The sequence below is a fragment of the Ipomoea nil genome, unplaced genomic scaffold, assembly GCF_001879475.1.
Source record: "Ipomoea nil cultivar Tokyo-kokei standard unplaced genomic scaffold, Asagao_1.1 scaffold2403, whole genome shotgun sequence".
Taxonomy (NCBI): domain Eukaryota; kingdom Viridiplantae; phylum Streptophyta; class Magnoliopsida; order Solanales; family Convolvulaceae; genus Ipomoea; species Ipomoea nil.
The window spans coordinates 556,550-616,247 of NW_017618831.1; the positions used below are offsets into that span (position 1 = coordinate 556,550).

Sequence of the window (59,698 nt, forward strand, 5' to 3'; positions counted from 1 at the left end):
GTTAATACTCCGACTGCAGCTAACGGAAAACATAAAAATAATTTAATAATCGAGGGATAAAATATAAATTTCAAATTATAATTCCCTTCTTATGTTGAAACCTATTGCGCAACAGTCGTCCTATTCTTCTTATACCTACAATCAAAAGTTTTAGTTTTTTTCTATTTGCCAATTCCAAGCCGTGAAATTCACAGGTAAGTTGTTTATCTATTTTATATGTTTAAATAAATAATTAATATTCTCCGTATTGATGAACTAATTTAGCCTTGTGATTATTCATTACCCATCAAAATGTCATGAAGTTATACTAATAGAGGGAAAAGATACCAAATTTGTCGTTGTTATTGAGCAAATTTTATATTTGTCAAAAAAATGTAATTTAATTTTTTTTTTTTAATATAAATCGAATTGAAATATTGAAATTTAATTTTTTTTTTTAAACGGGAGTATCGTTTCTTCGAGCTTTTAGCGATTTGAAGGAAGGAAAGTATTTTAGTTAAATTTACAAGTTTTATTAAAGAATTTACTTTTTTATTCCTGAAATTAACTTTGTCAACACAGCACTAGCATTAGAGACTAAACTCACCACTTCGCTCATAACTGAAGGACTAAACTCGAATACAGCCATAACTTAGGGACTAAGTTAAAACTTGATTATAACTCAAGGACTAAATATGTAATTTTTTCTAATAATAATAATAATAATAATAATAATAATAATAATAATAATGGCCAAAGGATAATTTTGTCATTTATTTTCTTTTTTCTTTTCCCACAACCATGGGGGATACCTATGAATTGCAATTCAATTAAAAGAGGGAATCAATTCCGTACAACCAAACACTATAATTTGTGTTGCCATGAAATAATTAAATAATTAAATAAAGTAGGAAAAGAATTCCAACTACATCCAACCAAACACCCCAATATGGAGGTACATACAGTATTACTGTGTTCCATAACTGTAGGTGCATAACACATGTTTGCTAAAAATGTCCCCACAATAAGAGGAATCCATGACAAGAAAAGATAAACAAGCTGCCCTGACGGGGTTATAACATGGCTGGCCTTTGGACACATTTCTATCAGCTTTTCCCCGTGACCACAATCTGTTCTCTACATCATCCTTAATAGAAGGCAATGTACACTTTTACAAGACTTCAGCAAAAGGAAACCACAGGAGGAGATCAAGATTTGAGCTTTTAAGATTATTCCGAGATACAAAACTTACATACATTGTACCTTGTGGGGTGAGGAATAAGGATTCCCCACCCATACCCCATGAGGGACTCACTCAGCAGGGGTAAAATCGGAAATATGTAAAACCAAAACATAGAGAGAAGCATGTTGTCATGACGGGGAAGGGGTAAACTACACCTGTTGCAAACATTATACATACATAGAAATAACAATAGTTCTCAACAATCGCTAACCGTCGGAGAGGTCATGGAAACAAAACTCTTGAAGATGACCTGCTCAGCAAACATCACACACAACATAAGCATGCTCCCCCGTGAAGCTTCGAACAGAAAGATATTGTAGTAAATGCTTAAGCCTGCAAAAGAAATATGTCAATGAGAAATCAAAGTTGGCTCATCATGTTGTGAAGTATGTTGAATAGTCAATAGTCCATCAGTGAGTATTATATTAAGAAAATAGATATTTTAAAAATCATAATCAATAAACAGATTCCACCAAATGAAACCACATTTTGGCATGTAAGTCAAAAGGATTGGTTGACTCAGAAGATAACTCACGACAAAATATCAATGTCAATCATGTTTGGAAGGATATGGAAAGCAATCAGAAATTTCCAGTAACATAGTGTACTTTGAAGTGAGACAAGAGTCAACACAATATCACATTTGAGTGTATTTCACAAAAGAATTGGAACTCTGTATTTTGAGTATTTTCTGGAAGAGCATCATTTGATTATTTCATGCTGAGATGTTGCCATGATTGCAATCATTGTAAATAAAATGGTTGTAAATATTGATCAAGGCATAGGCATACCATGATCTTAAAGGTCCAGGTAAAGAAATGGCACTTTAAAACAAGTTGAAGCCCAAACGATCATGCTCCACTGGGACTGTTGTGCTAGCCATTCGATTAAGCATATATAAACATAATATTCATGCTGAGCCATCACCAGAAGTCACTGATTGCCCAAGAGCTGTTCTTGCTCTAAGCTGCAATAAAACAAAAAGTCAGACAGACTGAAAAAAAGACACTAATGATAATCTACATGTAGTTTAGTTTCAGTCAATTTGTAACTGACCTTCACATCCAAGCAGGGATCATTGACCATGTTCTTCAGTTGGGAAAGAACTCCTGAATTTCGTAGTTTCACAGCCCGATGAAATGCTCCAGGACCGCTTGGAAAAGTTAGATTTACTAAAGCCCAAACAGCAGCAGTGCGTAATTGGCTGTCATGACTCTGCAAGAACTTAAAGACCACTGAGTGGGTGTCATTAGACGAAGGTGGGAAAAGCTGGTGCATAACTGCTTCCTTGTGGAATTCATTTCCAGATGCTACATTGCCAAGGACATACATACCCTGCATTGAACATACATATTTTTAGTATTGCCATCTGCCCAACCTTGTCCCTATACTATGCATCAAGTCTCTGCTACCATATTATTGTCATATCACATCTCTCATATGCCCATGTTCAGCTACTTGCAAGAGAGACTATGAAAAATCCAAATCAGAGAGAAAAAGGAAAAGACTTGCCTGAATTAAAACTTCAGTTTTTAAAGCACTTTGCAGTTGTCTCCCTACAGCATGTAGCAGAAGAGCATCCTCAACAAAGACATAATCGATGCAATCTATAGGTCCATCAACAAGATTGCGAACAAGAGCCAAAGCTTGCTCTTGAACACTGGCTTCAGAATCTGCAGTGTCAGAATAGTTTATTTTGAAACCAAGAGAATTTTTCACTAATATATCACCAGGATGACAAACAATTTCAAACAGTTACCACAAATAAGACATCTTAACATTGGTTGTGTGAGTTCCAATAGGATCTCTTCCTTGCACCTGTTGTTTACAAGGAATATCAGATTCCTCAAAGCACACACTGCTTTTACCCTAATAGTTGAATCCATTGACCTTGAAAGTTGAACAAGCTGTTTCACACCTCCACATTGCATGAACATTGACTTATTTGCCGCAAAGTCAACCACTACATTGCTAATGGCACCAAGGGCGGCAACCTAGAAAATGAAGATTGAAAAGCAACCCAAACTTAACAACAACAATAATAAAAGACATGAAGAGCCAACTAATCATGAATGATCTCATAAAATATGCAATGTCTATGGTAACGAATAACGATTCAGGGTAACAAACTTATTCATAATTTAAAAAATCCAAATGTGTAGAGGGATGTGCACATGTGTGGATGTAGGACACTATGACATGAGGATAAATAGTAAATATACAAATAAAGAGATTGCCAATGCCATGAACACATCAGCAAGCTAACAGTAGTGCCAAAATGTAAAAATAGTGATTAGGTAACCAACATGGAGAGAAATGAAAATACCTGTACAATGTCAGAGTCGTCAAATAAAAGCTCAACCAAGGGGACTATTACAGTTTCTTTCATGAAACAACCTGCACTCAGGTTCTGAATAATACGTCGTTAGCATAAAGCAGTACATTGTAGACAAGATTCAACATAACATAACATAACATATTACAAACCTTGACTGAACGAGATACATTTTTCAGACAAATGCAAGCTGCAACACGAACTTCGGGACTCTTGGAGCTAAGGGCATCAGTCACAAGCTTCAAAGCCTGGAAGATAAAAAAGGAGTAACAGATGTTTCTTAGGGCATATTTAATTCTGTGAAAGCAGTCAAAATGGATGACTTTAATGCTTCTGAAATCTAGTGACAAGCTTCATACAGAAATACCTTGTTTTTCACTTTTTCTTGCACCATACCCTCCCTTCATTATATTCAGCATATTCCCACCAAAAACTTCTTACTATATCATCAAGTCAAATAGTATATAAGGATTTCGAATCAAGAGAAAAACTGATTAGCATAGAAGAGATGGGAAATTCTTAAATAGTCTATGTGATTTTAAAACTTCCTTTCTTAGTGCCCCTAAAGGTTATTGTTTCTACCATATCTTAGCACATAAAAAACTCCATCAGACCAGATGAGGTGGTTAAGGCTTTAAAATGCAAGAAAAATATCTAATCTTCAAAGTAGCTATAATGATAAGAACTACAACAATATTTTGTACAATCACATCTTGCAATCTAAAACACGTATGATTAAGGTGGTGTAGACTTACAGTTGAATTTGAAATAGATACAACGGCCACAAGGGAAACCATAAAAACAACCTTCCATATATGTTCGTAAAACTCTCCATTTAACTCTTCATGTTAACTTAATTCAATTTTTCAAGACACAGCAGGATAATATTGATCTTTTCCAAAGTCACGATTTATAATGCTTCCAAATTACTGGTTGAGCAAAATGATCATCTTTGATATAGCATTTCACAAAAACAGGAAACTGCTTAGATCAAGATTTCACCAATTTAATTCTCTCCCTTAAAGCACATAATATAGAATGAAGTAACCTTAATGTCAATAAAAATAATAGTATTATACTAAAGAATCAGACCTCTAATGATAGGAGCCGATCCTTACAGCATTCCAGCCTTGAACAGAGATCAGCTAATGCATGCAATATTCCCTGTGATCTCCTTGGTTGTAGTGAGCCCTTTTCCAGGTGTTTGCAAAGTCTATTAATAGCATTTGCTTCAAATGCTAATCTTTGTAGTTCCTCATTTTCTGAAAGTAAACTAGATAAAACAAAAGGAGCTTCATCCCCAACTTGACCAGAATCCTCAAGAAGTTCCAGTAATATTAATATCAATTTTCTTTTGATTTGTACATCCTGAAGATAAGAATGAGAAGTGTTTCTTATTGAAATCAAACATGTGCAGGCAAGCAGTTTTGTTCGAGAATTTTTATCCTTGGTTAACTCAATAACTGTACTCAAAGCTCTTCCACTTTCAGGTTCCATAAATTTCAAAATGACTTCGGGGTTTCCTTTCACAATTGTGGCCAGGGCTTCTAGACTAGCATCCCTCTGAACAAGAGAGCCTCTAAGAAGACTAATAAGTTTCTTTGTAACTCCAGCATCACTCAATGCCTTCTGTTCTCCACATGTCTTGCAAGAATGGGAGATTATACTTGCACCAAGTCCAGAAACATTTTCATTCTCACTGCTCAATAGAAAAAGGATAAATTCTACATTTTCCACTTGAATAAAATCATATTTTGGAGCCAGTCTTGACTGATAAATCAACTTGAGTGACCGTGCACCAGCATCCACAACCTACAGAATAATGGAGTAAAGAAGCAAAGATTTTAGAGCTAATAGAAGTCAACAATCATGTGCTCTTAATTAAACAGAAATTTGTGCATGAGACATCATTAGTGGAATTGTGTAGCATTCAATTGCATATCACCAAAAGAAAAAGGTAGGCAGCAATGGAACACATCCAAATAAGTGAGCTCAATTTACTAAGGCAGAGAAATTACTAAGTTTACAGAATTAAGATTTAATTTAATGTTAAGAGGGGACGTAACTACAAAATCACATGGAAGCAGTTAGAAGTGTTAAGCAAAATGGAGGTGCAGAAATATCAAAATCACCTTGTCGTTGGAATGATAAATTAGGCGGAGAAGGAGGGGAAAAGCTCCGGCCTCGAGAACCGCCTTAACTCCCGCATCAAAACCGCAGGAAAAGCTCCCAATCGCAGCAGCGGACTGAATTACGAGCGAATCGTGGATTTCTCCGCCGACCTGAGCGGACGCGACCGAGGAAAGAACCGAAACTACGGCGGGGACGGCACCGAGCTTGAGGAACGAGAGCTTCTTAGTTCGATTCCCGATTATCTGGTTCTTAACCTCCCGGAGCGCCTTGAGCTGAATCTCGGGGCTGGTGGAGCTCAGCCGTCCGATCAGGTCCTCGGTGCGGCTGTAATGATGCGGCGTCGGTGAGGCTGACGTCGGCATGGCGGTCGGGAGCGAATCGAGATGGAGTTCATGCGCCAATGAGAGGAAAAGGGAATCGGAGGTTTCGATTTGTTGAATTTTTGGAAATTGCGGTTTTGCTTCGAATGGGAGTCACAGGAGGTGGGCTGAACAGGACGACCCGATTCCAGTTTCGTCACCGCTCGCTGCGTCACCTGCAAAATATACCACGCACCCAACCTTTACGGACCCAATATAAGGCGGGTCATATTCTCATGCGGACAATATTTCTTGGATAGTTATGTTGTGCAGCTGCATAGAGATACAAAAATGACGTCGTTTTATTAAAAATGTGCATCTTATTTTTTTTTTTTTTTTTTAAAAATCAAGTTTGATTCTCCTCAATAGCATTATATTGTTCATTTATTCTGAAATTTTAGTTCAAAGATTCTGGAATTTTAATTCATTTATTCTAGAATTGTAGTTCATCGATTCTGGAATTTTAGTTTATCGATTCTGAAATTTTAGTTCATTCATTCTGGAATTTTTAGTTCATAGATTAGATTTTGGAATTTTAGTTCATTGATTATGGAATTGTAGTTCATCGATTCTGGAATTTTAGTTCATATGTTGTTGCTAGGAATCGAAACTGATTTTTTTTTTTTAAAGTGAGACGCGCGTTTTTAATAAAACGACGTCGTTTTTGCATGGTGCATACGGATGCACAGCATAATTTGCCATATTTCTTGTGTGATTAGTCACTATGAATGCACTCTAAAGTGTTTAAAAATGCACTATTAAATGTATTTCCGAACACTGTGTGATGCATAAAGTGTTTAAAAATGCACTATTAAATGTATTTCCGAACACTGTGTGATGCATTTTTACATACCTAATTGTGAATTCACATCGGTCCTCGCACGGAAAGTACTGTTTGCATTTGAACCAATATCTATTAAAGGCGGTTGAAAGTTTCGGCACTATGTTTTATATAAATTAGGAAAGGCGTTTTAGAGTTTTGGCACTATGTTTCATATAAATTAGGAAAGAAAATGTGAAATAAGCCTCTTAAATCGAAAATAAAATAATTTCATTTCATCTCCCTATTGACTCTATTATAAGGTAATATCAAATTTATACTTTCTCTAACTATAGCAACCTAAAGAGTCGATCATGTGGCCTTCCCTCACAAGATGCTTGGCTTTCATTTCATCTCTTAGATTACGAAAAAAGAATAATTGAGCTCTTACTTTTGAAGAAATATGTGTGCAAACTGCTAAAATGAATCGCACATTTTTTTTTTTTTGAATGGCAATCACACATTGTTTTAAATTGTCATTCCTATTAGTACACTACTAACCATACTATGTTCCCACCAGGGGCTATGATGAAATGTATATAGTGTTAAACTACATTATGCAAGTTTGACTTGAATTGAACCTGAATTAATCTCACAGTGTGAGGATATGAGAAAACTAAAAAATGTACAACTTGAAGTTTCTTTTTGTATAAATAATTCTGCATACAAATCTGAACTTCCAAGTATAAACAACCCCAACTATGTGCAAAAAGCATCATCCACTACATCTCTCCCCACTAAAAACTCAACCTTTCAAGGCAAAGAATACAAAACTACTTGCCCATCTAAAGAAGCAATCACCACAACCCAATGGCTTTCCACCAAATCCCTCCAACTCCAAGCCAAATGATAATATTAACCACAGAGACTAAAAACCCATACCCCCACCATTTGGCAAGTGGGACATAGTTCGCGCCATAAAACACGGGCGCGGATCCGATCCCATAGTGGGTGAGGCCGCCCATGATGTTCGAGAGGAACGACAACACCAGGGCTCCCAAGTACGGGGGCGTGCCAAGAGCACTAGCGACAGATAAGAATGCGGTAAACATGGCCCCAATGTGAGCAGCCCCGCTCGCAAAGAAGTAGTGGGAGTAGAAGTAGAGGAGAACTAGGATCCCGAACGATAGCTGCCATGATAGGCCTAATCCACCAACAACCTGAATCATTTTCCAGGTGAATATATGCATATATAAGTGATAAGTCAGTCATCAACTACTAATAATAACAATGAAGAAAGAATGCAGAGAAAACAAGTTAAACCTTGACAACAGTCTCGCTAAACCACGAGATTAGGCCATATTTGTTTAGATAACCCGCCATGGCAATGAGCGCCGCGAACCAAGTGAGGGTATCCCAAGCAACTGCTTCGGATAAACATTCCTTCCATGAGACTACTCCGGTCACCAGGAGGATAGTTAACCCAAGAATCGCGGCAGTAACAGCGTCTATATTTAACACGCTGCCAAAAACCCAAAGACCCACCTGGTAAAATGCAAACACAAGAAAACATGAAACAAAAGCTAGGCTTTGGTCTGTTAGAGGGACATTTATAAAAGAAATGCAATACAAGATTACTACATTTTGGTTGAGATCAAGGGACAATTCCTCAGAATTCTTGAGCTTTCTTGCAATGTCCCATCATTTGACAAATCCCTATTTATGCATCTATCTTGAGTTAAAGTGATGATTACTGCATATTGGTTGAGAATGAAGTTTGAAACTTTTATGATTTGCTGACATTTCACAAAGCTTTCATGCAAAACTAGGGGTGTTAGTCAAGTCCTACCAAATCTGTATAGTCAAACTCAAGCTTGACCAATTCAAACTCTAATTCTTTGAGCTGAGTATTAAGATATTCAAATTTAAATTGACTGGGCAACTCCAACCAAGTTGGTCAAACTGTTAACTTGATAATCACAAGATCGACTTACTGACCTTCTTAGTTTGAACTAGTCAACCTAGACTGGTTTACCTTCTTGTGGTCATTTGCCAACTAGGGTGAAAAGCCTGTGCACACCATCCAATAATGGTTGCAGACATGATTGCAGTAGCACCTAGGCAGACGACTAACTAAAAAAAATAATTCACGTGTGCAGCTAACTTAACTTGGTCGAATTCGGCCGAGTTAGGCGCCAGGCGGCTGCCTAGTCGGCCGAGTTAGGCGCCAGGCGGCTGCCTAGTCGGCCGAGTTAGGCGCCAGGCGGCTGCCTAGTCGGCCGAGTTAGGCGCCAGGCGGCTGCCTAGTTGGAACTACTCAAGCTCGAGCTCAACATTAACCGAATCGAATTCTAACATTTGTTGAATGGAATCCTACACCCTATGTGAAACACTGAGCCTAAAAAATGATTTACCGTAATAAGCAGAGTTGCAGACATTATGATCTCATTCAAAGACATTGGCCCCATCTTCTCCAATTTCTCTCTGGCAAGCTTAGGGGCATCAGGGCTACTCTTCACCGTCGGGGGATACACAATGTAGAGCAGCAATGGCACCACAAACAGCGACACCAAACCGGGAACGAAGGCGGCTTTGGCCCAATCCATCCACCCAATAGTCTGCCCTATCGTAGTGGCCGTCAAATTGGCGCTCAAAGGATTGGCCGCCATGCCCGTCAAGAACATGGAGGACGAGATTACAGACGTCTGGAAGCAAGTTAACATCAGCCACGCGCCCAATTTGTGCTCCGTCCCGTCGCCGGCGTTGCTCCCGCAGGCCGCGCAGAGGGACTTCACCAGCGGCAAGAAAATCCCGCCGGCGCGTGCGGATACGGAGGGAATCGCCGGCGCTAACAGAGCCTCGCTGAATACCAAACTGTAGCCGAGCCCCAGGGAGGAGCTGCCGAAGAGCGAGACGAACTGGTAGGCGATTCTGTTGCCCAGCCCGGTCTTGATAAACCCCCGGGCGAAGAAGAACGCGAGCGCGATTAGCCAGGGGATGGGGTCGCCGAACGCGGAAAACGCGGCGGCGAACGTGAGAGTTTTTGTCAGCACGCACGCGCCGAGGCCCATCAACGCGACGGCGCCGAGCGGCAGCGGCTGGGTGATGATTCCCACGATGGTGGCCAGGAAAATCGACAGCAACTGCCACGCGTTCCGGGAAACCCCGCCGGGCTGCGGGACGAACCAGAGAATCACCCCCGTCGCGATGGACGCCAGAAGCGGCTTAATCGCAGCGCCTTGCCACGGCTGAGCCGGCGCGGCGCCACCGGCGGCGGGGGCCGTGGAAGCTCCGGAAGCTGAGGCCTTTACTATATGATGCAACCGCTTCACATTGTTTCTTTCATGGTTCTTGAGCCCGGGAGTAATAAGGAGCTCGGTTTTCGCAGATTTAAGGTTGAATTGGAGGGGGCGATGGAAGGAGAGACGGTGTGGCCGGAAACGGGGGTTCACGGCGGAGGTGACGGCCAAAGACGCCATCACGGCGATGGCAGTCCGGGGGAGTGGAGGTGAGTGGCTAAGGACAGAGCAATCCTAGTGAGTGATAGAGACTGATTCAAATGATTGGAGAAACTGAGAAAGTAGAAGCTATTGTTTGTTTGAGTGTTTGGTTTGGTTTCAAACAAGTTAGTATACAAATATTTACTTGTTTACAAAACTAAATAAAAAAATAACAACACTTCCATCAAAGTTGATAATTTGGTTATTCTCTAAAGATTTTTGACAAGTTCAGTGTGGGAACTTCTTTTATTTGTTTGCTGAACTTATACTTGGAGAGGCTTTGACCACTAGAGGCACCCAATAAAAACATTGTTAGACCCATATTTAGAGAGAATTCAACCACGATTTGACTTCAAACGCTATCAGATTGTTAGATCTTGATTGTTTTGCCCACACGGACTTAGTTCAATGGCTCAATATGTCGTATTTGGGAGAAAAGACTCATGTTTGAAAATCGACAACGACAACGTGGCGATTTAGGATTATGCTCAAAGAGGCATATCCCTTGTGCACACTAACATTTGACCATGTTTGTTAAGTCATTGAATCACCGTGATTTGCATCCTCCCAAATATTCTATCGTGTCCGAGTGCAATGACCTTTGGGATTATAGATTCAACATTTTGGGAGAAGAAAATCTTTGTTTAATTTAGCTATATTTTTCCTTTAGGTTATTATATTGTCATTGCGTTTCTCCTTTTTTATCCTTTTTCTTATTACATTTTTGTAATTTAACCAAAAAAATTGATTTGATTTGAATTGATTTATATATTTGTATTATTTCTTAAGTCAATAACAACATTCAATAAACATGAAAAAAATATAAACATTACTATATATTAGTGTTGCAAAAATTGCGCCTAGACACTAGACGGTCGGCCTCCTAGGCGGTCCCCAAGCGCTTAGCGATTTTTTCAACATTGATATATATCCTAACTTGTGTAGTGATAATGTATAAGTGATATAGAATTAAATATTATGTATATCCATTAATAAATGATAAATATTTAAAAATAAAAAATAAAATAAAATAAAGTATTTAAAGTTTACCTGTGGCTGAAGTTTTTTTGAGGGTGGATTGGATTCGGGACCAACGGTGTACGATCCGACGACTGAGAAGGGAATCAGAAAACGGTATGTGAGTGGGCCAGCTGGGCTCTTGCGTACATGGTAACGGAGGTGGTCGACGGATCAACATAAACGTGGAGAAGTATGATTGGTGCGCGAGAGGTGAAATGACCGTAACGGGGCTGGAAGGGGTGAATGAGTATTGACCACAGAAGTGCACGTGCAGTGTTGACGGCGGCAACAAACGAGTGGCGACAGAAGGCAGCGTGAGGCGGAGGTGAACCGGCGTACGAAGTAGAAAAACCGACTCTTTTCCCGATCCAAAGGCCACAATGTTATAAGCGACTCAAAAGTTTTTTTTTTTTTTTTTTTTTTAAATTATAATGACTCTATTATAATGTTGTATACAACTTGCAAGATGATGTCTATCGGATGAATTTCAATTTGTAGTTAACACGAATCGCAATGAGGTAAAATAATTTAAATGACTTATAGTTAATCGGCTCATGTCAATAAGGCTTATAAGTTGCTCTTAGTAAGAGTCGAATTTGTAACATTGTGTTTAAAACATCTTGACAATTAAGTACTATAGAGTGACTTGATTAAATGCACAACACAAGACACAAAAATTCAGAATATAAGACACAATTACTAATTTGTTTCAGGTACAGAATTCATATCCTTAAAGTACAAAATTTCATAACACAATACACAACAACCCACAACATTAAACACATACACATGTACTAGGGTCCAAAATGTGAACCTTGGTACATGAAAATAACAATTGCTAATTTCCCCTAGGTCATAGGTTTATCACTTGAGGCAAATTATTCTATGAACCCAAATCAAAAAATACACAATTTACATACTAAATGTTTACAATTTACATACTAAATGTAATAATTCAAACTGTGAACATCAGTATTCTTGCAAGGTGGACCAGGTCCGTAGTATAACTACTGTGCACGTGAATATTGGGCTTGTGCTTAACATAGGATAATTGGGCCCAGTTTTATCTTATGGGCTAAAGTATTTTCTTAGGCCCAGATATCCAAACAACAAAGTCTATCTAGATTAGAGAATTCATCATCTCCCAACCCAAAATCCATCGAGAACGATGCTGAGACTGAGGGCGGGATCCGCCATAGCCACTCTTTCTCTCAACCAATTCCCATCTCTCTCTTCTCTGCGAGCTCCTCTTTCTCTCACACTCTCTCGTTCGCACGCTAAGGGGAGACTGCTCCGTCTACGACCACTATCCGTCTCTTCGTCCTACGCAGTTTCCACCAACGCGCCGCCGCAGCCGAGAACAGATGATGTTATCGATCCTAAATACCTCTCCTGCTCGCTGCCGGAGAAGAAGCCTCTCAAGGTGGCCGTTTTGGTCAGCGGTGGCGTCGATAGCAGCGTGTCTCTCCGCCTCCTCCACGCCGCTGGACATTCCTGCACCGCTTTCTATCTCAAAATATGGTTCCAGGTATGCGCACGTGTATATTGTAGTGTGTTGGGATTACTTTATAAGTCTAATTGTTGTCTGGATGCTCTGCTGCTATAATTCTTATCGTTGTTAAGCTCTGCTCCTTCAAAGTTACTGAAAATGGAAATGGAAAACAAAACCAGTAAACCATTTTTTATTTTTAAAAAGTTATTAACAAAAAGAGAATAGGTGCTCAGGGATTTGCATAATGTTGCTCTGTACTTTAGTGCAAAAAAAAAGACAAAACATTCTCTGATATTTAAGTGGAATTTATGTTGCCTGATTTGCATCCCGGAGGAATCACTTTCCTTTGGTAATTCACATTGTTTAACTTATTATGATACTCTCATTCATTTTATGAATAAACATCATTCTCATTTTTCTATGTTTTTCTCCTCTGTTTTTATGAAAAGGAGGCTTGGTTCTTATTTGTTTTCATCACAGTTACTAGCATATAATATTTTAGTCTTACATTTGATTATAAATTTTCATGTCTCTCCCCCGCTCTCTATTTAGGAAGACTTTGAGAACTTTTGGTCAGAGTGCCCATGGGAGGAGGATCTGAAATATGCAAAAGCTGTTTGTGATCAGGTCCAGCTTCACCATGTTTTCTATGCCTTCCTTTATCTGTCTGCCTTTGCAAGCTAAAAGCTTGTCCTTTCTAACTGTAAATGACACTTGACTTCAGGTAAACGTACCTTTGGAGGTAGTTCATTTGACCGATGAATATTGGAATAATGTGGTAAGTTATGCCTTTAAAACTTTAAATACCTGCATTATTTATGTTCTGTGAGTAATCTTCATATTTATTTGATTGTTCTATGAGGTTTTCTTGATGGCGTATTAGATAAGTATATATGCTCACAGAACTTGAGATTTTTAATTAAAGTGTGGGTGATGGAGTTCTTTGTCTTGCTGATTGATACTTTTCAGGTATCATATATTATTGATGAATATCGATGTGGAAGGACTCCAAATCCAGATGTCCTTTGCAATACAAGAATAAAATTTGGTTTGTAATACCCACCGTGACATAGCTATTGAGTACTTCCATTTCCCCACAACTTCATTTAAAGGAGATGTGTTTAATTTTCAGGTGCATTTATGGATGCTATAAGTGAAATGGAATTTGACTTTGTTGCTTCTGGACATTATGCAAAGATTGTTCATGCATCTTCGGATCAACCACATGAGCCTTCTGTTCTGGAATTGTCAAAAGATATGGTATGCATTTGAATATTTGATGCATACATACCTTTCTATGAACTTTTAGATGCTTTTAGATGATACTTGGAGGTCATGCTTATAACTGCACCTGAAGTTTATTGCAAGCCTATAAGTTGGCAAAGTTTCCAAAATACTGTCAGTATAGATCATTGAAAGAGTAAATATAAAACCTCACTAGCATTTTGAGATCTGACAATGAGTATTAAACTGACTCTAAAGCTACCATCCACTTATAATTTTTAGCTTAAAACTAACTTTAAATTAACACTTAGTTCCATCCAAAATTTGACTCTAAACGCTACCATAGCATCTTTATGTGTTCTATGTGTGAACATGCTGTTTATCTTGCTTTTGATACTATGGGTTATGTAACTATTTTGAAAGCTTAATTTCTTGTTTACTCCCATTCATTATTGTCTGTTTGGTGTTCTACTGAGCTCAGGTCTTTGTCTGCAATTTTCTGTTGCAGGTAAAGGACCAAACATACTTCCTTTCACATCTCTCACAGGCTCAGCTTAAGCGGCTTCTTTTCCCTCTTGGATGTATACCAAAGGTTAGGTGAGATTAGTATTTCTCATAAACAAGACAGTCATTGAATATTCCTTGACATGATAATTTTTCTTAATATATACACTATCTGCAGGAAGAGGTACGTAAACTTGCCAAATCATTTGATCTCCCAAACCAAGATCGTAAAGATTCACAGGGAATATGCTTCCTTGGCAAGGTCTGTATATCAGCACTTCCTTACCTGAAGCATTGATCTTTAATCTGATTCCTTTTCCATCATCTGTTAGGGACTTCCTCAACTTAAAGAGTTCACTCTACATTTTCCTGATAAACCCATCATAATCAAAGAACAAGTGAACATATTAGCTAGGATTCGCATTGCTTTCAAGATTCTTAAATCTTAAGGAATTACTTCTCAAGTGAAATTTCTTATTACATAATTCTTTTATTAATTCTCCTTCATCTCAGTTTTTATCTCCATTGTGCTGCAGATAAAGTTCAGTGAATTTGTTGCAAGACACATTGGGGAGGAAGAAGGGATTATATTGGAAGCTGAGACAGGAGATTATCTTGGAAAACACAGAGGTTTTTGGTTCTACACTATTGGCCAACGACAAGGTTTACGACTTCCCGGAGGACCCTGGTATAATCTCTCTCCAGAGCTTTCTCTCAAACTGTTTTAGTTGTCTCAACCTTGGAGTAGCTTTTCAATTTGATCATCTTGGTGCATTATTCTCATCTACAGTAACGCTAGAACATTATAAGTAGTGTCTACTTGGAAACAATGATTTCTAGTAATAGTTTGACTTAATGTTATGATCATGATGCAGTCTGTAATGTTTCATCATCTTTGTATCGTACACAGGTATGTTGTGGAGAAAGACACTACGAATAATGTAGTGTTTGTGTCAAGAAACTATTTCTCTGTCGATAAGAAAAGACGTCTATTCCGTGTTGGATCCTTGAAATGGCTTAGTGGGAGCTCTCCTGGAAATATTACTCAACTTCAATGCAAGGTATGTGAGTCTTTCTCTTAACTAGACATTCAGTGGGAATGAATGAGCAAACAAATTTAATTTCAAGAAATTGTCACAAAATTTTTATCACTACATAGATTTGAAACAAGTTGCGATGCCTGGAATTCTTTTATCATCCCCATCCTCTCTATTTCTTGTTGGTCAGAATTGTTGAATACTTCATCTCAAAGAGGATCAAACGGCTTGCTTATAGTTTAGTTTAGTTAGTGTTGTTGTAGACGGTCAACACTAGATTTAGAACAACATATGTTGATATTACATGTTCAATTTATATCTTTTCATCATTTTAGGTTCGTCATGGCCCCAATTTCTACAATTGTAGTTTGGCGATGGAAGTTGATGACAATGGTCAAGAAATTGCTGTTGTCCAGTTAACCGAAGACGATCAGGGTCTGGCAGCTGGACAATTTGCTGCATTCTACGATGGGAGGGCCTGTATTGGCTCTGGCGTGATCTTGGAGTCTTGGGACGATCAAGGATATCCTGTTTGCGAGAGGGCTCTTGAAATAGCAAGAATGGAGGATAAGTCCATGCTTGGTAAACCTGTGAAAATAATGGTTAAACCGGAAAATAGTCTAAAAGAATCCCATCACAAAGATCAAAGTAAGAATCCTGAACCCATTGATTCTGAAATTACATCCCAGAATATGACAACAATTCCCCATCAAGAAGAGAACCCCAGAGAATTAAATTTGCTGGAGTGGCTAAAACAGAAGTTGTTACAAGTTTTCTAGGATGTGTATATATATACCTACGATATATCAAGGTTGATCATGGCACTGACTCAAATTTGCACCTGCCATCTCAAGAAATGGACTCCTGCACTGGGTAGGAGCCGAAGCATGCTGGTTCAGGAACAACAGGCCGGGCTTTGACTCGCTGTACGCCTGTACTGTATTTACCAACACTTCTTGCATTCTTTGATGATTCACCGGCTCACCGCCATATTTCACTGCGATTACAGAGATCTTTGGGTAGGTGTTTTCGGCAGCAGTGTTTCTACCATAGAAGAGAAGAAAACATGGTATATAACAATGGTAATATAATAAATGCTTTTCTCTTGCCCTTTGAACAGAGTGCTGGTTTCTCCAGGGAAAATGCTGAAGGGTATTGCCCAGCTTGTTGATATGCTTCTTACAAAAATAGAGATAATAAAACAACTCACTTTTACATTTAGTTCTTAACTATTTATGTTCTCGATTATAATGCCACTTTTACACTTAGTCCTTAACTATTTATGTTCTCGATTATAATGTCGCTTTTACATTTAGTCCTTAATTATTTTTCTTCTCGATTATAATGTCGTTTTTACATTTAGTCCTTAACTATCTTTGTTCTCGATTATAATATTACTTTTACGTTTAGTTCTTAATTATTTATGTTCTTGATTATAATATTACTTTTACGTTTAGTTCTTAATTATTTCTGTTCTCAATTATAATGTCACTTTTACCTTTAATTCTTAACTATTACTCAATTAACACTTGAACGACAACTAGGATGTGCGTGGTTTTTTCTTTTTTCTCTTTGGAATTTATATTTATTATATTTTTCATTCTATTTCTGAAAAGATTTATACTTTAATGTGCTCTCTTTCTCTCTCACCAAATTACATTTATTTCTTTGTAAGGTAATTTATGATACATTAAATTGCAAAAATGTTAATGGCAAAAAAAAAAATGTTACTTTCACTTTTGATACATAAAATTGCAAAAATAATGATACATAATTTATTAAGGTGTAAATTGATTGCAATGCTTAATACATATTTTATTGGGAATAATGATACTTTGGAATTTTTTAAGGTGTTAATCGATACTAATTTCTAATACATATCTTATTGTGAGACACCGATACCAATATCTAATACATATCTTATTGTGAGTAGTGATACCTTCGAATTTGTTAAGGTGTTAATTCAATTTTTTTAAGGTGTTAATTAGTACTAATCCTAATACATATCTTATTGTGAATAATGACATTTTTAAAATTTTTAAGGTGTTAATCGATATCAATACCTAATACATATCGTATTGTGAATAATGATACGTTTTATTAATATGACTAATAAAATTGATGAAATTGATACATTAATTTTTTATAAAAAAAATTGGAAATAGCAAAAATAAGATCTTTAAAAAAAAATCAGCGGAATTGACGAATCTGTCGGACATTCGGACACTTTACGAACCAACGCATCTCCAACGGTCAACTCTTTTCAAAAAAACGCGCGAACAGTCTGTCAAGTTCGCGCCAATTCTCTCTACAGAACACCCCCATTTCTCCCTCCCCAGTCTCTCTGACCCCACCTACCCACCCACCCACCCTAGCTGATAGACGCCGCCGCCGCAGCAGCGACGCATTCCTGCCGGAGCCAGCAAGAGCCACCTCTCTGCAAATGGCTGAAACACCGAGCAGAAGATCTCAGAGAACCCCCAAAAAGCAGAAGGTGCCGCCGCCGTCCTTCTCAGATTCATCGCCCTCGTGCCATGTCCTCCCACCTACCCCTCAAACCCTAGACCCCTCACCTCGCCGCCGCTCTCTCCGCCTGACCTCCACCCCTCAAGCCTCAACGCCGCCTCCAGCGGCGACCTCTACCCGCAACTCCTCCCGCCGAAAGTCTCTCAAGTTCGCTTCTCAAAATGCAGGCAATTCGTCTAATCAGAAACAAACATGTGCTAATTCAACCCCTACCTTACCCTCCCCGGCCTCGCCTGAGCCTGTTCAGTCTAGGAGAAAGCGGAAATTGACTGAATTGGAGAAATCCGGTTCGGAGAAAACTAGGGCTTTGAAGACTGGGAGAAAGAAGGTTTATTACAAAAAAGTGGTTTACGATGGGGGTGAGTTTGCGGTGGGGGATGATGTCTACGTCAAGAGGAGAGAGGATGCGAGCTCCGATGATGAGGATCCGGAGGTGGAAGAATGCAAGGTTTGCTTCATGGCTGGGAGAGCAGTGATGATTGAGTGTGATGACTGCTTAGGTGGGTTTCATTTGAAGTGCTTAAACCCTCCTCTGAAAGAGGTTCCAGAAGGTGATTGGATTTGTGGATTTTGTGAGGCAACAAAATTGGGGAAAACTGTGCAATTGCCTGTCCCTCCTAAGGGAAAGAAAAGGGCTAGGACAGCAAGGGAGAAGATGCTTGCCAGTGATCTGTATGCAGCTCGCATTGAGAGGTAAAATTAAAAAAAATTAAATTAAATTTTAAATTCTTGAAAGGTTGATTTTAGTCATAAGGTTTGTGTGAGATGAAAGTAATGAACAAAGCAAATAACAATCAAATAGGTGATCATGTAGTGCCCTAGGATAGTAGGGATCATGTAATGATTTAATAATCAATTCTCAAGTGTGCTTTGATTACCACATTCTTCTTAGTGTATTAATGGTGAGCATTTTTTATGAATTTCAGTATATGGAAAGATGTAGACGGTACTTACCGGTTCAAGGCTCATTGGTATATTATTCCAGAAGAAACTGCTGCAGGAAGACAACCACATAACTTAAGAAGAGAGCTCTATCGAACGAATGACTTCGCAGATGCTGAGGTAATTTTCTTAAACACTTGCTCTGGTGGGTGTTTGTAATTGTTTTCCTAATTTTCTTTTGCCCGCTCTTGTTTTCAGATTACCATTTGTATCTTGTTTCCCATTGCGTACTTGTTATCATGAATGAAGAGCATTGATGAATTTATTTATTATTTTAAGATTAAGATTTTGCTATGATGATTTAGATCTGACAATTGATAATTCACCAAAACAGAAACCAAATCCAAGAGCATTGAGCATTTTAAGTAGAACATCTTTTATGGAAGAAAAAGATACATCCTGTATCAACTTTTAGTCTTCTAATGATTCTCTTCTGTAGATGGAATCTATCATCAGACATTGCTACATTTTGACTCCAAAAGAATTTTCCAAGGCAAACAATGGAGGAGATGACGTTTTTCTATGTGAATATGAATATGATATACACTGGCATAGTTTCAAGCGTATTGCAGACATTGATGATGGCGAAGAGGTAAGATCTCATCGAAAAACAAATGTTTATTAAGATCATATTATATCAATATTGGCTTGAATTTTGCTCTAATTGAGGTTCTTATGTATGCAATAGGATTGTGAGGAAGTTGAGAGTGATAGGGAGTGGAATTCTGCTGAAGGTTCTGGCTCAGATAGTGAAGATGATGTAGAATATGAAGAGGAGAATAATCATAATTTATTGAATAGAAGACAATTACCAGCTCATCCATTGGCCGCGGTATGCTTGCATTTATAAAGCTCAATACTTGATATATCCCAAAGAAGAAGACTAATTGCTTCTCTATCATTACTGTAGAATTCACGAAAGGGGCGAATTTTCGGACTTCAAAAAATAGGAGCAAAGAAAATACCAGAACACGTAAGATCCCACAAGTTCACAGAACTTGAAAAAGCAAAAGCAACACTTCTACTGGCAACTCTCCCCAAGTCTTTACCTTGTAGGAATAAGTATGTTCATATTTGATCACAACTTGAATGAATTCCGTGCTGTACATCTCTGACATAATTATTACTTATATAACATTATTTTACGCAGAGAAATGGAAGAGATAACTGCATTTATCAAGGGTTCCATATGTGAATATCAATGCCTAGGGAAGTGCCTTTACATACATGGTGTTCCCGGGACAGGAAAGGTATTCTTTAGATCTAGGAGTGTACTTACAATAGAACTGCTCTACTAGCTATTAGAGTTATTTTGATCAGATTTAACTCTTTCTTTTATCCATCTGTGGCATAGTGCAGACAATGAGTGTATTATCAGTAATGAGGAACCTCAAATCTGAGGTAGATGCTGGAAGTATTAAGCCTTACTGTTTTGTAGAAATTAATGGTCTAAAATTGGCTTCACCTGAACATATTTACAGTGTAAGTACTTTAGCTTATCCTAACTTACAATGCCAGGAATCAGTGATATAACATTTTCTCTAAAGTAAAATTATATGGTTTTCAGGTTATTTATGAAGCATTAAATGGACATAGAGTTGGTTGGAAGAAAGCTCTTAAGCTCTTAAATGAGAGATTCTCAAATGGAACTGAGCGTGGCAAAGAGGATAACCGCCCCTGTATTCTTCTTATTGATGAACTTGATCTTCTAGTAACCAGGAACCAATCGGTAATTATGATCATCTGAATTAGCCTACATTAGGTTTCTGTAAGCCTGGAAATTGTATATCCATCATTCTTTCTCCTCTAATGACAGGTCCTATACAACATTCTTGATTGGCCTACTAAGCCACATTCAAGACTAATTATTATAGGTGCGGGCATATATTACTTTCTGTGTTTCTCCCCATATGGAAAATCCTCATTGTGATAAAATATGTAACTGCTCTTTTATTTATTTATTTATTTTGGCTAATTCAGGAATAGCAAATACTATGGATCTTCCAGAGAAGTTACTTCCTCGTATTTCAAGCCGTATGGGCATACAAAGACTATGCTTTGGTCCCTACAACTACCAGCAACTTCAAGAGATTATTTCAACTCGCCTAAATGGAATAAATGCCTTTGAAAAGCCTGCAATTGAATTTGCTTCGAGAAAGGTCTCATTAATGTGTTTGACTCTGCTGCTTTAAAACATGTTTGATAGCTGACATCTTATTTATTCTTCAGAGTTGATTGTAGAAACTTATCATTTTATTGTGCATTTTGTATATAAAATCAGGTGGCAGCTGTTTCAGGTGATGCTCGTCGTGCATTGGAAATATGTAGACGTGCTGCAGAACTTGCAGATTACCGTGTTAAGAAAGTTCATTCTTCTGCAGCAGGTTTGATTTTGACCACTTAATTTGTCATGTTTTATGTTGTGTTAGTTTCATATATATATATATATATATATATATAGGTGTGGAATTCTATTGACTTTATCTTTTTATATTTTCAGGAAAGGAACTAGTTGGAATGGCTGATGTTGAAGCAGCTATTCACGAAATGTTCCAGGCTCCTCATATTCAAGTGAGTCAAGAATATATGGATTCTTCCTTCTATAAGCTTGCTGAAGTGCTGATTTATTTGGTACTTCAAAGTCTAATGTATACTAAACTTTTTTATGTTCTCCAGGTGATGAGAAGCAGCTCTAGATTTAGTAAAATCTTCTTGGCTGCTATGGTTTATGAACTTCATAAGACTGGAATGAGTGAAACCACATTTGAGAAGGTCAGTACCTTTGGTTTCCATATACGCGTATGTCATTATCTCTTGAAGCTTTATGCGCATTTTCTGAATATTTCCTCCAATTGCAGTTGGCAATGACTGTTTCATGTCTTTGTACAAGTAATGGTGAAAAGTTTCCAGGTTGGGATTCACTCCTAAAAGTTGGGTAAGCCACAATACACTTTAATTTGATTAAGCACTAAGCATTTTAATATATTCAACTTTTCTGAATTCTAATCATCTGTGTTGCTGGGATGGTGTGACAGATGCATGCTTGGAGAATGCAGAGTACTATTATGTGAACCAGGAGTAAAGCACAAACTGCAAAAGTTACAGCTCAACTTCCCCAGGTTAGATTCCAAGATAACTCTAAAACAGCAGTTATATTATTGAATTTGAATTATAATAATTATAATAATATTGAAGCTAGATTTGGTCGGTTTACCTTCTCATGGGTCTAGGGGCAGGGCAGGTTAATGGGGTTAAGATATATTCTGACAAAACCGGAAAACCTGGGTTATAAAAAAAAGAATTATAATAATCTGAACCTGAAAGCAACTTGAAACCATGGCATAACTCTTGTTTTTCATCTGTGTACTGCAGTGATGATGTGGCTTTTGCACTTAAAGAAAGCAAGGATCTCCCATGGCTGGCCAAGTATTTGTGATTCAATCCAGGAAAAGCAATGCATGTTGTATTGTTGTTGTGTTTTACCCCTTTTTGTACCACCATTGTGCAATAAACATTGGGTCTCAGAACATTTTATTTATTTTTTCATTTGAATTATTTAATCACAACTTTTGACCCTGCCATTGGCATTGTTTTTGGTAACAATTGATCTTTGAACAGTTGATCTTTGAACATTCTTTGTATTTAATTTGATTCACAATATCATCTCGTTCACCCTTTTCTCATTATATAATAAACTTGATATACTGCATATCAAAGTTAATACGGAGTATAATTTTCCTTTGTTTGGTTCATAGAAAACATTTTCCTTTTGTTATTTACCATCATTATTATTATCAAAGTGTCTTTATACTTTCATTATTCTTTATAATTTTAAACTCAACAAAACAATGAAATTTATATTTCGAGTAATTTCTTTTTCACCAACCAAACAATAAAATTTATTTTTTATAAAATCTCAATTCCATTTTCCTTCAAATATTTTCCAGTGAATCAAACGGGGATGTTATAGTTACAGGTCTTTAGTAAAAAAATGTCACCATTTAAGCTGCATGGGTAACTCAACCGGTTATAAGTACAATATATTTGAAATTTAAGAAAAATTACAGATATATTTCGGTCAAAGTACCTATGAAGTCCCTGTACGATAATGTTTTGTTCAATTTAGTCCTTCTAACTTTATTCTGTTCAATTTAGTCCCTCTACTTTAAAAAGTGATAAAACTAAGGACAATTGTCCAAATCTCATTACGAACATGGTCGTAATTATTTATTTTGGACATACTAATTTAATATATTGGTGGTAAAAATAAAATCTTTTAAATATTTATAAAGTAATATATGAGTAGGAATATAAATATCATCAGCGTCACGTAACCTAAGTTAACGATAATATTAACATTGTTAACAATTGTCCTTAATTGCACCACTTTTAAAAGTACAGGGACTAAATTGAACAAAATAAAAATATAAAGACTAAATTGAACAAAACATTATAGTACAGGGACCTCGTAGGTACTTTAACCATATATTTCACATATGGAATTTTAGTATAATTTCCAAAAAAAAAAGAAAGTATAATTTCCTTAATAGACTATTTTTAGTTTTTTTTTTTTTTTTTTTTTTTTTTTTTTTTTTTTTACACTTAGAGGGTAGTTTGGTATTTTTGTGCACCTCTGACTGTTGAACTGTAAAAATGTTGGAAAGATCGAAAAAGACAAAACCCTAGAACTGTATTTCTCTCCCTCACTACTGTCTTCCACAAATCGATTTCTCAGGAACAACGTTAATGTCTCCGAGTTGTTGTGGATGACGACGACGACCAAACTTGCTTCAAGATCCTAGAGAAACCATCTCCGAAACTCTTCCTACATCGAGGTATCAAATCCATACTTGAATCTTCCTAATTTTCAATGCACCCATCTCAATCGCACAATGGAATTCAGATTAGGAAATGGGAATGCGGTCTTAAAATTTTCATTTTTTTCATAGATTTGTGAAGTTGTGAACCTAATTGGTATTTGATAGGTTATGGCACAATTGGGGGCTGGTGTGGATGCAGAGATGGAACAAGCTCCGTCAAACACGGCTGCCAGGAGACCTCGGATACTGCTAGCTGCGAGTGGGAGTGTTGCTGCGATCAAATTTGCGAATTTGTGCCATTGCTTTTCTGAATGGGCAGAAGTGAAGGCCGTCGCGTCGAAGGCTTCTCTGCACTTCATAGATAAAACTTCACTTCCAAAGGATGTGGTTCTGTACACAGATGAGGATGAATGGTCAACTTGGAAGAGGATAGGTGATAGTGTGCTGCACATTGAGCTTCGCAGGTGGGCTGATATTATGGTCATTGCTCCTTTGTCGGCAAATACACTTGGCAAGGTAATATCAAGTTTTGATTTCCTTGTTGATATACATTTTTTAGGTTGCCCTGGGTGGCAAAGGATCACAAGGAGGTAAACCAGTTTAGGTTGCCCTTGGTGACAAAGGATCACAAGGAGGTAAGCCAGTTTAGGTTGCCTTTTGTGGCAAAGGATCACGAGGTAAACCAGTTTAGGTTACCCTTGGTGGCAAAAGATCACAAGGTAAACCAGTTAGGTTCCCCTTGGTGGCAAAGGATCACAAGGAGGTAAACCAGATAACCAGTTTAGGTTGTCCTAGGTTGCCCTTGGTGGCAAAGGATTACAAGGAGGCAAACGAGCTTAGGTTGCCCTGGGTGGCAAAGGATCACAAGGAGGTAAACCTTCTTAGGTTGCCAAGAAGTCCAATAGGCTGTTGGGAGTCCAACTTGTAATCTTGTGGTTACCAAGTCAACTGGCCAACTTGGCTGGGGTTGCCCCCATTATATCCTGGTTTCATTTTCATATGATAGAGATGATGTATGGCATAACTTGTTAGTCAATTTGCTTGTATTGGTTAATGGCTAAAGTTTTACCAAATTTATATTGTTGTTTATAATGATGGAATGGATAGTAGAGTACTAGAGTGATCGATGGATCCTGCATCACCGAAGGTGTGATGAAGGTAGATCTGAGAAACCATCTATCTGCTTTGAAAGAGGTTTCAAGGGTTTGAGTTCATGGCCTAATGGATCAAGGGATTAACACTTGGTCACTACTTCAAACCAAATATTTGTTCGAAGTAATTGAAACTAATAAGAATTTATTATCTTTAATCTGGTGTGGGTTGGTTTCTCCCCAACCGGGGCAGCCCGTGCTTGTGGTCATCCCTCAGGGAGAATCCCATTGTGCCCACTAAGGGTGGGCATCTGCCTGCCCCTCAAGGGTGTCCTGCTTTGTGTTGGTCCCTGGATTGAGATTTGAGATTGAGATATCTGAACTGTCTACGTGGTTCTAACATCATATATTACTGGCGTCATATTGCAGATTGCTGGTGGATTGTGCGATAACCTGTTGACATGCATTGTGCGGGCATGGGACTATAACAAGCCACTTTTTGTGGCACCTGCCATGAATACATTCATGTGGACTAATCCTTTCACTGAACGACATCTTATGGCTATTGATGAGCTCGGAATTTCTCTTATCCCACCAGTACCCAAGAGACTAGCTTGTGGAGATTACGGGAATGGAGCAATGGCTGAACCTTCTCTCATCTTTACAACCGTGAGACTCTTATTCGAGTCCCGCTCACAATCCGGTAGCGGCAACTCTGGATGAACATCTCATGTTCATACTACAAGTCACAAACGCTTTCTGAGAATGAAGCTTTTGGATCATGATATGCAAACCGGGCATTTTACCGTTGTCTTCTAGTTAGTCGGTGTGTTCCAAATTTATAGGTTTTAGAATTTAGACTACTGATGTTTACTTTAGACTTGGTATAACAGCAGGGCAAGTGAACTTATCGACTCTTATTGTCTACACTCCTAAGGGATATATGAAAGTCTAGCTGCCTCAAATGATGCTTATTTCTACATATGTAAGGAGTACTGTAATATTATTGAACAAAAGTTTAAAAATTTTCAACCAGCCTTGATTTGTCTGCTTAAGCCTTAAGTAAATTGTTTTAACCAACTATTGAGTATGTAACATATCAAATATAAATGTGTAATTTCATTATCAGAACTTTAGTTAAGCTTGGTCCCCACCTTCTTGGTTGATATATTATTATTTGTTAAGATTGCGTGTTTGGAACATTAGTGTACACATGGAAGAACATGACATGTGCTTTCCAACCAACACAGTTATTTAAAAAAAAGTACACATTTTAAATTATGTCATACATCAATTTCCAGTGAGAGTTAAGAAACTTAGAGAGGGAAGGCAAGTTAAAAAATCAATCCTTTGTGACTAAGGGTCAAATGCCGACTGTACAATCTTTATATATTTGTATATGCATATACACGTGTATACATATAGATAAACTGTTCCTGAAACCCAGAACTCCTTTCCTCTTTTACATGTGGATGATCTTTTTCTGGCGATGGCCATTGCCACTGTTGTTATTCTCCCTCTCGGCTTGCTTTTCATTATCTCTGGCCTCACTGTCAACTTCTTTCAGGTACTTCTACATACATTATATATATATATAAACACACACACAACACACATATTTACTTGCATGTACTTTTCATTCTTTGACACACAGAGACAAGTATTTAGATGTGTTCTTTTCTTCTTAGTTTCTATAAAGGCTTGTTCTTTCTGTTCTTTTAGCAGTTTGTTGTTCTGGGATTTCTTTGCATTTGTATGTTTTTGACTTTTCTTGCCTACTTTACTTGCTACTTTTTATATTTTCTTGGCATTTGGTATTCATCTTTTTAATCTATGCTATCCAGATTCATGTGGGACTTAGCATTTGTCTGTTATTTGAAAGAATTTCAAATGCCTGATACTGTATATACGTGTGCATGTGAGAGTTTTTGCCAGAATGATCTTATTCAATTTTTTGAAACGATTGCACTCCCAGGCTCTTCTCTTTGTTCTAGTGCGTCCAATTTCAAAGTCGATATACAGAAGGATCAACAAAGAAGTCACGGAGTTATTGTGGTTGCAGTTTGTTTGGCTATTTGACTGGTGGGCGAATATTAAGGTGTTGGGAGACTATATGTTTTTCTGTTTTTTTTTTTTTCAGTTTATTTTCAGTTGTAGCAACGGTAATCTCACTCGAGATGTGATGGTTTATGAATTACTGGATAAATGCCTATTTCCTGACAGGTTGAGCTGTACATAGATCCAGAAACTTATGAATTACTGGGTAAGGAATCTCGGCTCTTGCATAAATGTGGTATTCCTTTCAAACATAAAGATTTACCAACTTTAAGTACTTTCAGGTAAAGAGAACGCGGTTGTTATTTCTAATCACAGAAGTGACATTGATTGGCTTGTTGAATTTATCCTCGCTCAGGTGTTTATCTACTCGAAGCTGATTAGTTTTGCAATTCCGTTTCCATAGCATTAATCTCACGATCAAATACTTGCTAAAAATTTCCTTATATATATAATGCTGAAAGAATCTTTTAGGCCTTCATTACCCACATGTTTGCTCTTTCATATGTTAATATGTTATTTATATATATATATATATATATATATATCATCGCGGGTTCTGTTATTGACTATTACTGATAATTCAATGACAGCGAGCTGGTTGCCTTGGGAACACTCTAGCTCTAGCAAAGAAACCGTTATTTTATATCCCAGTAAGTTTCGAAGAATATTCATGCCCAATGAAACTATTCTTCTTTTGAAAAGTTAAAATTGACAGTTTAAGTTGTCGGACCGTTGATGAAACATATCGGAGGTAAATCATTTATTGTCTATGCAGATTTTGGGATGGTCGATGTGGTTTCTTGGTTTTATTGTCATTGAGGGAAACTGGGCAAAGGATGAAAGAAAACTGCAGGTATGTTCGAATTTCTTCTGCAATATTTTTCGGTGTTTGGACCTCTCTGCAATGCGTTTATTTCTTTCTTCTATTGTCTCTTACTGCAGTCGGGTTTCAAAGAGCTAAACGATTTCCAACAACCATTTTGGTTGGTCGTTTTCTTAGAAGGCACTCGCTTTACCAGGGAGAATCTTTTAGCAGCGCAAGAGTATGCTGCTTCGGCTGGATTGCCAATCCCAAAGAACGTTTTGATTCCTCGTACCAAGGTGTATATATATATATATGGCTTTTAGCTAATATGTATTTAGTTATTTACCTGTTCTTGTATTTCTGCAGGGCTTTGTAAAAACAGTAAGCCATTTACGCACATTCGTCCCTGCAATTTACGACCTGACAGTAGCCATTCCGAAAACTGAGGAGCAGCCAACAATGTTAAGAATCTTCCAAAGGCGTTCTTCTGTGGTAAGTAAGCAAAACATTTTCAGCGTTTCTGCGTAGTGAGAAATTAAAGCGGGGTAGTTAATAAGTGACGCTTTCTTTTGTTGCTCGGTTTGATGCCATGTTTGGTTTGCAGGTTCATGTCCACATTCAGCGCCATCTGATGCAGGATTTGCCCGAATCAGGGAGTGGCATATCACAGTGGTGCAAAGATGTTTTCGTGGAAAAAGTAATAAATCGTTAATCTTTTTCCAATGTTGAAAAAATCACTAGGTGCCTGGGACCCCCTAGAGCGCCTACGAGGCCGACAGCCTAGCGCCTAGGCGCGATTTTTGCAACACTGTATTTTTTCGTGTCTTGATAACTCCATTATCATAGTGGGGTTTCATGCCTCGAGCTCAATCTTGATTCTCTTGTGTTGTTTAAGGATGCGTTGTTGGAGCAACATCTCGCCACAGGCAAATTCACAGACAAACAATGCCGTGACATTGGCAGACCAAGAAAATCCTTGCTGGTAAGCCATACCGCCTTCTTTACTTCAACCGTTTATGTATAAACAATAAACATGCAGCCTCGTTCTTAAATCTTGTCCCAGGTTGTTGTCGTTTGGTCCTGTCTGGTTCTGCTTGGCGTCGTGGAGTTCTTCGTATGGTGCCCGTTGTCGTGGAGAGAGGCTGCACTCTGTGCAGTTTTCTTGATCGTCGCCATGATTTTTATGCGAGTTCTCATCTTAACATCGCAATCAGATTGTTCCTCCACTTTCAAAGCTGCATTCAAGCGCAAGAATGGACCCCAGGAAGGTCTTCTTCCAAGATGACAGCAGAAACATTGCAGGGTTTATGTTCTGAGATGTCCACCATTGATTTTGTTGTTTGTCTGATAAATCATACAAACATTAGTTTTATCACTAAAATAGAATGTCCTTAACGATGAATACTAATATAGTAATATTGGTTAAACCTCACCAAAAAAAAAAAATAAAAAAATAGTAATATTGGTTAATAGACTCCAAGTCCTTTCTCTTAAAAAGGGTCGAATTTTACAAGCGCAATTTTGATTTGTTTGACCACTATTAGCTGTTTGTCTTCGTTAAACAATCAATATGATTGTTTGATCTGTTTGTCTTGGTTAAACAATTGTGTTTGATTAATTAGCTTTTTGTAATAGTTTATTGATAAAAAATGTTAAAATTTAAAAAGTTGCTCAAATAAAACATGGAAAATCATTTTGTACGTAATCAGGTGTTAATTTAACAAAATAATTTTCAACAATTAACTAATGTTATCAACTACAACTAGTCAAACCTACGTATGAAACTGGGCTGCAGGTGGGCTGATATTATGGCAAGGTTATATAAAGTTTTGATTTCCTTGTTGATATACCCTCATTTTTTTTTTTTTGAATGATGAGGGAAATTCCCTACGTGCCCTTTACGCCCAATCATTTCGAAGAACACTTGCGCCCCGTCTTACCGCGGCTGCTGGCTTAGCCAGGGCTTCTTCATCGAGTCCTGTCATGATCGCGCACTTGACGAAAGAGCTTTATAAGCGGCATTTCCCTTCTTCACTCACGCGATATTGCTGGATCGGGCTTTCGCCTATTGTCCAAGATTCCCCATTGATGCCCCCCGTGGGAGTCCGGTTGTGTCTCAGTCCCAGTGTGGCTGATCATCTGAAAAGACCAGCTAAGCATCATTGGCTTGGTCAGCCTTTACCTGACCAACTACCTAATACTACGCAGGCTCATCAAACAGCGCTTTTTAGCTTTCTTCAGGATCTGACCCGAACTGTTCGGCAGATTCCCACGCGTTACACACCTGTTCGCCACTTTGTTCTCAACTCTTCTCACCTCCTGGGCGAGACAAGCTACCTTTAGCTAGGAGCCTCTTTTCCCCACTACTTGAAGATGTGTACTGGCTAAACCCGTGGCCCTTGGTGGCAAAGGATCACAAGGAGCCAAGAAGGCCAATAGGCTGTTTGCAAATTATTGTGTAGATCATGGTCCACACAGTGTTATGTGGACAATAACAAAAATGTACATTTTTAATATACTAAATGTACATTATTTTACAATATACAAAATATGGTTCACATGATTGAGGGAATCTTGTGGTAACCAAATCAACTGGCCAACTTGACTGGGATTGCCCACAATATATCCTGATTTCATATGATAGAGACGATGTATGGCATAACTTGTTAGTCAATTTGCTTGTATTGCTTGGTTAATGGCTAAAGTTTTACCAAATTTATATTGTTGTTTATAATGATGGAATAGATAGTAGACTAGAGTAATAGAGTGATTGGTGGATCCTGCATCACTGAAGGTGTGATGAAGGTAGTTCTGAGAAACCATCTATCTGCTTTGAAAGAGGTTTCAAGGGTTTGAGTTCATGGCCTAATGGATCGAAGGGATTAACACTTGGTCACTACTTCAAACCAAATATTTGTTCCAAATAATTGAAACTAATAAGAATTTGGTTGATATAGTATTATTTGTTTTGGTTGATATATATAGGCCTTGTTTAGTAAAATAGTATATGAGTTAATTTTGATTTATTTGACTATTATTAACTGTTTGATTTGGTTAACAAATCAATATAAGTGTTTGGTTAATTAATTTTTTGTAACTCCAAAATGTTAAAATTCAAAAAGTTGCTAAATTTTTCAATTAATTTTTTGAGAAAAGAAATTATATCAAACAGCTGATTTATTAAACATATTCAACTAGTTATATCCTCTAATTCAACTCACAGATAATATTATTTGTTAAGATTGCGTGTTTGGAACATTATGTACACATGGAAGAACATGACACGTGCTTTCCAACCAGCACAGTTATTTAAAAAAAAAAAAAACTATTATGGAGGGAACTGAATAAAAAAAATCAATCCTTTGTTCCCAAGGGTCAAACTCCAACTGTACAATCTGTATATATATATATATATATATATATATATATATATATCGACATGTATAAATACAGATAAACGTACTGTTCCTGAAACCAAGAACTCCTTCCCTCTTTTACATGTGGATATATATATATATATATATATATATGATCTTTTTTCTGGCAATATAATGGGCATGGCCATTGCCACTGTTGTTATTCTCCCTTTCGGCTTGATTTTCATTATCTCTGGCCTCACTGTCAACTTCTTTCAGGTACTTGTTTATATATACATTATATATTACCGTAATTGAATGTGCTATATAATGAATATTTGTATCCTATCAATTCAGGTTTATATTAGGCATAGAGTCAGATTGAATAACAACTTCTAGTTATTTAGTTCAACCAAACTACTTAAATTAGTAAGCCTGGTCAACTTAGACCACTTAATTAATTAAGGGAAAATCTTACATTTGAGTATTCTTGTCTACTTTGAAATGATTGCACTCCCAGGCTCTTCTCTTTGTTCTAGTGCGTCCAATTTCAAAGTGGATATACAGAAGGATCAACAAAGAAGTAACGGAGTTATTATGGTTGCAGTTTGTTTGGCTATTTCACTGGTGGGCAAATATTAAGGTGTACTGTTGTTAGACTATATGTTTTTCTGTTTTTGTTTTTTCAGTTTATTTTCAGTTGCAGCAACGGTAATCTCACTCGATCCAGATGTTCCTGACAGGTTAAGCTGTACATAGACCCAGAAACTTATGAATTACTGGGTAAGGAATCTTGGCTAACTTTGAGCATATAATTATTAATGTGCAATCCAATTATCAGCTTAAGCTTTTAGTTGAGATGGAACACATGCTTCAATTTAGTATCAGAGCCATAATGCTAAAGGTCGTGCAATCCAACTATCAGTTTAAGCTTTTAGTTGAGATGGAGCACATGCTAAGATTTTACAAAAGTTTAAGTTACTTTCAGGTAAAGAGAACGCGGTTGTTATTTCTAACCACAGAAGTGACATTGATTGGCTTGTTAAACTTATCCTCGCTCAGGTGTTTATCTTCTCGAAGCTGAATTTCGATTCGTTTCCATAGCATTAATCTTGCTAAAAAATTTCCTTATATATATATACTGATAATTATAATTCAACCACAGCGAGCTGGTTGCTCGGGGAACGCTCTAGCTCTAGCAAAGAAACTGTTATTTTATATCCCAGTAAGTTTCTTAATGCCCCCAATGAAACTATTCTTTCTTTTGAAGATTTAGAATTGATAGTTTTAGTTTATTGTCTATGTAGATTTTGGGATGGGCGATGTGGTTTGCTGGTTTTATTGTCATTGAAGGGAACTGGGCAAAGGATGAAAGAAATCTGCAGGTATATATGTTCAAATTTCTTCTGATCTGCAATATTTTTCGGGTTTTAGGACCTCTCTGATCTCTGCAATGCATTTCTTTCTTTCTTTCTTTCTTTCTTCTATTGTCTGTTACTGCAGTCAGGTTTCGAAGAGCTAAACGATTTCCAACAACCGTTTTGGTTGGTGGTTTTCTTGGAAGGCACTTGCTTTACCCGGGAAAATCTTTTAGAAGCGCAAGAATATGCTGCTTCAGCTGGATTGCCAGTCCCGAAAAACGTTTTGATTCCTCGTACCAAGGTATATATATATGAGCCATTAATGTGCAATCCAACTATTAGCTTAAGCTTTTAGTTGAGATGAAGCACATGCTTCAATTATATATGGGTTTTAGCTAATATATGTATTTAGTTATTTACCTGTTCTTGTATTTCTGCAGGGCTTTGTTTCAACAGTAAGCCATTTACGCTCATTAGTCCCTGCAATTTACGACCTGACAGTAGCCATTCCAAAATCTGAGGAGCAGCCAACAATGTTAAGAATCTTCCAAAGGCGTTCTTCTGTGGTAAGTAAGCAAAACATCATTTCGGAGGGCTTATACTTTTGGTAGGGCCTCATTTATTTATAAGAACGGGTCACAAAAATAAAAAAAATCGGCCCTGATTGTTAAGATGTTTGGTTTGCAGGTTCATGTCCACATTCAACGCCATTTGATGCAGGATTTGCCTGAATCAGGGAGTGGCATATCACAGTGGTGCAAAGATGTTTTCGTGAAAAAAGTAAGTAATAAATGGTTAGTCTTTTTGGGATTATCATAGTGGGGTTTCATGCCTCGAACTCAATCTTTGATTCTTTTGTGATGGTGAAGGATGCGCTGTTGGAGCAACATCTCGCCATAGGCAAATTCACCGACAAAGAATGCCATGACATTGCCAGACCAAGAAAATCCGTGCTGGTAAGCCATAGGGCTATTAACGAACCGAACATAAACGAACAGAGGATATTCGTTTTGATTTGTTATGAATTTTAGAGTGATTGTGTTCGTTTGTAACAAACACATTCACAAACATGTTCTTTTACGTTCATGAACGTGAATTACTTAATAACCAAACACCGGCCTGCACATGTTCATTATCACAGTTCGTTCGTAAACAAGAAATGATCTATCTTCACGAACAATAACCAAACAAACAACACAACAACAAAACTAATACAAATAATTAAATAAGTCGAATCGTAGCATCTAATATATATATTTATATTGAGTATTATTAAACAAACGCAAACTAGCTTGTTCAAGTTCTTAACAAACGAGCCTACAACTGTTCAGACTATGTTAATTTATGAACCTAGCTCTAAAATTTGTTAAGTTTATTTACCTTAATAAACAAACATGAACACACGAATAGTTTACCGAAAGTTATGTGGGGCCCACACCGCCTTCTTGACTTCAACCGTTTATGTATAAATAATAAACATGGAGTCTCGTTCTTAAATCTGGTCACAGGTTTCCGTGGTTTGGGCCTGTCTGGTTCTTCTCGGCATCGTGGAGTTCTTCGTATGGTGCCCGTTGTCGTGGGGAGAGGCTTCGCTCTGTGCGGTTTTCTTGGTCGTCACCATGATTTTTATGCTCGTTGTCATCTTAACATCGCAATCGGAACATTCCTCCACTTTCAAAGCTGCATTCAAGCGCAACAATAATGGACTCCAGGAGGGTCTTCTTCCAAGATGACAGTAGAAACATTGGAGGGTTTATGTTCTCAGATGTTGTCCACCATTGATTTGTTGTCAGGTTCAGATCCAACCGTTAATGGACCCGGGTTCAAAATACACAAATTATGAACATTTAGTATGAAAAATTGTAAATATTTAGTATGTAAATTGTGTATTTTTAGATTCGGGTCTACAGAATAATTTAGAGTTCAATCAAGTATGATGAATACTAATGTTGGTTAATAAAATCTACTCTTTTTTACGTGTGTATCATATTAAAGAGTATTGTCCCAAGTCCTTTCTTTTAAAAAGAGTCGAATTTTACAAGCGCAGCTCGAACCGAATCCAGATTAATTTTTCGTAATTTGAAACTTGAACGGAATCCAGATTAATTTTTTGTAATTTGAAAATTTGAATTAGTTAGAGTTTAATATGATTATCAAATATTGATACTAAACTACCAATAACCTTGTGATTTATTGGTATCAAGTTATTCCTATATATGAGAGGTGATTAGTTTGAGCTTTGATGGAAGCATAGTAGCTTGTATATGTGACCTTGTAATAAAAAAATATTGATACTAAACTAATAAATAATAACAAAAAAACTATTGCAAAATTACAATAATATTGTTGAATAACATATATGGCGAATACTTGCTCTTTCTGTACACGCACAACCTCCATTTCTCTTTCTCATCTTCTCCGGCTAAGTAATTGTAAGAACTCGATCATAAGCTTTATACTTTCCGGCAGACCATTTGCAGGCAATGGCCACTTTTTGGCCACAGATTATGATCGTTTTAGTCTTGGCTGCATTTGTGGAGTTCACAAATGTGGTTGCTGGCGGTTCTCAGCCGTATTTGTATGTATCGCCGCCCCCTCCTCCGCCGTACACTACTGAAAATTCTGAAATTTCCGACCACCTGAAAGTAATCTTAAATCAAGTCAAAAGCCTTGTTCCGACCACTTTTGGTATCCGAAAAAACCTTTGTTGCTATTTCCGACCACTTTTTAGTATCAACTTGATTTAAGATTACTTTCAGGTGGTCGGAAATTCCATAATTTTCAATAGTGGTATGGTTACAAGTCTCCGCCTTCTCTGGTAGCGAACGACGGGTATTCGCAGGCTCCAACGCTGTCTCCACCGGTATACTACTATAAATCACCACCACCACCGTACTACTAAGTTCATCTTTTTGAAAGGAAGAAGGTAGATATTATTAAGCAATAACCAAATGTGAAATACAGGATGGTGGCACACTGAACCACGAACCTAGGACAGGAGAAGAACCTGTTACCCGTGCAAGCACATGAGCGACATGGTTCGCTGACCTTTTGACATGGTGAAGAGACACGTACTACTAAGTTCATCTTAATTGGGAAAGAAAGAAAGCAATTCATTACAACTTCAATTCTTCCTCTTTAATTTCAACTTTGCATGTTGTTTCATTTCATTTGTACTTTGTAAAATTGTAACGTTAAGTTGTTCATTAATATTATGGTGTATTTCCATTTGAAAATATATATTTATTAAATTATATTGATTTATCTCACGTCATTTTTTATTTATAATATAATTTTGAACGTACGCAAAACTTAAGTGTCTCTCGTTGCTCTGACAGTCTGACCCTTAAAAAAGGCTGTATAAAATATAAATACCACATTAAATCTTTTAATATAGAAAATAATGCATGGGATGGGAGGGGTAAAATGTGAATGGAAATTATTATTATTATTATTATTATTATTATTATTATTATTATTGAGTTAATACCCAAAATCGTCCTCGACTATAGTGGTTTTTCTCAATTTCGTCCTAAACGACTTTGGTGACCTAATATCGTCTCAGACTTTTGTGTTTCGCTCAATTTAGTCCCAGACTTTTGTGTTTTTCTCAATTTAGTCCCTCATTTGTTATTATGTCCATTTGGTGTTAAATAAATAGACAATTCAGTAATTTTAATATTGGCATCTCTTTACTCATAGACATGTGAACTGCAAAATCCTTTTTTTTTTTTTTTTTTACGAATTACCCCTAGAATTACTCCTAAAACTGCGAATATAAAATTTGATTTGCAGGTCCGGGAGTAATTCTGGGTGTAATTCGTACAAGAAAGAGGAATTTCGCACTTCACAAGTTGAAAGTAAAGAGAGATCAATATTGACATTACTGAATTGTCCCTTTATTTAACACCAATTTGACGGAATAACAAATGGAGGACTAAATTGAGCGAAACACAAAAGTCTGGGACGATATTAGGTCACCAAAGTCGTTTAGGACGAAATTGAGAAAAATCACTATAGTCGAGGACGATTTTGGGTATTGACTCTATTATTATTATTATGTCTCACGACGACAATTATTATCCTCTTAATTAGGTAGTTATATTAAATTATTTAGAGGCTTGTAGTTCTACTAGTTGACTGGCCGGCCGCCGAGGGGGTGTTGGATAGGTCATTTTGTCTTAAATATTCATTCAAATCATTGAATTTGTTCATCATTGGGATAAAAAATGAAATTTATTCCATTTGTGTACTTGCTGTATGAAGATAAAGACAAGACAGATTACCAAGTATCTCGTGACAATATATCAAAATAGCAAAGATTCAAGACCCAATTATTCAAAGAAAACATTATATTGTTGAAGAATATGCTTGTACGAAGTTACAACACTCATTAAACAAATCAATTATGAAAGTACATACACTTGTATATCAAGGAGCATTATGGATTATGCATGTGAGACAACAGCTTATTGATGTTTTGAAAATGGGATTCAAATTGGTGACTGTTTTAGTAATGGTGGGGAGGAGGGGGTGATGAGTAGAGATAGGGAGAATGAGACTTCACAGGTGGTAGTGGTGGAGATTTATAATAGTAAGGAGGAGGTGGAGATGGGGATGGTGGTGGCGGTGATTTGTAGTAATATGGAGGTGGTGGAGATTTTACAGGTGGTGGTGGAGACTTATAATGGTAAGGAGGTGGTGGTGATGGCGATGGCGGTGGGGGTGATTTATAATAGTATGGAGGAGGGGGAGATTTTTTAGGTGGTGGTGGGGAATTGTAGTGATATGGTGGCGGGGGAGACGGAGACGGGGGAGGAGGTGACTTATAGTAATATGGTGGAGGAGGAGAAGGAGATGGTGGTGGGGGAGACTTATAATAGTATGGAGGTGGCGGCGAAGGTGATGGTGGAGGTGGTGATTTGTAGTAGTAAGGTGGAGGTGGAAATTTTTTAGGTGGTGGTGGAGAACTATAATGATATGGTGGTGGGGGAGATGGAGATGGTGGAGGAGGTGACTTATAGTAATATGGGGGAGGAGGAGAGGGAGACGGTGGTGGAGGAGACTTATAATAGTATGGAGGAGGCGGCGAAGGTGATGGAGGAGGTGGTGATTTGTAGTAGTAAGGTGGAGGTGGAGACTTTTTAGGTGGTGGAGGAGAACTATAGTGGTATGGTGGTGGTGGAGATGGGGATGGTGGAGGAGGTGATTTATAGTAATATGGAGGAGGAGGAGAGGGAGAAGGTGGTGGGGGAGACTTATAATAATACGGAGGTGGTGGTGAAGGTGATGGAGGGGGAGGAGACTTGTAATAGTATGGAGGTGGTGGCGAAGGTGATGGAGGTGGTGGCGATTTATAGTAGTAGGGTGGAGGTGGAGACTTTTTAGGTGGTGGTGGAGAACTATAGTGGTATGGTGGAGGAGGAGAGGGAGACGGTGGAGGGGGAGACTTGTAATAGTATGGAGGTGGCGGTGAAGGTGACGGAGGAGGGGGAGACTTGTAATAATATGGAGGTGGCGGTGAAGGTGAGGGAGGAGGTGGTGATTTGTAGTAGTAAGGTGGGGGTGGAGATTTTTTAGGTGGTGGTGGAGAACTATAATGATATGGTGGCGGGGGAGATGGGGATGGTGGGGGAGGTGACTTATAGTAATATGGTGGAGGAGGAGAAGGGGAAGGTGGTGGGGGAGACTTATAATAGTAGGGAGGTGGCGGTGAAGGTGATGGGGGAGGTGGTGATTTGTAGTAGTAAGGTGGAGGTGGAGATTTTTTAGGTGGTGGTGGAGAACTATAGTGGTATGGTGGCGGAGGAGAAGGAGACGGTGGTGGGGGAGACTTGTAATAGTATGGGGGTGGAGGTGATGGTGATGGAGGGGGTGGTGATTTGTAGTAGTATGGTGGAGGTGGAGATTTTTTAGGTGGTGGTGGAGAATTATAGTGATATGGTGGTGGTGGAGATGGAGATGGTGGTGGGGGTGACTTATAATAGTATGGAGGTGGTGGCGAAGGCGATGGAGGAGGGGGAGATTTGTAGTAATACGGCGGTGGTGGAGATTTTTTAGGTGGGGGAGGAGACTTGTAATAATATGGCGGCGGTGGAGATTTTTTTGGTGGAGGAGGAGACTTGTAGTAATACGGCGACGGATGAGGCGAAGGCGGTGGGGGTGGCGACTTGTAATAGTAAACCGGATGCTCGACCTGCTTTGGAGGTGGGGGCGATGCATAAATGTAAGGTTTGTAATCCGCAGCTACACTAGAAGCTAGCAAGCAAAGAGCTAAAGCAAATGCAAGTTGAGGCCATTGCCTCAACTCCTTATGAGTCACCATATTATTGCAAATGTTTTTGTCGTAGTACACTCAAATGAGGAATTAGGCCTATTTATAGTGAGGAGATTCAAATCATTGGTTTGAAGAATTTATTAATTTATTATTAAAAAAATTAACAAATTATCAATAAACAGCCTGTATTAAGCTAAAAAAGAAATATATAATTGCAAGAGGGAATATTGGATCCCACTAAGATAGCAAATTTGATTATGGCATGCAGGCCAAGAGAGAAGTCAACTTGGGAGGTTAGGTGAGTCCTAAACATTTTTGTTCAATAGCTAATTGGTGAAAAGCTATCCAAAACGCGTAGTAGACTAAAACCAATGAAATCCTTTCTTTTTATAATTAAATTAAATTAAATTAAATTACAAATTTCTAATAACCTTCTAGTATAGTGATATGAAGTGACTCACCTATCAGTAGTCTCTGATTTAATAGGCAGTATTTGAAAGAAGAAAAACTCTGTTCCCAGTAAAATTTGAATGCCTGATCTTCAAATTCGTATACATTCAAGTAAGAAAAAACTCATTTTCAAAAAAAAAAAAAGTATAAAAAATCTCTAATATCTCAATAAGAATGAAAGGAAAAGAGACATGTGAACTACAATCCAAATAATGAAAACACAAGTTGTATTTGTTAATGATTTCTAGTAAGAATATAATGATATTAGCTATCGGTTATGCATTAAGAACAATAAGCATGAATTCAAAGACATTTTTTTTTTAATTATTATTTTTAATTTTTTATTATTATTTTAAGTCTTGAAGGTGATCGATCATCGTCGATGAACATCATAGTCCGCCCAATGGCATTACCTACCAAAAACAAAATATTATAAAATTATAAAATTAATACTTCCATCCCAAAATAAATGCACTAGTTAGTAGTTATGTTTGGTACGCTATACGATATACGATATTTTAAGAAAATAAATGAAATGTTATTTTTTTTTCTTAAGTTTAGGTGCCTTTCACTTCTTGACTTTTAAATCAAATAGGTACGGCCGTGGGTCTTATCAAAGTGATAAAATTATTAATGTAATATGATAATCTAAAAATAATATGTTAAATAAAAGAAAAGAAAAAAGTTTGAATTCGATTTTTGTCAACACACAATTAGTGGAATTCGTCATATTGAGTATTTCTAATGCGATTTATCACTCTTACGTGGTTTATAGATTATTACACAGGAGCGAGAGTTACCCAATGCACACTTTAAGTAGTGGCAACATGTTTTCCTCGTTATTTAACAAAAAAGTTAGTGGTATTTAAATTAGAAGAGTTTGTATGATTACAATTACAATAATAGTGCTTAATATACATTTATATGCATGCTTCTAAGCTAGGCATAGCTCGGTCAATCAACCTAAAATAAGTTCATGAGTTTTGCTTTGATTTGATCTTGTTCTGAATACTAATGTACAGGCATTTGGGATCTTGTAGACTAGTTAATTAAATTACATCTTGCCTCTTTTACTCATTTTTAGGACATGAGTTATGTTTGGCTTTTAAGTTTGGATTCAAACTTATTATTAAAATTTTTGGCATGCATTGAGGTAGATTAAGTACTATTGAAATTAAGATTGTCTTTGGAAGTTCAGAAATCATTTTTCTGCTTCCCATGTTGGACAAAGGAGGGGAAATCAGAGTTAACAGAAAATGAGTACGGGTCATAAGGAAAATAGCATGTTTTTTTTTTTTAGAATTTTTATTTTTATCTTTTTTATTTTTTTTTTATTTTGTGGGAGGAGGGAGGTAAGTCATTCTAACCAGGTCTTCATTCTACTTCTCCAAAATCTTCTTGTCCCTAACCAAGTCTTCCAAAGCCAACCTGCTAGCCACCGTCACACCCCAAACCCGACTAAGTTGTCGTCGTTGCCACGCCCAGTGCCACCACCTTGCTACCAGCTGTCGTCGCACCCCAAACTCGGCTAGGTCATCGCCGTCGCCCCCTATATTTCCTAGTCAATCAGCTAAGCATTAATTTAATTATTTATTTTTTGGGTCCTATATATTATGGATTTATGGTTATTGTCTAATTATATGTGGGACAGAATCTCCAAGGAAAAAGAAGCCTTCTAGAGGATTTATATATCCAAACCAATCAACTACTCAATCAATGGCTCAGATCGGCCAATCATGTTTCCCATTAATGGATTTCATATTCTTTGCTTGAATGATTGATCAAAAGTCTATATTGAATAAAGAATTATTATTATTATTATTATTATTATTATTATTATTATTATTATTATTATTATTATTATTATTATTATTATTTATGTGACATTTTTAATTAATTACTTTCTATTGAAAAATTAGCAAAAATGATATGTGAGGTCCACATTTAATTTGGTTTGGTTCAAGTGAATTTGGATTATATATCTTAATTGAGAGAAATGAATTTTGTATATTTACACACACTCAAAATAGATAGTGGGTGAATGATGATGAGAAATTAATTATCAACGTATATTCATGAAGTCAGGAAAATAAAGCTTAAAAAGACGTTTAAATAGTCTTTATTATACATTAAAAATAAATATCAATTTAAATTAGTAAATAGGACAGAACAAAATGGAACGCATAAGTTAAAACATTTGTTTCATCTTCCAATATATATTAAACAAAGAATAATAGAGAAGAAGAGATACATAGCCTTGCATGAGGGAGAAGAGAGTGTCAAAATAGCCAAGGACACTTGCCTAAACACCAACATCTAAAAAGATGTTCAAAATGCCAATTTCAAACACCTTTTAATAAGATATATTGTGAAGGCAAGTCATCCTTGGCTACTCAACAACACTTTTCTCTTCATGGGAGACCTCTCTTCCTAGACACACTTCCCAAAACTAAAATAGATTAAAATTTAAACATAATGGCTAATTAATTTGACGGTTAATATTATTGAACAGAACTAGGAAGTCGAGAATCAAAGTGGTAAGATTGACATAGCTGAAGAACCATTTCGTTAATATACTCGTTATAGTTGAAGAGAGGCCTTGCATGAGGGAGAAAAGAGTGTCAAAATAGCCAAGGACACTTGCCTAAACACCAACAAAAAGATGTTCAAAATGCCATGCCATATATGCCATGGCAATTCTCAAACATCTCTAGGCAAGTCATCCTTGGCTACTCAACAACACTTTTCTCTTCATGCAATGCCTCTCTTCCTAGAAACACTCAATTGGTGCACCCTCTTGTTCATTGCAATGCCCATATTTATACATAGCCTCAGCTAGAAGTGGATTAGACTAGTCACCATCACTTGATCACTCATATCTACTTTAATTTCCCATATATTTTTTGACATTCCATATATTGCAAAAGAATATATGCCCTTCTAACCATTTTAGATGGGTGGAATTCATGTTCAAAGCATCATCAGCAAGCAGTGCTTGCTTGGCAATATTTTGTCCTTAGACTGATCAATAATTTGATCTTTTAGCTCTCCAAGGATCACTTAACTAATTCTATATCATCCATAGGACTATTAAAAAAAAAAATGCTTAGCAACTTCATGAGCAGTGTACATTGTATATGTCTCATATGTTATTAAAAGATGACAAGTGGAGTGTAAATGTGTAATGGAGCAGAGCGGGATGGAATGGCGTATTATTATCACAATTTTATAAATGTACAGTTAGAGTTACCTATAAATATGATGTTTGTAACTCTGAATGCATTATCATCACAATTAATAAAAGGATCTCATTCACTTTTAGGCAACAATCCACCCACATAAATCACCATCATTTTTTTTCTTTTTTCTTTTTTTCGTAATCTCTTGCTCTTGACTCTCGTTTTCCCTTGTAGCATGTCTATAGTTTGGACGTACTATTTTTCATGAGTTTTAATCATGTTGGGATATATAAAGGGTTTCGCATGGTAAAGTTAAAAAATGACTTCAAGGTGGCTCTGTAGTAGTGGTGATCGTAGTTCGGTTCTGGTTTCACGTCGGTTCCTAGATCCAAAAAACTAATTGATTTATTGATTTTTTTTATATGAATGATATTCATCATATTAAGTTCAAAGAAAAAGGTCCCAACATCATTAGTCAAACTAGTATATATTATTGCATGCCATGCAGCATTGGATTCTATATGCTTACTACTTTTGCCAAAGGTTATTAAGCTATATCCAAAATAGTAGCTAAAAACTCATATAAGTATTCCCCCACCTCTGATCGGGACAGTTAATACAATTTGTTAAAGTGTTAGACAAAATTGCTAACACTATCCGTGTTAACGGAAGTTTACAAGTGTCTAAATTAAAATAGGAGTTAAAAACTTGTATCAGTAATTTCTTCACCTCTAATCAACGAACACTTAATACAATAATCCGCTAGAGAGCCAGAGAAAAGTACTAATACTATCCGTTATTCGTTAATTATCAAATAAGGCCGGACGCCTTACTTGCAAATCATTCTATGCATGTATATATTGGGAAATTACATGGTTACACAGTTACTATACACTGGACCCATTATATTATTGCATTCAACATAGAAATAGGGACAAGAATATGCCTGGCTTAGGAGAGAACACTTAGCCTCCATTCAAAACGTACCAAAGAATATATCCGGTATGGGAACATATGAGATAATGTCATATATGGAATAAGAAGAGGAGGAATGTCAAAATGAGACAAGATCAGAATATAATAATTAGTATGGATAGGAAAGTGATATATATGTGCCATCCAAGAAAAGTATGGATAATGCATGTGAGACTGCAAGCACACGAGTTTGACGATTGATCAACGCAGTGGTGCACGAGTTTGATGCATGAGGCATGAGATTCCAATCCACTATTATGATTTCACCACTTGTTATTATCATATCCCATGCATTCAAGGACAGTCATACTCATTTTCGTAATAAAAGTATTACACCTCAATCACGAGAGCCACATTACCCTCTGCGTTCTGGTGGAAGAGATTTACATACATGTCTGATCTCAACTTACTTCGAGCAGTCATCACTTAAACAAAAAGATTGCACCTCAATCACGAGGGTCCAATTGCCTCTGCCCTGAAGTTTTAGTGGGGGAGATTTACGTGCCTCAGATTACTAAACATTTTCTTGAAGTATGCATGGACAACCATTACACATTGATCGATCACGAGGGTCCAATTACCTCTGCTATATATAAAGTTTCAGTGGATCAAAGGAGATTTACATGTCTCAACTTACTTAAACCAGCTTTTTTTAGAGCATGCATGTCATCTATTACTTAAACATTATCTTAACGAAAGGATTGCACCTCAACCACGAGGTTCTCATTACCTCTGCTCCAAAATTTTGGTGGAGGATAATTTCATGCCTCAACTTAAACCTTTTTCTTGAAGCATGCATGCATGGGCATCCATTACCTTTGCTTATGAGGGTCCCATTGCCTCTATTCTGAAGTTTCAGTGGAGGGGATTTTTGGGCCTCAAATTACTTAAACCTTTAATTTTCTTGAAGCTATAAATATAGGGCTTCATTGCCAAGTAGAAGCACCAAGCAAATATAGCTAGAAGAGAGGGTTTGCATGAAGAGAAGAGTCTTGTTTAGTAGCCAAGGATGACTTGCCTAAGCTAATTAAGCTACATAACCAGTTGAAACTTTCTAGGTTTCAATTCAGGCAGGTCATCCTTAGCTAACTTGACCTGCTCCTCCCTTTCATGCAAGCCCTTCTCTTCTTGATCCAAATCGAACACCGCGAAAAATAGTATATTCTTGAAGAAAAACAATATAAAGTTGTTGGGAAATGATCAATCAACATATCAGAAAGGAAGATGGGATTGACATGATAGGAAGAATGTTGTTTGGTAGCCAAGGATGACTTGCCTGCACCATTTTCAGGTCTTTCATGAAGTTATTGTAGAAAGACCTTTGATATGGTTTTCAGGCAGTCTCCTTGGCTATCTTGACAGGTTCTTCTTTCTCATGTTAAACCTTCTCTTCCATGCATGTATGGTTAACTCATTACTATCACCATATATCTATAATATCTATATTTACATACAAGATTTATGTTACATTTTGCCCATGTACTTGACTTGGGTGCTCTCTACCCACAACCAATACCCGGAGGACCCTGTGCAATGGATTCGTGCAATGGATTCGACCGAAATCGGGGAGGCTGTTAGCAAGAATCAAACTGGTGTCTTTCTGGTAGCAAGAATCGAACTGGTGACTTTCTGGTACGAGAATCATGTTTCACTTACTTGGTCACCCTTAATTTTGAGTCACTGCCTTCACTGGGGTTCGAATCTGTGACCTCCCATTTGAGAGAGCCACAGTTATGTCGCTTGACTACAAGGTCTTTGGCAGGTCCCACCAATTTAATTATCCAGAGATCATATATATCATCATGATCAGGTCTTATAAGGTAAAGAATTTTACAGCTATTATGCCTTCAAGGAAGTCATCTTACAATAGGGGGAAACACATGAAACAATACTTGCATGTAAACCAGCATTATATTAATTGCAAGCTCTAAACAACACAAAAGAATTCTGACAACACACTTCTTCTTCTAACATCAAGTCATCAACTAAGCTAAATCTCCATATGTTAACATGAAAGGTTAACAGCAAAGGAAGATAATGTAGAGGAAATGTAAAGGGATGGGAAATTAAAGCTACAGTAAGATTGAATAAAGAGAAGATGAATCCGATCCGGTCGCCCTATGTTTATAAATAGAAAACCTTTACTGCTTTGGCGCTTTGATCACCACGTCTGTGTAACATATCGGGCATGCCTGTTAACGTTAGGAACAATTTAGCAATGTGGGTGAGATATTCGGTATGGTGTACTAACTGAAACGTAAATTAGTTTAGGTTTAATCGAGATTACTTTGTTGATACTGAGCCATCTGCTGCCACAAGCTTTGTGATAGGCATGTTTGCATGGAAGAGTGATCTGACGATCGCCTTTCTTGTATTCCATTTGGCAGATCACACACCTGTTAAAGACGGGAACCAAATTAAATTGGCTTAGGCGAAAATTAGATTATATTGATTTGGGTTGTAACTTGTAACCCTCCTAAAGCCGGAGATTAAGTTATGTCAAAGTGAAAGAATCTTACCTTTCGGTTCTTGATTTCCTTCTTGAGAATAGGCCGCGTTTGAACTTTGTGACGGGAAGCAAAGAGATGAGGTCTTGAGAAAGACCTCTGCTTTGAGTTCCAACTGCCTCTCCCAATTCAAGCAATTCCTGTCAAGCAATATTGTCAGTTTTCGGGATCTTGTCTTGCCAGTAACACGACAGAATGAATAATCAGAACTCAGATAACTAATTCTCAGTGAACCTCATAGGTCATGTTGTCGGGATCAATATTGTCTTGCCAAACAACCTGCAGTAATTCATAAGAGGATATGAGGAGTCGAAATTAAACACTAAAAAAGGTGGCTTTTTTGAGTTTTGACAAGAAAATTTCATACCTCATTGACACGAGTATTATGATGACCTCGAGGACCTGCTAAATTAGAAGAAAATGCTTAATGGATCAACAATAATATCTGCAAATTTTTCTCTAAAAAGACATAACGAGAAAGTAACAAGAAAACAGAACTCACATTCCATGGAATTAGCACCCAAATTTTCTTGTTGGTGCATATCTGCTGCTACAGACTCACTTTCAGCAACCGTTGAAGGGTTTTCTAGATGTCGATCTTGCACCTCATTTCCAGATACTTGATTGTTCAAAACATGGTCATGACTATAATCATAATAACAGAAATTCCCAGCTTCAGAGAACCCGAACTTGTATTGATTGGTATAAACAGAAGGGTAAAGACTCTCCTGCAATTAAACACGCATATTATGCAAAATCTTGAGTAGTCTTAACCTTCGAGGAGAAGAAAGACCCAAAACAATAATAGAAGACAGTCACAAAAATAACCAACTTTGAATCAATCAAAATATCGAAAGAAACTGCAGTGATTGCTAAAGGCTTTCACAAGCTTATCCTAAATGAAGAAAAAGGGGCATTGTTCAGTCATTCTTAGCTTACAGGACAAAAGATGCCATGTTCAAAAAGGAGAGCTACAGTACTTTCTTTTTTAGGCCGGGATGCCTAACTGCTTAATAGAAAGGGCCCCTCTAAACAAAGACTTAAACTTTTGTTTTGCCACAATAAGAGTCCTAGTAAAGCTACAATAAAACTGTGGCTTAACGAGTTAATGAGCTAACGATCACTAAATCATCACTTGTCAGTTATCGTTCTTGAAGTTAAGCCAATCCAGAAAGACCATAGGCAAAAATTGTAATATAAACAAGATTAGATAACTCACTGGAGCATATGAAGCATCGGCAAAGATATAGTTCACATGGTCATAGGTCATGGCTCCAAAGAAATCCATGAAGCTTCCAATGGAGTTGTAAGGCATGGCAGAATTTGGGTAATGAAATTCCATCTGAGGGTTCCAGCTCATCTTGAATCAATTATAAATATGAAACACAATCACCTCTTTAAATCCACTCAATGAAACGAGCAACATAAGAGTCGAAACCCAAACGCATAAAATTCACATCCAACGGTATCCTCTTGCCAACAGGCAGAAGCAGATCATCAGCACAGAGGACTGCAATTTCTATCAAGATACCTTATCATCCCTGGCAAATTCTTGCAATCCTGTAAAGGAAGAAAGATCATTAATCAGTATTAAATGTGGCAGGAGTTTCAGATTCCTTAAAGGAGAACAAGCAGGTAGATAATAACTTCAAAACAATTTAATGCATCAATAACTCTAAACTTGCCCACAAAACGTGAAATTCCCTCGACCAGGCCCCACATACCGCGACCTGAATGAGTAAATCACGGGCCCATTAGGTGGGAGGACCGGTGTCATAGGTGTAACTCTCACACTGCCACTGTGAGACTCGATTGTGTCTAACCCACAATCTGCCCAGCATCAATAACTCTAAACTAATAATACATTTTCGACGAAAATATGATAATTGCAGATCATACACAGAGAAGAACGCAACAAATTCTCAAATTTCATTATTTAAAAAAAAAAAAAAAAAAACGGTTCCTTATATCATGAAGAACAGTTACTGAATAAAACCAGCACAAATTACAGAGCAAGAAATCAAAACAAAGGAAGAAACATTAAAGATCAAATTTTTATCGCATTTTCCTCATAAAAACTCACGGTTCCACCACTAAAATACTCAATAAACAATCCAACAGAAACAGTAAAAAGAATTTTTTTTTTTTTTTCCAGAAGATTTTCTGAACAAACCAAGCGGATCAAGGATGAAAACTATTACCACATTTACGGGAAAACGACGAGTTAACCGTTGGAGGTGGTGTATCTGGAGAATTCTGAGGCTCGAGAAAGCATACAAACTAAGAAGAAGAAGAAGCTTGGCGCAACCGAATCGAATCGGTTGATCGATCAAAGAAAAAGAGTAAAAAGCATTTAAAGATAGAAGAATGAAAAAAAGATGATTCTCATACAGACAGACAGATAGAGATAGAGGTTAAAGAACCGACATTGCTCGCTTTTTTGAACGCCGGCCGCAGTCTTCTTCAGCTCACCAAAGTGACTCTCTCTCTCTCTCTCTCTCTCTCTCTCTCTCTCTCTCTCTCTCTCTCTCTCTCTCTCTCTGTGCTGGAGTCGGCGTGTCAGCATCGCTTGGGAGAAGAAAATGCAACATGTAATCGAATCACTCTTATTGCGCTCACCAACTGCGTGATTGTCTAAAGTTTCCTTATATTAGAATAGTTTAATCGTTATCATTGTATTATTTTTATAAATATTTATTGATTTTTTAAACTTTTTTATGGAAGGAAGGGGTTAGAGTATCTCTAATAGGGGATTTTTGATAGTTTTTACATGTTAAGTTACTTATATGGAGATGAGAGATTTTGGAGTCTTCGACCTGGTTTTTATCCGCACTATGAGCCCCACCAAAATTGAAAATCTGTTATGTTTGTCGCGTGAACCGAATTGAAGACGCTCAATCGTGCGGATGCACTCCACGTGCCCGTTTAGCGCATCATAGAGCGTATTATTGCTCTTTTGTTAATTTACCCAAAAACAATTATAACTGTTTATACCATAATTTATTTAATTTTTTTTTTTCAAATGATGATTAAAATTATAAATTGTTATATAACTATTCTTTGAAAAACTACTTAAATTTATAGACTTATTACGACCCAATAAAGAAACATATTTGTATAAGTTTAGCAATACTTGTTTATAGACTTGTTCAGCTTTTGGTTTTATAATTGACGATGTTAAGAATTTGTCTCCACGATTGATGGGGTAGACTTCGATTTTGTTAAGCGATCTGCGAATCATGTTGCCCATAGTGTAGCTAGCGAAGCCGTTTCTATGTCAGATTGCGGGGAGTGATTTGATAATCTTCCTCATTGTGTGATTGATGTTCTTCTTTCCGATTTAATGAAGTAAGTTCTTATTCTCAAAAAACGAAAAAAAAAAAAAAAAAGTTTAGCAATACAATGTATGTCATTCTATAGCATTATAGCAACATATCTAAAAACATAATAAGTGTCAATACAAGTTATGTCATTGATTTTTGTCCCTTTTTTATATGCTAATAAATATATACATTTTGCTTTAATTGTTGTACATTCATTTGCATTGGACAAAATCACCCTTACACCGTTATAACACCGTTAGTTTTTAATATATCTATCAATCTTACCATACACCTACATCTATCATATCTTTTTCCTATTTTTAATTATCATTTTATTAAAATTATCATATAACAATTAATTTAATTATAAATTATATTTTAATTAAATATTTATATGAATGTTAAATTATATATGTGTATCATATATATATATATATATATATATATATATATATATATATATATATATATATATATATTATTTGTGTATCCATATCAATATATCATATATGTGAGTCTTAGCATAGTATTATTTGTAAATTATTATTATATAAAAATATAATTTATTTATTTTTTTTTTTTTGTTTTGATCATTATATTATTCAAAAAATATGATAATTCAAAAGTATCATCACTTTAAGAAATTGCAAAACATAATTTTAACTAATTTTTAAAATTTTGTTACTTACAAATATTTTAATATTGGGCATAAGTTTTCACGCATAGCGCGTACAAAATGCTAGTATACACAATATTTGTTAAAAAAGTATATTAATCTTAAATGTAGTAATAAATATAGGTATATCTTATGCGTTAAAGTAGCTAACTTTTCACATGAATTAGGGAATGCATTACATTTAATTTGAAAATGCAACAACATGCACCCTATATTATTTGCATATTATATGTATTGCTATTGCTATTACTATTTTACGCAAGAAATGCAATAATAAAATATTAGCATAATATAATTTTCATCAATATAAAATTAACAAATTGAAAAAAAAAAAAAGGATGAAACACAAATCTTTAAGCTTGTGATAGTTATATTGTATTGTAACATATTAGGAGTGCAATATGCACAATCTTAAGCTTATTACAAAATTTTGCCATGATTTATATAGCATGTGAAATAATGGTTTCCTAACTTTAGGGGGTTGTGCTCTCAATTGAATGTGGACCTACCTATATATGCCATTTGGTAAAACTATTTTAAGTATATTATTTTATGCTTTAAATTAAATTATTAGTTTTTCTAATTGTTTTTCTTTTTTACATTTATTTTTTAATGCTCACTTTCTATTTCAGTAATAAATTTCTTTACATGGGGTAATCCCTAACTAAGTTTTCTAGGTTCTTAGTAATCCCTAACTAAGTTGGTTTAACTATTGATTTAGTAAGTAGTAACAACAAGGTTACGTGTTCAATTCCAGCAGGCCAAACTCATTAACCTTCTTGGTTTAAGTGTGATATTTTATCGACTAAGGTCATAATGTAGAGTTACATAGTGCACATCCCAAAATTGAGTTGGTTGAATTGAACAGTTGGATAGGTAACTCATGTGATCAAATGGATGAAAGAGGAACATGAGCAAAGCTCACCGGCTCAGCCCCGTTTATCCCACAGTGAAGGCCAAGCAGGCTTCGGCGGCCATGATCCCTTTTATCAGTACTACTTACACAAATAAAATACTTTTTATTGAGATATGTTCCGAGTAAATTGTACTCCGTACATAACTCGTTTTGATATTATTATATATATTTATATTTACTTGTACTGATAAAAAATAAAAATAAAAATGTCACGAGGTTGGACAAATGTTGTCTGGTTCTGGTTCGTTACAGGTAGATGAACTAACAAAACAACTCCGTTACCGGTGTGACCGGTAACTGGACTGATCGGTTTCCGAAAATAAGTTTGAACTCTGGAAACGCCGTGGTCCCACAGCTCCCACGAGATTAATGTACCAGACAGGAATCAGAAAAGGGAATAACCGGTTTTCTTGTTGCTCACATCTTGATCTCTTTTGATGTGAGCAAGGGCAACCTGTGGGACAGTGGGGTCCATTTCAATGTGGACCCCCCATTTATGGACCTACTCATAGGATCCAATCAATTGTAGGTATTTTTTTCCCTAAAAAGATCCTACATGACAATTTTTTTTTTTTACAATATCATTCCATAAAAATTATTTTGCCTCTGAAAAATTGTTCTTACTATATAAAAAGAGTTAATTCCAAAAGAAAAATACCATTTTTTACTCCTAATTTTTATTCTTATATACAAAATTTAATATTGGCATTAGTATTCAGACTACATGAAGAAAGTAGTTTATCAGTGCTTAGAAATTTAGAGAGTAAAATTTGAAAGTCCATGTAATAAAACTCTTCTCAAAATGGTCCTCCGACTATAATTTTTTTAAAATTGATTCAATAATTTTTAATTGCACTCAAACTGGTTCTCAACTATTGAAATTTAAGTCATATTCCACGTACATATACTATTAATCATTGAGTACTTGACACATAATTTTCACTACTACCCAAACTCATAACATGTACTATTTCATCTTCAGGAACCTCGTTATTAACTACTCATACTTGTCTTATTAGACTTCTAGAAAGTTAAATACTTGGAATTATCTGATCGACCCGTTAAAATGGTTATGTTACATTATATTATTGATCCTTAGTTACGTTGTTGATGCGATCTCATAACACAATGAGTTTTATTAGATGGGCTTACAATCTATACTCTCACTTTTATTCTCTGACATGACAACCATTGATAAGTTATCTTCATTATGAAAGTTTAAATAGTGAGGAAATAAAAGTTGATAATAAAATTAGAGAGTCAAAGTAACAATTTCCTAACACAATAATGGATAAATTATGCTTCCTGTGTATCTATCTTGGATCTACTAGAAGACTGGTAGATTTATGACATGGGCATCAAGGCATGGTGATTTTAGGCAGAGATGAGATGCAAGCTAAGGCTGACGCCATATCCTCCAAGCTCTATATATATATATATTCCCTGCAAAAAAGCTTCCATTTGCATGTGAGAGGAAGAGAGAGAGAGGAAAATGATTGCTTGTGGAAGACAACAAAACCTAGCGTGTAAGGGACATATATGTATGGCATACCATTATCAGATGAGCATCATCATCGTGGTCAGTACTTCACGATCGATCATAAGCATCATTCCTTTTTGTCGGCTGCCATGGGATAGGAGGAAAGATTAGGCATGAAACACCACCTTGGCAGCTGCGTGCCCACACGTTGCTTGCACTCCCCATTTCTCCAATCATTTGTATCCCCTTTAATTTGTTCTTTAAATTAAAAACATGTTGTTTACATCATAAGTTATCATTAAATATATATGCACCAATTACTAAGGAAGCACTCAATAGGTTACTACTAGGTGTACTTTGTACCAAACCTTCCTCTAACACTATCCACATTAGTGATACTTCTGAGGAGGTTTTGTGTGGACCTGTCAAGAAAGATGTGACTCAATGGGTTAGTAGACAAGGTCAAATGTCGGTGCCCACTTTGGACATAATTCCCACACTGCCGCCGTTGAGGTTCGAACCTTGGTCTCTTACCCCAAATACTGCCCACTAAACCATTGAGCTAAGCTCATGCGGGTTGAATGCCTAATTATATGTTTAGGTTCAGCTGATTGAGGGTGTAAATTGTTCCGTGGACTCGGGATCACCTTACAAGATAAATGTACTCCGGTCTAAAATACGTAATTTACATACTGAATGCTCACAATTTTGTAAAGGTAAATTGTAAACATTTAGTATGTAAATTGTGAATATTAAATATGTAAATTGTAGGCATTCAATATGTAATTTGTGAACATTTAGTATGCAAATTGTGTATTTTAGACCCGGGTCCACTTGCAAGGTGGACCCTAATCAATAGCAATCGTTATGCGTTGGACCCGTGTCCAACATGCATGCTGGACACGGGTAACAGTGCCGTTATCTCCTTTTTATTTTATTTTATTTTATTTTATTTTATTTTTTTTTATTTTTAAATTTCAGACCGCTTCGTTATAGGAGTATATGTTCATAATTTTATTACTATGTGTTAATAACTGCACATTCATAACTCCATAATTGTACGTTCATAACTCTATAACTGTACATTCATAACTCCATAGCTGTACATTCATAACTCCATAACTGTACATTCATAACTCCATAATTGTACATTCATAATTTTCGAAGCTCTATGTTCACAATTTTAGAGCTCTATGTTCATAATTTTATCACTATATGTTCATAATTGTAAGTTCATAATGTCAGAGCTCTTTGTTTATAATTCGATCAATAACTATACATTCATAATTCCATAACTGAAGATTCATAATCTCATAACTGTAGATTCATAACTCCATAACTATAGATTCATAACTCTATAACTGGACATTCATAACATCATAACTGTACATTCATAATCTTCGAAGCTCTATATTCACAATTTTAAAGCTCCATGGTCATAATTTTATCACTATATGTTCATAATTGTAAGTTCATAATGTTAGAGCTCTGTGTTCATAATTTCATAATTGCATAACTGTACATTCATAACGGCATAACTGTACATTCATAATGGCATAACTGTACATTCATAATAAAAAAAAAAATAACGCCGTTAACGGCAAAACGCGCGCGAATTTTTTTTTTTTTAAACTAAATGACGCGTTTTTTTTTTTTTTTAAAACGGCGTCGTTTGCAGTTGTTATATTATAGACCGCGGTGCATAATCGATTATGCACCGCGGCCCATATACGGCGCCGTTTCTTTAAGTAAAGAAACGGCCCGCCGTTAGAGTTAACGGAGTCTGTTTGTTTGGTGTATTAAACACAAATTGACACTACAGTATATCTAAACCGACACTGCAGTTATATCAAAATGATACTGTAATTATAGTGAAATGAAACTGCAGTGTATATAAACTGAAACTGAATAACATTTCACATATTTGAGTGTATATTGTACAATGAAGCTGTAATTATATCAAAATGATCATGTAGTTGTGTTTTAATAAAACTATAGTGTATATAAAATAAAATTAAATAACATTTTCACATATTTGAATCTATAAATATCGAATGAAACTATAGTTATATCGAAATGAAACTGTAGTTGTGTTCAACTGAAACTGCAGTGTGTACAAAATGACACTGAATAACAGAGTTACTTTTTGCAAAAGGGTGCGAAACGGCGGAAATAAACACTGTTAATTTTCATTTAAAAAAAAAAGACGCGCGGTGCATAATATAATTTGCCCGTCGTTTGTGGACACGGGTCCAGGGCATAATTTGCCAATCAATAGTATAACAATTGGATTGAGGGCCTGAGGGCTGAGGCCCAAAACAAAGTAATTCAAGGTCCAGGTGGATGTCATTGTCAGGCCCAAAACTAAATCGGCTTTACTTCTAGTTTAAGACAAGCCCAATAATAAATCCACAGAAGCCCAATTTCAAACCAAAAATCTGATTTTCCCTTCTGAAATTAACCTCCTGATATTGTAGCGGACTAGTATATGCTTGGACAAGGGCTGCGCTGAATTCAGAGACTGCTGTTTTCCGATGGCTCCCAAACCGAAACCGAAGCCGTCGACGGCGGCTGCGCCGGCCGTCTCCTTGGAGGATCTGTTCACCACTCTTAATCGGCACATCCAGCGATCGGAATACCAACAAGCCGTCAAAGTTGCGGATCAAAGTCTGTTTGATTTCACTGAGCTTGCGTAAATATACGTTTTGTTTGTTTTATCTGTTTTGTATATGCGTGCAGAAATGCAGATCGGTTATAGGGATGATTGATCTCTGAATTCAATTCTATTTGCTTATTTGTTCATTTCTGTTCGATTGAAGTCCTTGCTGCTGCGCCTGGGGATGAGGATGCAATTCGGTGTAAAATAGTGGCATTAATAAAAGATGACAACGTAGATGGAGCTCTTGCGAGTATCCAGGATAGTTCCAAGAAGACTTCTATAGATTTCACTTTCTTCAAGGTAATTAATAATTATTGTTTTTTTATTTGTGCATTTGTTGGGAAAGGTGATTTGAATTCAGTCTATTTCACTGCAAAATAATCTGTTACTCTAGAAATTTGTAAATTTTCACTCATTGTAGCTTTTTTTTTTTTTTTTTTTTTTTTTTTCTTTTTCGTGGAGTGATGGAGTACTGAAGCCTGAATTGTCAATGAATGTAACAAAATGAGGCCACAGTATCACTTTATGTGCTTATTAAATGGTTCAATAAAAAGTAAAAACCAAGGGAAACAGATATCTGACAGCTGCAGCTTAAGATGATTAGGAAATCCAGTAAATTTGCATAATTTTGGAGAAATTTTTCAAAATGAAAATTTCTTTAGCTGAAACAAATTAAAAACTTGCACTATTAAATGAACAGAATGAATTAGGTAAGAAGTGAATAAATTGTAATTAACAGTTGTCTTGACTCTTGAATAGAATTCACTTTCCTTAGTTCAGTTATCTCTTCCTATTCTCTCAATGTTTCCTCCTTTCAAAAATTAAGAATTTAAAGCATTTGCGCAATTCAGCCCATTAAGGGTGAAAAGAGTGGGTGTCCTCATGCACTTTATTCTTTTTCTCTTATTGAAGTATGCCATTTTACCTTTGGGTATTATTCTTTTCCAGGCATATTGCTTATATCGACAAAACAAGTTGGATGAAGCTCTGGAGACTCTGAAGGGGCAAGAGGAAAATTCTGAAAAAATGCTATTGGAATGTCAGATTTTATATCGTATGGGAAAAGCAGATGAGTGTGTTGATATTTATCATAAACTCCAGAGGTCCAAGATAGACTCACTGGAGATAAATATTGTTGCTGTCTTGGTTTCTGCTGGAAGGGCTCCTGAAGTGCAGGGAATTTTGGACTCTCTCAGAGTTAAGCCAACTAGCAGTTTTGAGTTGGCATTTAACACTGCGTGCTCATTAATTGAAAGACAGAAATACAAGGATGCTGAGCAACTGCTACTGTCAGCACGAAGGTAATACAACTGTCTCCAAAGCCTTTTCTTTTTCTTGCGTTCATGTGTGCACATGTGACTTAGTATGACCTCTAAGATGCAATGACAAAAGCTGACTTTGGATTTTGGAATATTAGAACTGTTTCTGCTTTTATTAACCCCCCTAACACTTGTAAGATTCTGTAAGATTTATATATATATATATATATATATATATATATATATATATATATAATATTCTTATACTACCATAATGAAAAATCTAAATGTGGACAAACTGGTTTCGTTGAGGCTCTCAACTATGAATTCATTCAGAGGAAAACTGAGTTGTATCTAATCCCTTGGTATATAAATCTGTTCTATCAAATTGGGATTCAACTTTATGTTGACTAAAATTTACCCATTTGAGTGCATGAGAGCCCCCAAAACTAGCTTCAGCATTAATGCTTTTAGATATTTCTGGGAATCAGGGTGCAAACACACTTGTTGCTCCCATGACCTCTTCCTTTTTATTAGGTGGCATTTTGGCTTTTTATGTAGTATTTTGTAAAGTTTTTAGTGTCAATACCCTACAGTATGAAAACATAATAAAAATCTTATTCCATAGATTGTGCTAGTCTGAAGGTACAGATTTGCATGTTGTGTCTTTGAGGGAAGTGTTACATCTTTAATTTCTTAAAGTTTTCCTATCTCAATGCTTTATTACTGGTGAACAAGTACCTTGAGCTAAAACCAGTTAGGTGCTGGTGTTTACTTTTGCAGAATTGGTCAGGAATCACTAATGGAAGAGAATCTAGCTGATGAAGATATTGAATTGGAATTGGCACCTATAGCTGTTCAATTGGCATTTGTTCAGCAGGTAGAATGATGGTATAGCATATGCAAGGACTTTTCCACAATTTTCTTCCCTTATTTAAGTTGCATTTATACGGGATGGATTTTTTCTCCTCAGATTCTTGGAAACAGACAAGAAGCGCTTGAATCTTATATTGGTCTTATCAAACGAAATTTGGCGGATGACTCTTCACTTGCAGTCGCAATAAATAACCTTATTGCTTTGAAGGGACCTAAAGATGTTTCTGATAGTCTGAGGAAGATCGATAAGCTAATAGAGAAAAATGATGGACCATTGCGCTTCCAGCTTGCCCGAGGACTTGACTTGAAGCTTTCACCAAAGCAAAGGGAAGCAATATATACCAATTGGGCGCTATTACTACTTCATTCTAATAAAATGGACCAGGTCATACATCTTGTTTCTTGTATCTTATGTTCATTTTTTTCCCAGCTGCTATTAATTTTCACAAATGTGTGTTGAAAAGTGTATTTTTCTGATTACTAAAAACCTACAGGCTCGAGAACTTGTAGCTGCATTGCCCAGAATATTTCCTGATAGCATAATCCCTTTACTTCTTCAAGCTGCTGTACATGTAAGGGAAAACAAGGCAGTTAAAGCTGAAGAAGTACTAGGGCAATTTGCAGAGAAGTTTCCAGATAAGTCAAAGGTTGTCTTGCTTGCAAGGGCACAGGTTGCTGCAGCTGCTGGCCACCACCAAGTTGCAGCTGACTCCCTTGGTAAATTATCTAATATTCAACACAAGCCCGCGACTGTTGCCACCCTTGTTACTCTCAAAGAACGGGCTGGGGATATTGATGGTGCTGATTTAGTGTTTAATGCTGCAATTGAATGGTGGTCAAATGCCATGACTGAAGACAATAAGCTTGATACCATCATGCAAGAGGCTGCTGCATTCAAACTCAGACATGGGCGGAAGGAAGAGGCTGCCCGGCTATATGAGAAGCTGGTTAAAAGCCACGGAAGTATAGAGGCTTTAGTCGGGTTGATCCAGACAACTGCTCAATCTGATATTGAAAAAGCAGAAGCTTACGAAAAGCAGCTGAAACCACTCCCTGGTTTGAAGGCGGTTGATATTGATAGTTTGGAGAAAACTTCTGGTGCCAAGGGTGTTGGTAGTGGTCCTACTCTTAGTGTAGCCGAAGCATATGAAACCAAGAGCAAGGAGAAACCAAAGAAGAAGAGAAAGAGAAAGCCTAGATACCCTAAAGGATTTGATCCCGCAAATCCAGGTCCCCCACCAGATCCAGAGCGCTGGCTTCCAAAGAGAGAGAGGTCCAGCTATAGACCGAAGAGAAAGGACAAAAGAGCGGCACAAATAAGAGGCTCACAAGGCGCAGTGGCCAAAGAAGCTTCCAGTAGCAGCACATCGAAACCAAATCCAACTGCCAATCCCAAAGGAGCCTCACAGAACTCCAATGCCGACCAACCAAAGACCTCCAAGTCATCCAAGAAGAAATCAAGGAAGTAACTGAACCCACCATTTGAAGGTTAATATTCAATTTGGGCATACTTCATTGCATTTTCCCTTGCACAATTGGATCAGAGACTAAAATTTTCTATTGCAAGTTAGCTTGGAATCAACCTTCAACTGAATTTTTTGTTTTCCTGAATCAACTAACCGGTACTGATCTTGTCAAAGGAATGAGCCGTAAATTTTGTGTTTATTTTTTACTTTCATCGAACTTTTGTTACTTTTAAGTTTCTGTTATTCTGCTTCTATCTGCCCTATAATTGTTCATTGTTGTGTCAATTGCACTAGACTCCTTTCACCACACTGAACTTTTGGCACAAATATTTGCTTATCTATGATCACAAATTGGAAGAATTAAATACAATAAATATTCAGTTTGCATGGTGATCAACTTCTAAGGTTTGACTTTAAAGTTGTTACTATTTAAAAAGAATTGATACTATGCTATTGATAATAAGAATTAAGAAATATAGCCAATGGCATTCTAATCATGTGGTGTTTACAGCTGAGATGAATATAATGTAAAGAACGACAATTGACCCGTTATTGTATCTGGAATAAGTCGTTTTCTCTGTTTGGTCGTTTCATGACCAATGACCATCCTCGCTTTAAAACGTTTTGTGCTCCGTCAAACCAGTTATTCTCAAGCTGACCAAAAAAAAAGAGTTATTGATTTCCATTTTCTTTTCTTTTTTATTTTTTGGAAAATTTAAGAATTCTATGGTTGTTGAACAAATTGTTTATACTTTAAATTTTTTTTTTTAGATGACGAGATAAATTTGTAATCACTATTCTATAGTATACATTGAGTAAATCTCGTTCATGTATAATAATCTGCAAACCATATAAGAAAGATAAATTGCACTATAAGATCTCATGCAATAGGCTCGGCCCAGAAGGGTTGACAAAAATAGAACCCGTGACCTTTAAGTATAAGAATTATGTTTTATCCATTTGATCACCCCTTTCAGTGTATATTGTATATTTAATTGATGCTAATGGTTTTTATGAATAGTTTTCTTTGTGTTATATTCAAGCATAATGTTTTTTTTTTTTTTTTTTTTTTTTTTTTTAAGTGTTGCCTCATGAAGCAGTCAAACCACT

At 36.7% G+C, this 59,698-nt stretch overlaps 10 protein-coding genes across 23 annotated transcripts; 6 read left to right on the forward strand and 4 right to left on the reverse strand.

Annotated features, from left to right (window-relative positions):
- Positions 1 to 1,130: 1,130 nt before the first annotated feature.
- Positions 1,131 to 6,258, reverse strand: LOC109152365 (armadillo repeat-containing protein 8). Its single transcript, XM_019300010.1, has 9 exons — positions 5,690 to 6,258; positions 4,650 to 5,369; positions 3,710 to 3,805; positions 3,549 to 3,632; positions 2,982 to 3,216; positions 2,735 to 2,895; positions 2,279 to 2,557; positions 2,014 to 2,189; positions 1,131 to 1,555 (listed from the first exon to the last, which is right to left on the reverse strand). Exons 1-8 carry the CDS (start codon positions 6,050 to 6,052, stop codon positions 2,133 to 2,135), a joined length of 1,995 nt encoding a protein of 664 aa, XP_019155555.1. The 5' UTR covers positions 6,053 to 6,258; the 3' UTR covers positions 1,131 to 1,555; positions 2,014 to 2,132.
- A 1,175-nt stretch (positions 6,259 to 7,433) lies between these two features.
- Positions 7,434 to 10,418, reverse strand: LOC109152366 (dicarboxylate transporter 1, chloroplastic-like). The gene is made up of 3 exons (XM_019300011.1): positions 9,224 to 10,418; positions 8,133 to 8,354; positions 7,434 to 8,029 (listed from the first exon to the last, which is right to left on the reverse strand). The coding sequence occupies exons 1-3, from the start codon at positions 10,286 to 10,288 to the stop codon at positions 7,667 to 7,669; spliced, it is 1,650 nt and encodes a 549-aa protein (XP_019155556.1). The 5' UTR covers positions 10,289 to 10,418; the 3' UTR covers positions 7,434 to 7,666.
- A 2,035-nt stretch (positions 10,419 to 12,453) lies between these two features.
- LOC109152183 (tRNA-specific 2-thiouridylase MnmA) lies at positions 12,454 to 16,995 on the forward strand. Of its 2 annotated transcripts, none has more exons than XM_019299749.1 (10): positions 12,454 to 12,857; positions 13,374 to 13,448; positions 13,546 to 13,599; positions 13,791 to 13,869; positions 13,954 to 14,081; positions 14,554 to 14,637; positions 14,728 to 14,811; positions 15,086 to 15,237; positions 15,460 to 15,610; positions 15,922 to 16,995. In XM_019299749.1, exons 1-10 carry the CDS (start codon positions 12,498 to 12,500, stop codon positions 16,363 to 16,365), a joined length of 1,611 nt encoding a protein of 536 aa, XP_019155294.1. In that variant the 5' UTR covers positions 12,454 to 12,497; the 3' UTR covers positions 16,366 to 16,995. The 2 variants fall into 2 exon arrangements, with proteins under 2 accessions (XP_019155294.1, XP_019155295.1); XM_019299750.1 differs by having other exon boundaries at positions 12,756 to 12,857; positions 13,378 to 13,448.
- Positions 16,996 to 17,887: 892 nt separating this feature from the next.
- On the forward strand, positions 17,888 to 22,714 carry LOC109152196 (origin of replication complex subunit 1A-like). Of its 9 annotated transcripts, XM_019299776.1 has the most exons (16): positions 17,921 to 18,805; positions 19,039 to 19,174; positions 19,494 to 19,646; positions 19,743 to 19,886; positions 19,965 to 20,116; positions 20,205 to 20,304; positions 20,414 to 20,536; positions 20,622 to 20,783; positions 20,871 to 20,928; positions 21,035 to 21,213; positions 21,336 to 21,438; positions 21,555 to 21,625; positions 21,731 to 21,826; positions 21,913 to 21,989; positions 22,090 to 22,173; positions 22,427 to 22,714. In XM_019299776.1, exons 1-16 carry the CDS (start codon positions 18,030 to 18,032, stop codon positions 22,488 to 22,490), a joined length of 2,478 nt encoding a protein of 825 aa, XP_019155321.1. In that variant the 5' UTR covers positions 17,921 to 18,029; the 3' UTR covers positions 22,491 to 22,714. The 9 variants fall into 9 exon arrangements, 7 of the variants coding, with proteins under 7 accessions (XP_019155322.1, XP_019155324.1, XP_019155321.1 ...); XM_019299777.1 differs by lacking the exon at positions 20,414 to 20,536 and having other exon boundaries at positions 17,888 to 18,805; XM_019299778.1 differs by lacking the exon at positions 19,965 to 20,116 and having other exon boundaries at positions 17,923 to 18,805; positions 19,743 to 19,837.
- A 994-nt stretch (positions 22,715 to 23,708) lies between these two features.
- Positions 23,709 to 26,020, forward strand: LOC109152417 (probable phosphopantothenoylcysteine decarboxylase). The gene is made up of 3 exons (XM_019300102.1): positions 23,709 to 23,889; positions 24,040 to 24,390; positions 25,395 to 26,020. Exons 2-3 carry the CDS (start codon positions 24,043 to 24,045, stop codon positions 25,686 to 25,688), a joined length of 642 nt encoding a protein of 213 aa, XP_019155647.1. The 5' UTR covers positions 23,709 to 23,889; positions 24,040 to 24,042; the 3' UTR covers positions 25,689 to 26,020.
- A 100-nt stretch (positions 26,021 to 26,120) lies between these two features.
- Positions 26,121 to 29,242, forward strand: LOC109152416 (1-acyl-sn-glycerol-3-phosphate acyltransferase PLS1-like). 3 transcript variants are annotated; one of them, XM_019300100.1, is made up of 12 exons: positions 26,121 to 26,532; positions 26,941 to 27,063; positions 27,189 to 27,228; positions 27,305 to 27,378; positions 27,614 to 27,673; positions 27,799 to 27,876; positions 27,966 to 28,124; positions 28,195 to 28,320; positions 28,433 to 28,525; positions 28,724 to 28,810; positions 28,892 to 29,134; positions 29,167 to 29,242. In XM_019300100.1, exons 1-11 carry the CDS (start codon positions 26,455 to 26,457, stop codon positions 29,111 to 29,113), a joined length of 1,140 nt encoding a protein of 379 aa, XP_019155645.1. In that variant the 5' UTR covers positions 26,121 to 26,454; the 3' UTR covers positions 29,114 to 29,134; positions 29,167 to 29,242. The 3 variants fall into 3 exon arrangements, with proteins under 3 accessions (XP_019155645.1, XP_019155646.1, XP_019155644.1); XM_019300101.1 differs by having other exon boundaries at positions 28,892 to 29,131; positions 29,164 to 29,241; XM_019300099.1 differs by having other exon boundaries at positions 28,892 to 29,200.
- Positions 29,243 to 31,379: 2,137 nt separating this feature from the next.
- LOC109152418 (1-acyl-sn-glycerol-3-phosphate acyltransferase PLS1-like) lies at positions 31,380 to 34,304 on the forward strand. The gene is made up of 11 exons (XM_019300103.1): positions 31,380 to 31,463; positions 31,705 to 31,827; positions 31,928 to 31,967; positions 32,173 to 32,246; positions 32,350 to 32,409; positions 32,492 to 32,569; positions 32,688 to 32,846; positions 32,986 to 33,111; positions 33,233 to 33,325; positions 33,415 to 33,501; positions 34,054 to 34,304. The coding sequence occupies exons 1-11, from the start codon at positions 31,380 to 31,382 to the stop codon at positions 34,276 to 34,278; spliced, it is 1,149 nt and encodes a 382-aa protein (XP_019155648.1). The 3' UTR covers positions 34,279 to 34,304.
- A 2,523-nt stretch (positions 34,305 to 36,827) lies between these two features.
- On the reverse strand, positions 36,828 to 38,890 carry LOC109152200 (extensin-2-like). Its single transcript, XM_019299788.1, has 2 exons — positions 37,413 to 38,890; positions 36,828 to 37,220 (listed from the first exon to the last, which is right to left on the reverse strand). The coding sequence occupies exons 1-2, from the start codon at positions 38,868 to 38,870 to the stop codon at positions 37,056 to 37,058; spliced, it is 1,623 nt and encodes a 540-aa protein (XP_019155333.1). The 5' UTR covers positions 38,871 to 38,890; the 3' UTR covers positions 36,828 to 37,055.
- A 6,349-nt stretch (positions 38,891 to 45,239) lies between these two features.
- LOC109152198 (E3 ubiquitin ligase BIG BROTHER-like) lies at positions 45,240 to 48,443 on the reverse strand. 3 transcript variants are annotated; one of them, XM_019299786.1, is made up of 8 exons: positions 48,361 to 48,443; positions 47,153 to 47,493; positions 46,436 to 46,661; positions 46,301 to 46,335; positions 46,168 to 46,212; positions 45,946 to 46,073; positions 45,714 to 45,822; positions 45,240 to 45,618 (listed from the first exon to the last, which is right to left on the reverse strand). In XM_019299786.1, the coding sequence occupies exons 2-8, from the start codon at positions 47,291 to 47,293 to the stop codon at positions 45,568 to 45,570; spliced, it is 735 nt and encodes a 244-aa protein (XP_019155331.1). In that variant the 5' UTR covers positions 47,294 to 47,493; positions 48,361 to 48,443; the 3' UTR covers positions 45,240 to 45,567. The 3 variants fall into 3 exon arrangements, with proteins under 3 accessions (XP_019155331.1, XP_019155328.1, XP_019155330.1); XM_019299783.1 differs by having other exon boundaries at positions 46,301 to 46,338; XM_019299785.1 differs by lacking the exon at positions 48,361 to 48,443 and adding an exon at positions 48,135 to 48,338 and having other exon boundaries at positions 46,301 to 46,338.
- Positions 48,444 to 54,799: 6,356 nt separating this feature from the next.
- Positions 54,800 to 58,861, forward strand: LOC109152275 (signal recognition particle subunit SRP72-like). The gene is made up of 6 exons (XM_019299868.1): positions 54,800 to 54,995; positions 55,148 to 55,287; positions 55,936 to 56,288; positions 57,030 to 57,126; positions 57,220 to 57,507; positions 57,617 to 58,861. The coding sequence occupies exons 1-6, from the start codon at positions 54,863 to 54,865 to the stop codon at positions 58,589 to 58,591; spliced, it is 1,986 nt and encodes a 661-aa protein (XP_019155413.1). The 5' UTR covers positions 54,800 to 54,862; the 3' UTR covers positions 58,592 to 58,861.
- The last annotated feature ends 837 nt before the right edge of the window (positions 58,862 to 59,698 follow it).

Bases quoted from the DNA above. Each gene is read 5' to 3' on its own strand.
- LOC109152365 (XM_019300010.1), bottom strand. From the start codon at position 6,052: ATGCCGACGTCAGCCTCACCGACGCCGCATCATTACAGCCGCACCGAG. The intron at 5,370-5,689 runs GTGATTTTGATA...ATTATTCTGTAG, and splicing joins TTTATCATTCCAACGACAAG to GTTGTGGATGCTGGTGCACG. The intron at 2,190-2,278 runs GTCAGTTACAAA...GTTTTATTGCAG, and splicing joins ATCCCTGCTTGGATGTGAAG to CTTAGAGCAAGAACAGCTCT.
- LOC109152366 (XM_019300011.1), bottom strand. From the start codon at position 10,288: ATGGCGTCTTTGGCCGTCACCTCCGCCGTGAACCCCCGTTTCCGGCCA. The intron at 8,355-9,223 runs GTAAATCATTTT...GCATTTTACCAG, and splicing joins CTGCAACTCTGCTTATTACG to GTGGGTCTTTGGGTTTTTGG. The intron at 8,030-8,132 runs GTTTAACTTGTT...AAAATGATTCAG, and splicing joins TTAGCGAGACTGTTGTCAAG to GTTGTTGGTGGATTAGGCCT.
- LOC109152183 (XM_019299749.1), top strand. From the start codon at position 12,498: ATGCTGAGACTGAGGGCGGGATCCGCCATAGCCACTCTTTCTCTCAAC. The intron at 12,858-13,373 runs GTATGCGCACGT...CTCTCTATTTAG, and splicing joins ATCTCAAAATATGGTTCCAG to GAAGACTTTGAGAACTTTTG. The intron at 14,082-14,553 runs GTATGCATTTGA...TTTCTGTTGCAG, and splicing joins TGGAATTGTCAAAAGATATG to GTAAAGGACCAAACATACTT.
- LOC109152196 (XM_019299776.1), top strand. From the start codon at position 18,030: ATGGCTGAAACACCGAGCAGAAGATCTCAGAGAACCCCCAAAAAGCAG. The intron at 20,929-21,034 runs GTGCGGGCATAT...TGGCTAATTCAG, and splicing joins TTCAAGACTAATTATTATAG to GAATAGCAAATACTATGGAT. The intron at 21,827-21,912 runs GTCAGTACCTTT...CTCCAATTGCAG, and splicing joins GTGAAACCACATTTGAGAAG to TTGGCAATGACTGTTTCATG.
- LOC109152417 (XM_019300102.1), top strand. From the start codon at position 24,043: ATGGCACAATTGGGGGCTGGTGTGGATGCAGAGATGGAACAAGCTCCG. The intron at 24,391-25,394 runs GTAATATCAAGT...GTCATATTGCAG, and splicing joins CGGCAAATACACTTGGCAAG to ATTGCTGGTGGATTGTGCGA.
- LOC109152416 (XM_019300100.1), top strand. From the start codon at position 26,455: ATGGCCATTGCCACTGTTGTTATTCTCCCTCTCGGCTTGCTTTTCATT. The intron at 27,379-27,613 runs GTGTTTATCTAC...ATTCAATGACAG, and splicing joins TTGAATTTATCCTCGCTCAG to CGAGCTGGTTGCCTTGGGAA. The intron at 27,877-27,965 runs GTATGTTCGAAT...CTCTTACTGCAG, and splicing joins AGGATGAAAGAAAACTGCAG to TCGGGTTTCAAAGAGCTAAA.
- LOC109152418 (XM_019300103.1), top strand. From the start codon at position 31,380: ATGGGCATGGCCATTGCCACTGTTGTTATTCTCCCTTTCGGCTTGATT. The intron at 32,570-32,687 runs GTATATATGTTC...CTGTTACTGCAG, and splicing joins AGGATGAAAGAAATCTGCAG to TCAGGTTTCGAAGAGCTAAA. The intron at 33,326-33,414 runs GTAAGTAATAAA...GTGATGGTGAAG, and splicing joins AAGATGTTTTCGTGAAAAAA to GATGCGCTGTTGGAGCAACA.
- LOC109152200 (XM_019299788.1), bottom strand. From the start codon at position 38,870: ATGGTGACTCATAAGGAGTTGAGGCAATGGCCTCAACTTGCATTTGCT. The intron at 37,221-37,412 runs CCACCACCATCT...TATAAGTCTCCA, and splicing joins CATACTATTATAAGTCTCCC to CCACCACCTGTAAAATCTCC.
- LOC109152198 (XM_019299783.1), bottom strand. From the start codon at position 47,293: ATGAGCTGGAACCCTCAGATGGAATTTCATTACCCAAATTCTGCCATG. The intron at 46,339-46,435 runs GTGAGTTCTGTT...CTTCTAATTTAG, and splicing joins GGGTGCTAATTCCATGGAAT to CAGGTCCTCGAGGTCATCAT. The intron at 46,074-46,167 runs GTTCACTGAGAA...ATTGCTTGACAG, and splicing joins CCGACAACATGACCTATGAG to GAATTGCTTGAATTGGGAGA.
- LOC109152275 (XM_019299868.1), top strand. From the start codon at position 54,863: ATGGCTCCCAAACCGAAACCGAAGCCGTCGACGGCGGCTGCGCCGGCC. The intron at 56,289-57,029 runs GTAATACAACTG...TTACTTTTGCAG, and splicing joins CTGCTACTGTCAGCACGAAG to AATTGGTCAGGAATCACTAA. The intron at 57,508-57,616 runs GTCATACATCTT...AAAAACCTACAG, and splicing joins ATTCTAATAAAATGGACCAG to GCTCGAGAACTTGTAGCTGC.